The sequence below is a fragment of the Falco biarmicus genome, chromosome 11 (assembly GCF_023638135.1).
Source record: "Falco biarmicus isolate bFalBia1 chromosome 11, bFalBia1.pri, whole genome shotgun sequence".
NCBI classification, from domain to species: Eukaryota; Metazoa; Chordata; class Aves; order Falconiformes; family Falconidae; genus Falco; species Falco biarmicus.
This window is the reverse complement of record NC_079298.1, coordinates 7,999,052-8,071,140: the sequence shown is the minus strand read 5'-3', so window position 1 is coordinate 8,071,140 and position 72,089 is coordinate 7,999,052.

Genomic DNA, 72,089 nt, shown 5'->3' with positions numbered 1-72,089 from the left:
TTTCAGGATCTCCGGTGAATAAATAACTCTTTGAAATGCATCTTCCCTGTTGTGGCACCCGTCCCAAGGAGTGCCTGCTCGTCTCTTTGGCTTTGTGTAAACATGCACGGTACAACCCGGAGCTATTTTTTTCTTGACTAGCAGCATAATTAGTTCTTCAAAGGGCCAGCTCCTCATGCCTGAGTTCATCAAGCTGTCACTCAAGAAAGTCAAATCTCAGGACGGGCGCTGCAGTCCTCCCATGGGCTCTCCAGTTTCCCGCAGTTCATGGGCTCAAACAGAAGCTGTTTGACTCAGGTGGCTGCTGGGCTGGAGGAGGGCACTGGTTCATGCTGATAAACAGACCTCTTTACAAGGTCAGCTCCTTCACAGCTGCCCCTAGCCCTGCTTTGAAGCCTGGTGTGTCAGCAAGCTCAGCTCTGCTGTCCCGGTGCACGAGGGTAAAGGGGTTTATTGCGCTAAAGGGACGAAGCCGAGCGTCTTTCTCCTGGCACTTTTCCTTGTTCGCTACAAACTTGAGATGCCAGATCCTGGCTCCCAGGACAAAACAGGATTGTGTTTAACTGAAACTGGTGTGTACAGGGGCAGTTTCGCTTTGAAGGTGCCTTTTCCAGTGCCAGATTAGAGCCAGGCTGTCCAGTGGTGTAAATCAATGGCGCTTCCACCAAGTTATGTGTTACCAGTGGAACTATGTCTGATTTACCTTCCCAAGCATCTGTCCCTCTGGATGGAATCAGAAACACTTGGAAGACACTGGCTTTGTCCTACCGTACCAGTAACAGCCTGATTAAGTTATAAATTTGCTACTAAAACCTCATTGTCATGTTCAAGTTATGCAGGGTGAACACAGTATCACACTACAAAGTAGCAGAAGGAGATTAAATATTAGTGCCAAATCAGTTACAGATTTATTCCATAAACTTCTCACGATTTCATTGTATTTTTCCCTCCTTTGATGAATGGATTTTCCCAAGTATGACAGATTTATTTTTTGTGGCAGGTATTTTTTTCTGTTGCCATGCTTTATGCCAGTTTTCCATTAAATCCAAAGGAACAAGATGAGGTGTGAAGTAAGTTTGTTTGTAGCTGCAATTTGATTTAGGTCCATGTAGTCCATATTTGAGAACTTTTTTAAACAACACAAGGACTCTGTTTCAAAAGCCTTTGTAGGGCTGTTTGGAAACATTGGTGTTCTTAGGAAAAGGAAGAAATCCGAGGGAAATGATAGGATCTGCAAATGGCAATTAAAAAACTTAAAATTAAAAAAGAGCCTGGTTTAAACATAAACTTTAAACTGGAGATTTTCTAAAAGATTGTGGAATATTTACATATAGTTTAAAGGGTTTTCTTGTAAAGACCTGTGGAGTATTTCTGCATAACCAAGAGGAATTTCACTCAATGTACTCAGGCAAGGCTTTAGCTTTCCTCAGATTTCTTAGGAGATTTCCAAACCTATAAATGCTGTAAATATGATCAGACACTGCTCTGTCTGAATTCTGTTAACCTGACACTTTTTTTTTTTTCTTTAAAAAAATATGATCTATGGTTTATTTTGTTTGACCCATATTTGATATTTAGGGAAATTAAATAAATCTCATATTTAGTCTCTCAAAATAATACAGGGTGTCCATTAACACATGTTAAAATTAATGAAAGCTTGGTGGTGAACGTATAAATAGCACAGCTGCCAGGCTCTTTTGTACAACTAGAGTTGAGCTCTCTCTCCTGTGAAGTTTGCAGAGCGATTCCCAGAGATAATATTTGTTGCTATTTGTAATTGCTCTTTTGTTGTTTCTGCTTTATGGGCTGTTTGGTTGCACGCTGGCAGGCTATGCGATGCGGTAGCTCTGCGAAGGTGCTTGCAGGTCGCACAGTGTTTCCACGTTCAGCCCCATCAGGAAACAACGGGTCCTTGAGTCTGCGCCCTTGCGCAACAAGATCTTGGTATAATTGTATCACGTTAGGCTGGGAGATTTCCAGTGGCTGGTTCCCCCTGGCAAAGGTAGACAGTGAGTGACGTACTGAGTTAAGGGGGGGGGGGAAGTTAATCTAATGGTTCTGAGTGTCCCAACCCAGGCACTTGGATGCAGTTGTTTGTTATCCATCCCATTTTCCCCTACTATTAGAGTTCCTTATTTCTTTTTCCAAGATGGCAGCTCTCTTCCATTCCCACCTCCACTGATTTTTATGGGGCTGGCCATAATTACGTGGCACAACACCATACTTCTCCAGTGGCAAGTTTATTAGCCATTGACTTATGCCTGGTTTTACTAGCAAGAAATGACATCAGAATCTGGCCCTCTGCTTTCGTTTTGCTCTGTTGTTTAACAAAAAGCATTGCAGCATTGGCATGAACTTAGCATGATAGTTCTCCAAAAACCACCATAAGGTAGCCTGACCCCCAGTCACCACTCACACACTGGCTCCAGACAAAACCGCCTTAAAGTAGTTCTGTGGTTAAAGAAGTACTGCAGACCATGACTTCTCTCATCAGCCAATATACACACACTGAAGCCCTGAGAGCCCCCAGCATGGCCCAGGAAAGACTTTGTGTCCCTTTGGACTGCTCTCCCCTGCTCCCCTGAGAAACCTCCCCTGGAGGCCACGTGCATCTATTGCTCAGTGTGTCGTGGCATTGTTGCCGCCCCGGCACTTGCGGACAACAGTGCTCGTGGTACAACAGCAGTGCTCGTGGTACAGAGGCAGTGGCAGGGGAGTGGAGGCCAAAGTTTCAATTGAATATCCAGATAAAAGTCTTGAAATGGATCCTCCTTCCCATTAGGAAGCTGTTGAGAAGATTAAAACATTAGATGTGATCTCATATGAGATTATAAAGTTAATCTCTGCCTCCTAAAAAAAATTACACGCTGTACACAAATAGACAAAAGCAGCGGGCGTGGGAGTTTTCTACAGAAAGTATTGCTGGACCTCGAGCAAGTATATGCATCCCCTGCAAAGGTGGTATTCATCTAAAAACATTTTCCTTAACATCTCCCTCACCATCCCAATTAAGCTTGGAGATTTTTTTCCATCAGCCTGTACCAGAAAGCATCAAAAGCTTGTTCCAAAATCCACTGACATCATAGGGAGCCTTTCCAAAGGCTAACGGGCTTTGGGATCAGGCCCCTGGTTTTTATTCCAAACATTCACAACAGTGAGCTTAAATCAGTTCGTGCGCTTGTATGTGCCCAAGAAGATTTTCCACCATTACGTTTGTTTGGGACAAAGTTCCCCCCATGCAGTGAACTTGAAGTGAAGCCCATTTAAATCCCATCAGTCACTGGAAAGGGGACGTGAGAAGGGCCAGGCCAGCTGAGCAGGAGTGGATTTCATTTTACACCCACTCTCATCAGCACAGCTGAGGGGAGGGACACCCCCGCCAGGCAGCTGCCAAAGCCGAGGTACTGGTGGCACCATGCTCAGGTGACGATGGTGGTGAGGCTGCCCAAAAAGAACTGAGATGTTTGCAAGGGAGAGAGTGGGAAAAGCCCATGGAAAAAGGCACCCAGAGGGTCTCTGCTCTGCGCAGCAGTTCTGCCACTGTTCGTGAAAGAAGTTGTGCGAGAAAGGTGGATCTGAATGTCTCTGTGCCTTCATTTTGGTGGTGTTCACCCATCCAGTGTTAGATGTTAATCTCTGCTTAATTGACCAGAAGGCCACAGATCCACAGTATGTGAGCATGATCCTAATTAGCTCACTCAGGTTGCACATTGATTTTCTGTGCATTGCCTTTTGGAGCTGTGGAGCAGCTTGTTTTTTGAGGAGAACATAAAAGAGAGAGGGGCAGGGGGGGTGTTAGTTACAGCTATAAATTTTACAGTTCACTGGAAACCACATTAAATGGCAACATCAGTTTATAGATCAACTCTGCAACTGCTTGGTCGTTAAAGTGGTGGTGGTAGATTATTGTGTTGTAGCCTTGTAAAATATGGGCACCGTATTTGCTGGGAGAGAACTTAAAAAGAACAATAAAAGTCTCCAGTGTCTTTGATTTCTCATTTCTCTTGTGTTACAGTAGGCAATATGATACGATCTGTGTGTGCGCTTTTCTGGGGTGTGAGTATTTGCAAGGCTTTTCTCTTATGCTCCAGAGGGCAAAGCTGATGAGTCTTTCTGATTTAAGTTTATACCGACTCCGCGTTGCTCTTTGCCTGGCCCAGACATGGAGGATATGGCCAGATGGTCCCCAAATTGCAGTGATCTTCCAGAGGCAGCAATTTCCAGTGCCACTGAAGCAGTGCCTCCGGCTGCACGGCCAGCCCATGCATAGGCGGTGCCCCCGCTTGGCTGGCCCTTCTGAGCAGCAGAGCATCATACGCCTCTTCCAGCTCAGCCAGACCCGAGGACAAAATTCGCGTGTAAAAATAAAACTTGGAAGTGATAAAAAATGGAATCTCTTCCCAGACAGTGCCTAATCTCTGCCTGTCTTCTCAAAATGTAGACATTTATTTTGGACTATGAAGAGCTTCTTTCAATGTTTGGCCACTGCTGGAGACGCTGAGCTCGTTGGAAAATTCCAGCCACAATATGCTGCCTGATGACCAATAAATTTTGCATTGATGTTTTCCTTCCTTATCGGAGTGAGAGAGCAGTTTGCAGAACTGGTGTGATGTTCAGTGGAGGGATTAGAGTTAATAATCACGGTTTTGTCTGCATGGGGCACAAAGCCTTCCAACCAAGGAACAAGTGCTGCCTCACCGCGGGCCTGGCTGATCAAAAAGCTTTTCTTTAAGAAAAGTGATGTTTCCAGCTTAAAATGTATTATTGTCAGGTGAAGTTAATTAGCTTTACTGCACAGTGAAGTGTTGCTGTTGATATAGGCTTTACGCTGGGCGTCTGTGAGGCTTCTGGTTGTGTTATTCCCCCATAAAGGCTGGACCACTAAAGCCACTGGTTAAATCCCTGCTGCAGGAAGAACAAGTGCTAGTCCGAATGGAGTCCAGTTTGGCGGTGATGGCAGTCACCAGCACAGGGCTGTCAACCTTCCGTTTGTCAAATGAGTCAGTGGGATTGACCTTCCCACTCACTTTCTTGGGAACAGAAGATGATCAATATTCTAGGCAGGTTTTTGGCAATTTCTTCAGAGCTCACATGACCACATGGGAGACCTCGCTGTGCTTTTGGTGCAAAAGCCAGAAAAGCAGTAGAGAGCTTTCAAGGACATGTGAAGAACCTCTTCTGTCCCTTTCCTGTGAATAGCAAGAGCTTTTGTTGCCTTCTTTTCAGTGGTGTAGACTTGTGCATGCTAAATTCACTAAATTCACTTTAAAAATAACGTAAACAGAATTTTATAAAAGTGATAGGCTACCTGATCTTCCTTTCAGGTTTGTTTGGTTGCTTCCTAATGGAAAGGACTGTGAAGGCTGTTGGTCACTCAGCCTCTGAGTAACAGGGCAAGCTGCACAGTTACGATTTCCTTAAGAAAGAAAAAAAAAAATAAAATAAAAAGGAAAGCTGCTGTTCATCTAACACAAAGGGAAAGGGCATTGTGTCTTTATTGTGTCTCTGTTTGAGACATGTCTACTAACGTTACATGATCTGGCAGCTCTGCAGTGAAGAACTAGGAAGTTTTCCTGCTTTTTGTTGGTGGTTTTTCTTAATATGGGGGAGCTTCTCTTGGCTAAGGGGAGCATAAAGACCAAAGACCCCATTCCACCAGGCTGCGTCCTGTTTATGGCACTTTGGCATATAGAACTGCTCTAAGCCAGCCACAGATCATCCGTGCTGATGCAAGAGCAGCTGCTGGTTTCTGTAAGGTGTCATGGCCAGATCGTTGTCCTGGGGAACTTCATGGTGGGACAAAGAGTGTGGAATGTCATTAGTGCTTTGATATTTCAACAGAGTATCACCAGGGACCTTCTGTCATGGGACAAAGATGAAAGATCTGGCAAGGGCTTATCTCAGCCAGGGTAGTGGCGTAGGCCAAGGCATGCTATGCTGACCTGCTGCAAGGAAAGTAATTCATGAGCTGGCCTTTGGAGAGAAGCAGCTCAGTATCTCTTGGATGACAAATGCTTGAAACTGTCCGTATAGTTCAATCTTGTCATTATTTGGGTGTTGTTCTGTTTATTGAAAAATAAGGACCTTGTCAGGAAAAGGTCATAACACACCCCTAGAAAGATATTATTTTCAGTATAAAATTTCCTATGTCCCCAGCTTAAAATGTGAATCAGAGATAAGTCTGACACATTCTCACCATTTGTCTCTTTGGCACAAGGAAAAGAGGGGTCATTCAGTTCTGGGTCTGACGTACAGGATGCCACTCAAGCCATCATACTTGATAACTTCAACTTGAACTTGTCTATTTATATAAAAGGGGCTGATTTATAACTCTGCAACACAGACTCAGAGCTTTGTGCCATTTTCTGTGTGGTGACAAGCTGCCCTGCTGTAACGGCATTAAACACACAGGTTTTTGCTTACCAGTTGTTTAGCACCAGGGACCAAGGCGTTAAGGTCTAAAGGGCCCTCAGGGTGCACGAAGCATGTTGCAGACATGGTATGCCTGTGACAGAAGGAGCTCAGTGGGGTTTGGGAGTGATTTGTAGTAAAAGTCCTGATCCCTATTATGGAAAAAAATCCTTCCAAATCCCAAAAGAAAGCTGCAAAGTCAGGCACTCAATTTTCCTCTCACATTAAAGTCATCATAAAGAATTTATTTATTTTTTTATTAAAAAACAACCTTTACTAGATACCTCAATTGCTATTAAAGCCTAAGGAAGTGCTTCCCAAACTCCAGTTTCTTGGGATTTTCATGTGGTTCCTCTGACAGATCCAGCTGTAGTTAGACTATTTACGTCTCCTTGCAGCTTGGTGATAGAATGTAAACCTGCAGTCGCCAGCAACACGACCTCCTGCAATTCAGACAGCAGAAATTAGCATGAATAATCCAAATCACACTGCCAAATGGCTGTTCGTGAGCCCATCCCGGATCTGGATTTCAATTGCAAGGCTAGGCCACCCACTACTGGGACAGGGTTGTTCTGGCCACGGATGGGTGTGCTACGACAAATGTCTGTGACTTTCCCTCCACATTGGCACTGCCATAGCACGGGTGAGATTACATGAGCCCATCATCTGGTAGAGTCTTGAATGAAAGAGAAGGTAAGTTTCCTCCAAACCTTCAGCCCATGCCTCATGGCATGGAAGATGATGCTTGACGTCTGCCGACTCATCAGTGTTTTAGAAACACACGGCAGCAGGATTTCAAAGGTTGAGGCCATTTATAGGTGCTGGTTCTGGCAGTGCTTTGACAACGCCAAACTAATACTTTGTATTAGTCAGAGAAAAAATACATTATTCCTATGAACCACTCTGGATTTTGTTTGTTTGTTTTTAATGTCATATATTACATATAATTTCATGTTACATGACTGCAAAACAAAGCTCCTTCAGCCTTTATTTACTAACAGTGCCCTTGGCTGGATTTGAGAGACTTCAGCTGCCATGACAGAAAACAGATGAGGTGACTGGGAGAATCAGAAATTAGCTCTCATTCTTAAGAGGATCCTGCTGTACAATGAACCCAGCAAAAATAACACATCCCTATGGGTTCCCAGAGCTGTGCTGCATGTTCAAAGGCTCAGGGTCCTTTTGTGTCTTACCCTGCTATGCAGAGGCCATCCCATAACTCCATTTCCATATGATAATGAACCACTCATTTAAGGCAGGGCAAGAGTGACTTTCAGGAACAGCAGCGTGAGCTGGACAGTGAATAGAAAGCAGAGGGTAATACTGTAGGCTGTGTCCTGACAGACTATAGCCGCCCCTGGGTGTGTGTGCCACACACCGATTCATTATCTTTCCGAAAAAAATAATGGGAGTGCTGTGAAACAGCCATTGAAATTACGAGCAACCACCAAACTTCCTGCCTCGCACGAGTTTCTTGGCCATCTCACCCTGGTGATTTCTGCTACAACTGCTGAAGCTAAAAAGTGCATGTGTTTATAATTCAGTTTCTTAAAAGCAAAACAAGTGACTGGCTGCACCAGCTTATACACACACACACATCTGGGCAGCCTGACAGTTGCACATCTACTGCTGCAGTGCCAGGAGGTTGGCACTTGCTTTTTGGGACTGTGCTTGGTGCTTAATAGCAGACAATGTTGTTCACCACCTCATCCTTATGCCCCACTGTTGCACATGTAGCTGAGATACTGTCAGAGGTATACTTGGATATCCTACCCATTTACTTTATAGGGAAAATATGTTCTAAATTGTGTGAGTGAGGAAAAAAAACACCCAAGCCCATGCTTTCCTGGCTGGATTCTATATCTTAGCTCCTTATTTTAACTCCATTTTTTCCCCATCTTTCATTTTCCCCTTTCAACCAAAAACGCATGCAGGGGTTATTTGGAATGAGTATGGGTGTCTTATATCGGAATGATTAATTATTCAGAAATGTTCTGTTTATAATAAAACTCTCTTACAATGCTTGGACTGTATCAAGACAGCTTAGAGCTGGCACAAATGAGAGTTATTCCCACTTTTAAGGGCTATTAATAGCGCCAAAGAAATACAAAGGAGGCCCGTAGCACCTATGTACTTATTATTCATCACATTCATGCTTATTATATAGGTATGCATGAGATAAATAGACAGATAGATTTGTACAGCACAATGCTTAAGCTGTGCCAAAGAAATAAATTGTTATCCCCGGAGAGTCTAACTGCAAAGGCAAATAGGGGCTAGCAATGAAATCACAGATTACAATCACAGCTAAATGGCTTCTTTGAGCAAGAAGATGAGTTGGCGTATTTTCCCTGGGAGGCTGCTTCTGATATGCATGTCATTATAAATGAAGAGGCATGAACCAGATGCCAAGGATGTGAGCCAAAGCTGATAAAAGCCAGTGGGAGTCCTTTGCTGTCAATAGGCTTCAGAGCAGGTCTGTGATGGCACAAGCTGTCTGGAAGGAGCTGCTGCAGCCCGGCATCCCTCATCTCCCCGAGACACCGCCGTGGCCTCGTCACAGGGTCTGGACACTTTGTGCATTGCCCTTGGTGTCCTTCACCATCCCCGTAAGGAAGTATTGTCATTTCCGTGTTACCAACAGGTAGCTCAGGTTTAGCAGGACAGCTTCTTACGACGCCTCGGATGAGGAAGTGGTGGGATGAGCAGGAACAGCAAATGCCTGATTTCAGGGTGCTCTGGCCTGGGGGCTCTAGAAGGAGCCGTTGTGTTAAAATAATCTCCGTGCAGTGTGGCTGGAAAAAAAGGATGCAGTGATTTCATGATATCCCTTTTTGTGTTGTTGCCTCTAATTTTACAACATGAATGTCTGAGGATCCATTCTGCTCCTAAGTGTAAGCCAGTCCACGCCTAGTGAAGGCAAAAATACTTTTTAGCATTCACCAGGTGGCAGTTTATATTAACCAGATCCAGCTTGAAATCCAATTGCCTCCGTGTAGTCACTTCCCAGAAAGCTGGTGGAGGTGTTAGATAAAGAGGTCATTTCAGCAATATATTGATTTTCATTAGGGATTTTCTAATTCCTTCCATGAGAAAGGCACACAGGAGCTTTCTTTCTTAAAGGCTGCAGCTCAAAAAGCCTCTTTACTTGTGGGAATAGGTGGCGTTCCTTTCCTTACTCATCTGTGGAGGCTTCCAGCCAAGAACGGGGACACAACTAGCCAAAGAAAGGAGTCCACCCAAATAAACTAATGTCATGTCATTGGAAAACAGTGGAAAATATTCCAGAAATACTCTCGTCGTGTGTTCTCCTGAAGCTGTGTTTTCTCTCAGAGGATGTTGCCACTAACAAAGAGCCCATGAACACATCTTCTCTTCTGGTTCTACCTTTTCCCTTTCTGCTGTGTTCCCCAGCCCCCAGGGTGTGGGCTCCTGGAGTTAGAAAGATGAGTAGCAGTATATCTTTTCTTTAATCTTTTTTTTTTTCTTCTTTTTTTTTTTTTTTTTTTTTTTTAGACGGTGTAGCAGGGAAGTAAATAATTATGGCCATTGCAGGAAGATTTTGCTGCCTCCAGCATGCTGGAGTAAAACTACAAACCTTAAAACTGTATTGACCATTCTTTCCTCTAGTCAGTGGAGCTCCTTGCATGTTTATGTAATTATGGGCAGAGATTATACTCTGTCCTTGTGCCACATTTGCTCTCTAAATTAAAACAGTGTTTTCTTCCTTTCCACTGCTCTTCTCCAGTGTATTTTTGGATAGATGTGTCCTGCTTAGATTTCATTTTAGTAGGCTAGAGGTACCACAGGTTTTAAGTTTCATCTGGTAAGAAAGGCTGCATGTTCCCTGGTCTTTCTAGTGGTCGTTCTGCATTTCTTCCGGCTGGGATTTGCCTTGCCTGGAAGTGCACAGCAACGCATGCCAGATCCCCGACGGGCTTTTATCAACACCTCTTGCAAGGGCTTCCCTGCTCCTCTGTGTCTGCTCGGTGCCTCTTGCCAGGATCAGATCTGCTTTTCTCAAGATCACACTGGTGCTGTTGAGCCATCCTGTGATTAATTAGCACAGCTGAATCTTTCCTCCTTTGTCGTTTCCCTCTGGTATCTGAACTTTACCAGCTGCCTGGCTTTCTGCTGCGGAACGGTGTGCAGCACAGCTCTGATTTGGGCTCGAATCCTGCCATCCTAGAGCCTCTGGAAACCCAGCATGACCCCTTGGCTGCTCCACAGCCTGGGAAGCAGGAATATGTGGGTTCCCTCAAGTCTGGTAGAAAAGCAGGGGCTCGTCCTGTGCTTCCCCAAAGCTCCCTGAAACAGATGCGGTTCTGGAACGCAGTTGAGTCTGACAGATCTTTAGTCTTAGCCGTTTGGTCAGAGTATGATCATCCAGCTGCATTCAGGACACAGCTTGCTGATTTTATGGATACACATATATCTTTTAGGACTAGAAATCAGCGTTGTTTTTGTCTTCATGTGTAATGTCTGACATATGATGTAAATTTACTTTTACAACGTACAGACATAAAAGCTACTGTGGCTTGGACTTAGAATTTATTGATTGTAGAAAACTGACTACCAGGTTTCTTGATGAACATTTTTCTGTACGATGGGAAAGAAAGATTTGAAGTACGTGAGGGCAAATTCTGCTCTCTTTGTTTTAAAAGTCTTTTAAAATTTCACTGCTGAAACTGAAGGATTAATTTGGTTTAGCACAGGTCTTTCCTGGAATTTTTAAGGTGACCTCAGTAACCACCTGCCTATCCATAGAGTCAGTTCTATTAATAAAATTTCTTAAATAGTTTTATACATGCCCAAGTTTTAAATTACAAATTTAACAACCGTAAAGCAAGTTTTGCCTCTTCTCTGGTACAAATATGCCGTGAATTTTTTCACAAGAGCCTACCCAAACATGCAATGGCAAACTCTACCATCAGTGGTAGAAGAGCCTGATCAGGAGCTACAGCCTGAGGGTTTTGGCTGTGGGCAGGTGGGTTTGTGCTCCCACAGGCTGCGTGTTTACTTTGCTGTGTGCTTGTCACTCGTGCAGTTAATGGCACCCATTTTGTCCCCAGTAGAGACTAGGAGGACACAAACCTCCTCTGCTCTCTTTGTCCTTTCGCGTTGTTGGTGCTTGTCTTTGGCTCAAACTTACTGACCTTTTCCAGTAAAACTTTATGACTGTTGTTTACATGTTAGAGAAGTGTATAATGGATGGGACCTGGACTTTAGTTGCTATCATGGCCTGGTTCATATAAAATTTTCTAGCCTGACTTTATAATTCAAACCATTTTCATACTACAAACACACAAATAAGCAAGCTGAAGCTATTGAGCCGTGCATGCAGCTGAGTGAATGTGTTTTGCTTGAAAGTATCATTAAAGCCATTTCCCATAATGTCTGGCAGGGAATAGGTTTCTTTTAATGATTTTATTAAAAAGTGAATTAAAGGCCAAAGGTTGCTTTCTTACAGCCCTTAATTTCCTGTTGCAGTGCCAAATGCCGTGCACAGAAATTGCTCGGAGCAGAAGACAAGGGAGCTCTCCCGCAGGGTCAGCCCCTGGCGAGGCTGTTGGAGCTTCAGCACCACACACGCGTGTGAGTCTGTTCTTGCAATGTGATTGAACACAGAAAACACAAGGACAGAAGCACGGGGTTATCAACTACAGATACAAGCCCATGGAAGTGGGAAAAGGTGGTATTGACTCCAAACAAGGCCCAAGTGTTCTGTTTAATATCTGGGGTATGATTTTCCTTATCCCGATGTCAGTTTGACATTGGTGTAACTCCAGGGAGGGTAGCACAGAGGAGGAATAGGTGGCGAAGGCACGCGTGTCCTTTGGCATGGCTAGACTAGTGGCATGAGCTTGAATTTTCATTGCATCTTTATGCAGCCTGAATGTTGCTGGTGCCTTATTTATGATTTTCAATTTGGCAACCATGTGGGCCCGCAGCTATGGAGAAGCAGGGTCATTTGCAAGGCAGCAAACAAACTGGTGCAATAAGGGCAAACAAAGGAACAGTAACTAGGCTCCAGCCTCCTCCTCCTCGGGTCTACCTACCTTACAATGCTTGGGAGAGAGAAAATAGGACACCCTCAACATAGATAACGGGTATCAAACATCAGAGATTCCGAGTCAGCTGGGACGTGCTTTCTGTGACATCCCATACTTGGAAAACCAAATCTAAATTCCCTTCTGGGATGCAGAAGGACTCTGTGGGATGCAACTTGCACCTTTGCAGTGTTCATGGGCCTGGCCAGCTATTGGCAGTAAGCAACATGTCGGTAAAACTACAGTCTTTTAAATACTTTAATGAAACAACCATAGTTTACCCCACTGCAAGAGCTATAAACTGTAATTTAATAATGTGTTTGTAAGGGGATGGCTTTTTTAAATTAAAAAAAAAAAGGGTTAGTATTATTAAAGAAATGTAGTATATAAAAATAGCTAATTGCTGAGGAAACAGCATTATTATGATTTTCAGATATTTAGTATGGGCAAATCATTCTAAGGAAGGGAGCTGTGTTTTTACGGTGGACTCTTGCAGTACGGGTCTCATTAATTTTTTAGGGAATACTGTTCCAAATCTTTACCACACTTGCAAATTATGTTAAACATGTAAGCTTTCATCCTGCTCCAAAGGTGGGTTCTCGAACACAGGTGACGTTTATTGGTTATCAGCATCTTTCAAGTAAAAGGAATCTATTTCTCACAGAAGAAAGCTTCGTCCTTCGGGCTCTTGGATTTCTGGGTTCAATTCCCATAAAATGCCCCTAAAACATCAGGTTTAAGATTAGTACCTGGAGTGGCTCGAACTCTCCAAAACCTCAGGCTCAGGGCAAGTTTGGCCAGGAAAAACATGTAATTTCTTCTCCGTTTTGGTTGCAGTCATCTGCTCTGACACAAAATAGGATTAAGAATCATATAACTGCTTCCAGCTAATAGATTTAGGCTGTGGTTCCAGGATTATTAATACCAGATCTGTGCACTACCAGCTCACCCAGGACTATAAATCTAATGTGGATCAGGCTTGGACACATGATTGTGTTTTGTCAAATTAGCCAAGGGACATGATATGGAATTTATACCAGCTTTATACTTCTGTGCTCGCTGCACCCCTGCTGTGGAGAGGCAGAAGATGGCTGGTCCAATCTTAATGAAGTTAAGACAATGCTGATATGCTAAAAAACCTGCTGTTATAAAAGAGGGGGTTTGGGGTTGTTTTTTTTTGACAAAAGTGAACCATTAACTGAAGTTTGTCTATGCTCTAGCAGCGTGTTGCTCATCTGACACACGGCACTGGTGATACGATACCACAAATCTTAGTTGGGTGCAAACCACAGCCTTAGTAAGAATCAGCGCTGGAACTACTGTCCCAGAGCCGCCCTCTGAAATCTCTAGGACGGCACCCATTGTTTCCTTATCGCATGTGGTGGGATCAAGAGGTTTTATGCTGCTTAGTTGTATGCCTGTGAAGGCCTTTCCTCTTGAAAAAACGTGTTGTAGAGGACTCTCACGCATGTTTGCTACAAGGCAGACAACGCTCAGTTTTCAGTAGTCAGCTTCTAAACCTTAGAAGGAGGAGTCTGCATTTCCTCTTTACTCTGGAAATACATTAAATATTAAATCTTGGTGGTGTTGAGGGGTTGGGATTGGCAACTTACCTTGGCAGAAGCAAAAAGCAGAGCTGTCCTTAGCTCTAACGAGCTCGCATTGTCATCAAAGCAGCAGGTAGGGGACTACGAACGAAACAGCATGGCTATAGCCGATGTGATCTTGACTGAGAGGTGACACATGGATAACACATCATGAACAAACAATCCAATTTTTATTTATTTTTTTTTTTTGTCACAGGGGATGAAGTTCTCGTGTCACTGCTAGGATGTGGGTAGGGCATTAGGCAAAGTCAGGAGGCTGGGGAGGCAGGGGGTGACCGTGGAGCTCATCCACATTCACTGAGCCAATGCGGGAGCATGGCCCGTACGATATCAATGGATAGCAGGGAAAGGGGGAAAAGTCATCACCCTTCAGTTTCTGGGTAAATCTCTGCTTGTTAAAATGGATCATGCTGAAGAGATTGTTTTGTTCTGGGGGTTGAGTAAAGAAGATGGGAGATCAGGAGTGATGTGTTTTGAAGAGGAGCTGCCCCAATAAATGAACACGATCAGCCTAGGATTTTTCTAAAGGGTGGAGCCCCGCTCTACAAAACACCTTTTTCAGGACAAGCTTTTGCAAGAAGGTGCATGGCAGGTGAAGATCCGTTCCAGGGAAGCCACAGCAATGTTCTTGAGGGCCTCCATCGTTTCTGAGAAATGCTGATGAGCCTTTCATGCTAACATGGCAGCTCATGGCACTGTGAGTCACTTCTGTGCTCAGGCTGTCCTCTCACCTCCATGAAAACAATTGGTCTTGAGGACTTCTCCATCGTCACACATGAAACACACCAGCAGCACTTCTGAGTGCTGCTGTGGATATTTGGTCATGTTGGAAACCAGGAACAGGGTGAAATCTGGAGGGTCCAACATGCTGTATAAGGGCTGCAGGTCAGGACTGATGCTGCAGGGTAACTGAAGTCAGGCTTTGACCCTTAACTTGGAAATACAAAGCTAAATTTTCCCCTCATTTTCCCCCCCCTGGATCCTCCCTGGTTCCCTACATGGCTGTTCTGTATTATGATCCCTTTAAATAAGCAGCCTGTCATTAGCTTTTATCCCAGTGCTTGCTCAGCCGGACTCAAGTCTAGGTCTCTTTGTTTTTAAGACTCGCATGGTGTGTAAGTGCCAGATGTTTCCCATCTCTTGGCTCTTGGTGAAATAAACACGAACTGCCATAACCTTCACCTTTCAACTCTTACATTACCTATTCCTAAAGTACAAAAAATGGATGTGTGTTTATGCAGCAAGGCTTTGAACTACCTTCCAGGTTTATGTCAAAAGTCCTATTCTCTAGGCAAAGATAACACGGGAGAATGGACTTCGGTGTCACTATAAAATTCACCTTCTGCGCTAATGAAGCAGTAGTCTTCACGGAGGAAAGTAGTCTGGGGGGATTAGAGGCCACATAAAACTGATCTGAATTTCAGCCCGAATGACTCAGCTCCAGATTTCTGCTCCTGGAAAGTGCAGTTGATCCATGGCTGACAGTCCAGTTATTTTATATAAAAGCAGCATAAATGTGCAGATAGTCCCCAGGGATTTACCCGATGTGTCGCAGCTTTCTGCACAAACTATGGAGTTTTCCCCTTTAATGTATTTTGGTTGCCTTTACAACTTTCCCCTCCCGGCCCTGGCCAAAGCAAAGCTGATTTGGAGGGGTTAATAAAGGAATTTTCATCATTAATAAAAGCTCGTCTAAATTCATCCTGGAGTTGTTTTTCTTCCTCCCTTTCTTTTGCTTTTCATTTTGTAAAATCTTCCTTGAAGGCATTTGGGTGACTTGGCTTTTGGTGGGGCATAGAGGGCTTCTTCAAGTTAATACCGTGTGTCCTAAGGAGGAACAGAGAACATACAGCCTCGGGAGGCTGGACCAGCTGCCTGATGACGCATGCTCCAACCTTCCAGGAACAGCTGCCCAGGCTTAGGTGTCTCGTAAGGAAGTCATACAGCAGCTTTTCCTTTTAAACTTGATTCAGTAGCGTTATGCAATCAAATGAGGAACGAACGCTGGAAGTATGATTGCAAAAGCATTTCGATTAGAATTTCAAGAGAATTGTGCAAATAGAATTTTAATTTGTGCTAATTCATGTCTTCCCAGAAAAATGGAGTCTTCCTTTGGGGATGGCATTTTTTTTGTCATACTCTCAGCTGAAAGGTGAGTTAGCAGGAGCAGAGCAGTGAAATACTTTGGCCACTATTCACTTGTGCATACTGAAAAGAATGTATCTTCCCCACTGCAAACAGATGGATAGCCACATCTTTTCCCCACAGACAGCTAAAAACCAGCCTCCCTGCAGACCTGGGAAATACTTGCGGACAGTATCGTCATCAGACTTTCTTTTGTGTTTTGAAATCATCAGAATATTTTCCCTGAGTTCTGTTGTAATCCTCAAGCCAGACATTTGGAGACCATCTCTTTTACTGAGTGCCCATTTTGCAGGGTGTCTGTGCTAGCCGTGGAGATAAGAAGAACTGTAGGAAACCAGAGCCTGAAGGATGGCTGTCTCCCAGCACTGACCAGTCTCCACAGCGTTATAGAGGGCCTGGCCTCTTTTATGACCTCTCCGTGCACGCTTCCTTAACCAAGTTGGCGGGTCACTGAAACACCAGGCATTTCAAAGGCTGGACCGAAGCATACGTCCCATGATCTTTTATAAATTCATACTGAACCACAGCCCATGGATCAGGAGCAGTTACTGTTGTGTCTGAGGGGGAATAAGAAAATGGCACACAGTGAGACTAATGGATTTGGGGGTCTTTCCGTAACTTTTGCAGCGGTGTCTATTAAGCTCAGATTTGTGCATAGTCTAACCCCTGTTGCATATGCTCAGGCCATTCATCCATTCAAACGCTTCCTGAAGATGCACTGAAGTACATTCAGAAGTTTCAGCTATGGCACACACCCTCGTGCCTCTATCATTTCCTTATCCTTCATCCTGGTGCCTTTCTGTCTAAGCTCCAATCTACCAACCTATACGTAAGTTTAGAATATTTTTTCCCTCCTCTAAGTTAACTTCGACCAAATGACAACACATTTTAGTGACATCTTAAAAATGCAAGGAAAAAATTCACTTTGAATGATTTGCCTAATGCCAAACTGCTCATTGTTCAGCATGGACCTTATTAGAGGTTACTGTAATTTAGGAAATACATCTGTGTTATATATGTGTGTTTAAGATACCTAGACAAGACTAGAAGAACTGACCTGTATCCTTAGATTCTGACAGCCTTGCTCCTGTTGGACAGTGCTTTACTTTACATGCGGTCTCTACTGAACCTAAAGATTTCATATGTCCCCTCAGTATTTCTGAATATCCTGCTGGGTAATTAGGTGTCTAAATATGGGGGGGAGGGTTCAGTTTAGATGGTGGCTTAGATGGTTTAGAAGACAGATAGAGGAGGGACACCCCTCAACCTTTCTGGGCAACCTGGCCCAGTGTTCAACCACCCTCGCTTTAAAAAAAAGCTTTATTTTTAACACATAAATGGAATTTCCTGTATTTCAATTTGTGTTCGTTGCCCTGGCACTGGGTGCCACTGGGAAGAGTCCACCTGGGCCTTCTTTAGCCTGCCCTGTCGGGTATTTATACACACTGACAAGGTGCCCCTGAGCCTTCTCTTCTCCGGGTTAAGCAGCCTCAGCCTCTCCTCGTGTGACACGCTGCAGTGCCTCGGCTGCCTCTGGGGCCCTCCACTGGACTGTCTCCAGGGTGTTCCTTCTCTCCTGGTCTGGGGAGCCCAGCAGAGGACCCAGCACTCCAGATGTGTCTCACCAGTGCCAAGTAGAGGGGAAGGATCACCTCTCTCAGCCTGAAGGCAACATTCTTCCTAATGCAGCCCAGGGCTCTGGGGTTTGGTTCTGTGCTCTGAGGATACATCTCTGGCTCCTCATTTTCAGTTTGGTGTCCACCAGAACCCCCGGATCCTATTCTGCCCAGCTGCTTCCCAGACAGCCCCCAGCCTATTCTGGTGCATGGGGTTACCCCTCCCCACTCAACATGCCCTATGTTGAACATCATGAGATTCCCGTTGGCCATTTCTCCAGCTTTCAAGGTCCCCCTGAAGAGTGGCACACCCGACATCCATTCTGTGTCATCTGCAGCCTTTCTGAGGGTGCTCTCTGTCCCATCCCTCGGTTGCTAATGAGGTTATTGAACAGTAATGGATCCAGTGTCAAGCCCTATGACACATTCCAGTGCTCCTGCTCTCCCTTGTCCCCTTCCTTGTTGCACCATCTTGTCCCACTACATCATCATTTAGGCAGAGCCCTTTGCCTAGTAGGTGGGTGATTGCTCTGATAAAAAGCACAGCAGTCACAAAATCAGATATTTTAGTGAAACCAACAGTAATTTTGCTCGTGTAGAATGGTATTTAAATTCTGTCTTGGCATCTTCCTAGCGTACTGCAAGACCAATGCACTTTAAAACACATTCTGGTTTGTTGGTTTTTTGTGGGTTTTTTTTTTCTGTTACCTGAAGGTAGTAAATCACAGAGTTACAGATGTTACCTCAGTTAGGAATAAAGCCATCACCTTTAGCATTGGTTTTAGTAAAAACACAAACACTTCTGCAGTCAAGCGACAAAGTTATACGGCTGTGGTTCTTTGAAATAACTAATAAATATTTGTTTGCCATTTCTGTCTGGGGCAACTGTCCACTTGCTAATTTACACATCACCAAGAGGCCATTTAACTCTTGTCTGTAGGTATTAAACCCTATCCATTACTGTGTCATGGAAAATATAAATTGCCTGGAGGTTGAGGGGTGTTTGGAAAGAGCAGCTCAGCCCACAGCAGGTCATCCTGAAGCAGTGCTCAGGATCCCTCCAGGGTCTTGTAGTTTCTGATATGACTCACTAGCAGTGTTTCTGCCCTAAAGATTGTGTGTAGTGCTGTAGAACACTTCCATAACTATGGAAGTCCTTTGGAGAGGATGGAGCTCCCTAACACTTGGCCTCCACATTTCCAGGTATTCTTCAGCTTTTCTTTGCTTTCTTCTTCTGCCATCACATCCAGGCCAGCAGCACTCAGTCTCACTAATATAATCTGCCTTATTCAAGATTGGCACATACCCAAATTACCTCCTCAACTGTTTCTGGATTTAGCAGTGTGGATCGAGTCTTCAGACTATTATTCCAGCTCATAAACCTCAGCCTGGGAATCAGGTATCCGGCTCTTCCCTGGACTTATTTACAAATGTATGTACATCTTAGGGTTTTATGTGTTTGTGTTCTTTGAAAACCTCATCTGTTTCCCTGGAGATTTGTGCTTCATCAGTTCCTGTCTGTGGGTCCCTGGTTGATAACCTGACTTCTAAAAGCCTGTGAATTAGCTGGCTGTAGTTGTTTGTTTGTTTCTCTTCCTGTTTGGCTTGAAAAACCTGCCCTCTGTAATGTTTGCTATTAAAAACTTTAAGAGAAGTGCTCTCACGTAATTTATTTTTGTTGTTGTTAATTACAGTTCTCCCTTTCTTGCCTCTTTATGTTGATTCTGTCTGCTTATGTCCAGCCCTGGTAACCAAGATTTCCCTATAGATTTAGCAGCTGAGTGAGTGCAGTAGAGAAGTAAGTAACACAGACTCTCTGCACCTGAATGTGCATCCATGAGGGCGCGCAGCAGAGGCAGGCAGGTGGGTAGCAGCCCCTGCCACCTGCCTTAGGCCAGCTCAGCATGGCTTTTGCAGGTGGTCCCAGGTCACTCCAAGCCGGCTGTCCCCTGACCTGGTGCACCAGCATTAGCACAGCACTGTGCTGAATTTAACAGATATTTCTCTTCCTTTGGATGGGGGTAGGAGGTATGCCATGCTCCCCACAGGACTCGTGGGCAGCTTGGATCAGGCTGAAAACATCCTGGAGATATTTTGCTCTTCTTCATACCATGGATTTCCCAAGCTTGTGGGTGCTATACATGGCCAGAATACGGATTGGAGAGTGCACACTGGAGGGTTAAGCAGCTTAGGGCTGGTAACTCAACTGTCATTGGTCGGCTATTCCATTCCTTGTGTAAGGGCCACAAAACCCAGAGAACAGGCAGCATTTAGAAGAATGCCATCAGCATTTAGACAGCAGCAAGTGCCCAGGCCTTAGCATAGCTGAAAGACTTCATAAGCTCCTCTGGAACTGAGTGCAAGGCAGCAGCAACTGTGAAACACTTGCATGACCTGCACATGGGCTTGCTCTTGCTGACGCCTTAGATGGGTGGAGATGATTCGGTGAGAGGTGCATGGTAAAAAGGTCTCACCAGGTCCCTTCACGTAAGGTTCACCCTGAAGACTCCTCTGACTTTGCCAGCAACATCTCCAGTAATGCCAGTGATCAACTCATGAGGTGGATACCTGGCCCTGGGAATGAGTGTTTGGCCATGGGCAGAGCAGGAGATAAGCCCAGTTTGATAAAGTCCTGGCCTGACAAGTGTTCTTCCCAGCTCTCTCACAAACTGCTGCTCTCTGGCCTCTTATTCCTGCTCAGACATTGAGGAGCATTCATGTACGAGTGCTGCAGAACACTTGAAAGGTGACATTATTTACAGCTTCTCAGACTGCCTCCCTTGTGCTACTGGCTTATGAATGCACCTATAAGCTCAACAGCATGTGTTTTTTCCAAAGGACAAAGTCTATTTGCACATGGGGAGCTCTCTCCCAAAAGCCAGAACTTTGCAAGCAACTCACCTCTACCCTACCGCTGCCCAACAACAGCCCGTGAGCTACAGATTCAGCTTTTGTCCAAAATACCGACACAAAGCTGGCCATAAAATAAACATTCGTTATGATATTTTTCTTTTATAGCTCCCAACTATTGTAAACTGTGGAGGAACAGAGCTGCAAAGCTGGCCATTAAACTGTCTGCTCTTTCCTGTTTGAACAGGACCTCTCCAGGGTTTTAGCTGCCTCAACCACCATGGGTCAACATCCAGGAAGGAAGACGTTTCTAAGGAAACCGCGGAGGCTTTCCACCAAGGTGGTTGCATGAAAGCACTGAAACTGGTGAGAGTGACAAAAAGCAGTTCATTGGATAATGTAGAAAAAGGTAAAAAGTTATTGCACGCAGACTGTTTTTATAATGAGGCCATTCAGGCATAAAATCACTTTAAATAGGTAGTTTGTTTCCACATTGCAGAATTATTTTCGTCCTACTCTTTCAAGGAGGAGTTTATCTAGGCACAGTGGTGTATAAATAATAAATAGCCTTGGGGGCAAGGCATTTTTACTTTTTCCCCCCCGCTTCGTATCCTGTTGCAGTTGGTCTCAGTCTGCAAAATGAATTTTGTTTTCTGAAATAATATTATTTACTTTGAGTGCAGTCCTCTGCAAGAGGCCATGAATTCTCTTCTGCAGTTGCAATGTCCCAAACCAGACAGGAGCTTTATAGTCCAACATTTTCATTAAATGGCTTTTCTGTGGGTTGCAGAGCAGTTTGCTATGAGGATCGGTACAGTCCCATTAGCTCAGGGACCTCCAAGAAAGCTCTGTGTGTGTGTGCATCCAGTGTTTGGACTAGCTGCACACTGTGAGATGCGAATGGTCCAGGGATAACCCCGTGGAGATCAGAGGTGCAAGATCACCTGAAGGTGGTAGATTAAAGAAGGAGGTAACAGCCACCGTGCTGGAGACACACCACTGTGAGACTCTCCAGACAGACACAACAGGTTTGCTTCTGTCTCATGCAATGCTAAGCATCTCAATATATTTCTAACAGTAAGCACCTCTGATATGGTAGCCAGCAAGACCAGGAGGTCACACCAACACCTGCTTCTTCTCCCACAGGGTCTCATCCTGCCCACTGGGAGCCTATGAGGTCTGCCCCCATGGCAGTGTAATGAGGGCTAGAACGAGCCTACCACCAACACCTGCTTGGAGGAACCAATTTAGGGTCTGACCCACCAGCCTAGGCCTTCTGATGGATGGAGGTGGTGACCAGGAGCCCCGGAGATACTCTACACCTGATTCAGACCTAGGAAAGGAGGGAAGCTGGAGCAGCCCTGGGACCCGCTCTGTTCACTTCTGCTCTCGTGTAAGTTTTGTGGGCAGTTTTGGGCACGTTACCAATGGCTTTCCACAATTCAGTCACAAGGGTTCTTGGTTTGAATCTCGGTCTCTCTCAACTGGCTATGAAGTTTGTCATGTTCCTGTGACACAAGTTTGTGTGTTGCTTCCCTGCGCTTCAGTCCCTGCAGGGAGCCCTTGTTAGGTTGAGCAGAACTGGACTGAATACACAACAAGTATTTTGGAGCCTCAGGGCATGAAAAAATGGAGATTTCCTTCTCTAATTTGCTGTAGCCTCAGACTTTCCCTATAGGCTTGACGGGAGAGAAAGAAAGTAGGGGAGATGATTCTTCTCACCCCTTCCTTGGATTGCCAACTGTGCATCATCAGGGATGAATGATAGTAGTGAAAGAGGCAAGAAGACAGGGTTTTGGTATGAGCTCCTTGGGATTTGGTGGGGAGATCCCAGAAAGATGAAACGCGCAACAGGTGGCTCACGGAGGAGGAAAACAGAGACCTGCAGTAGGAAAGGGGTTGGGTTCAAGGGGCTCAAGTGAAGAATCTTCCCCACATGTGCTAGAGAGGTCCAGGGATTGTATCAGACCTTTGAGCCTGGGGGAAATAAACAGAAAAAGTTAAGGAAGGATCAGCCTGAAATGATCCAGACACACAATAAAGTCCCAGGTTGCTGGAGGGGGAGGGAGCAAAATTCCTGCTTTCCTCAAAGCGTCTGAGTGATTAGCTCTAAAAGCCATGTGCCAACGCTCCTCTGCGGCTGCCGCTGTTCAAGATAAAATAACAAGTCATCTGTTGGAGCAGAGGTCCTTCCAGACTGAAGTCTAATTTCTGTGCTCCAGGGGCTTAAGTGCTGGTTCAAAGGTCACCAGGCAATCCCAGTCGCTGCGCCAGGATGAAGCTCATTTTCCCTGAAAGCAGAGCCCGCAGAGCAGGACCCTGCGCTCAGCCCATCGCATGCGGTTGGGATCTGCACAGTCTCAGCGCGAAGGAGATGTTTGGAGATCAATAGCCTGGACGGGTGGTGCCGGAGCAGATGCTGGTTGTGTCACTGTGCTGAGATAGGGGCTTACCTTTGCTCACATAGCCAAAAAGCTTGAAGCACAGAGCTGCAAAATAAACCTCAACAGCTAACGATAAGCCCGGGGGAAGCCCACGTGGCGCCATTCCCTTGCACCAAAACTCTCTCTCTCTTTGTCCAGGAGCCATGTTATTGCTACATAAACTGTGCCTTCACCTGCATGGTGGGTGATCTTTGTCTTGGCAAAAGATGCAGAATGCTTGCAAATAAGTTTAGGTCTCACTAAGCTCTTCACTCACACCACCACCACACCTCAAAAAAAAAAAGGCGCCTTTTCTCTCTCTTTTTTTTTTTTTTTTTTTTTGTTAAATGGAAACATTCATATTTGTGGTTTGAAAGGACCTTTCATTTTGGTTGCATGCCTCTGGTTTCTTATTACTGGAACAGCAAGAGTTAACAGGGTTAAAAGGGTGAAACACAGTGGGGAGAGCAGCACCTGAAGCACAGCAGAGACCCAGGGCCTCCCTGGGGCTTGGCACAGTGATGCCCCTGTCCTTGCTGGAAGGAGAACTGCCATCAGCTGAACCTGGCGGTGGGCTGCCCGAGAGCTAGAGCAATGGAAAGGTCACACACTGCTAGCCTAGAAAACAGATTTTCTTTTTTTTTTTTTTTTTTTTTTCCCCCCCCCCAGACAGCATGGAAAAACACAGTGCTAAATGCAATGTAAAGTAAAAACCCCTTTATCAGCCAGGTAAAGCTATAGGGAGAACCTCTCATCAATTCAAATGCTTGAATTAAAGGCAAAACTTTGAAAAATAAACTAAGTAGCATGCTTAGGAACCTGAACCCTGTTTTAGACTAGATGTTAGCCCACGTTTCACCTGGGCCATGAATTTCTGCCCTGGCCTCTTCACTTATACACGGCTCTGGTTTTCCTCTAACAAATCACATTCTTACAGTCCTCGGTTGCCCTTGGAAAAACCACTGCCCTTCCCCAGAAAGAAACAACCCACAAAACCCAAGAAGCAACTGCAACTATGCAACTGTAACACAAAAGCTCTCCGGGGCTTGTTGAGGTGCCCTGCAAAGCATTCAAGGTTTTAAAATGTTTGCTCATTATAAGCAGGAGCAGCTTTTTTCCATTACAAAGTGATCTATTTCACAGCTTTCAGCCAAAAATGTCAAGCAATCAAGCTGCAGTTATGCCTTAACAATTGCTAATATATTTCGGCACCTAATGAATCTATGCAAAAAAGGCAGGTAAAGGATAGAAACAGCCTACAGTTAACTCCTGCCCTCCCCTTGCAAGGATTTTTATCCCTTGCCTCCCAGTCTTGTGTTTTTACTGAGTGGCAATTAATTTAAAAGATCAAGATAGAAGAAAGATGGAAACCTTATTACTGGTGTTATATTTCCATACTAGTTTTGCCCAGGGAAAAGGTTTCCCAGGAGATTAGCTAATAGTTAAGCTATTAAAGGTTTCTAAACTGGAAAGGTTATTTGCAAGGTCAGACAACTTTACTAAGCTGGTAGTTTCAAAATTATCCTGGGTTCCTTTACTAATTCATCGATCAAAATGACACGTTTTAAATTATGGATGAAAATGGAACAGATTTAAGTTCCCGTCATGTAACCCTTGCATGAAAACTACACATTACAAGCCTCTAACCGTAGTAATTTTTAAGTGAGAATGAAACATTTGTTCTTATTATGAAGTGCTGATTTACTACAAATTCACAAAGAGCTGAACCAGCCTTCACACTGAAAACAGGCAATCAAACCAGCTTCTCCCAGGTGTTTGGAGCAGTTAATGCACCGCTATTGCCCCACTAGCTTTAGTTATATTTCCGATTCCCAGTTAAAGGTAGGGAATGCACTTCCATGAGATGGGAAGGAAATGCAGAGGAAGGAGAGATATAAAAGAGGGCTTTTCTCACAGATTCACTAATGTAAATTTCTTTATGGGAATCCAAGGGAACTGCAGGGGACAGCTGAGCTCCTGTGACCTGTCTCAGGGCAATGCTAAATCCCACCTGGACTCAAGGCAGGTCAGCTGTGTGCCATGGATGAGAGCTCTGTGTATTGGTGTCCCAGCAGAAATGCTCTGGACCAGGCCAAGGGCCTGTTGTTCCCCTTCTGCTTCAGCAGAACTCCTTCATCTACATCAGTATCTAGACCATCCAGGTCTGATGCCACCTGCTAGGTGGTGTATGGGGTTTCCAGGCTAGCTCTGTTGTTCAGCTGCTGATCCGCTTTGCAATTATTCTTTATGCCAGGACCACCATTTGGGGGATGATTCCAGATCGGGCACAGCAGAAACTGCATGTAGATTAACTTGCTTTGGAGAGGTTGAGCACCTCTTACGTTTGAAGTCAGGTGCAGAGAGGAACATCAGCTACTTTTCATGAGAAGAAAGTGGGGTATGAAGGCAGTAGGGGTTAAATGAACCTGCAAAGCATTAGCAGGAAGACAGGTCCAACCAAGACTGGATCATGCAGCAAAAATCCAGGCTATGTCTGAGATGAGGCCATAACCCGTCAGTTTTGTTTACAGCTGAGGTTGTCACTGGGGTTTCACCTCTGTACTGAAGCAGGAGGAGCCAGATCCTTCATGAGCAGGACAGAGCTGCTGAGCCTGGTGCCACTGCTCCCGGTTGTCCTCTGCTTGGACTGCTGCCCTGGCTCCCTGTGCCACACAGGTTCTCCCATGTCTCTGGAGCGTGGCAGATGCATACAACGTGTGAGTCTGCTGATAGACCAGTTTAGGAACGGCTCTAGAGGTACAGTCCCAGTTACAGTCCATGCTGCTGTGATAGTGGCGCTGGGCAGGGGTTTGCAGAGAAGCATCACTCAGCCTTCTCCAGAAAAGAGGGCCTTCTAAGGAGTATCGAAATGGATACCAAAAACCAGCTTGGTATTCTGGAAAAAAAAAAAAAAATCTTGAGCATTAAAATCGGTCCTTCGTCACAGAGGAAGGAGACGTCCCCAGCTTAAACAGAACAACTTCCAGCCTCGTAGGGAACGCTTGGGAGGCCCAGACTGGCAGAACTTGTGGCTTTTGCATCCTGTGCACAACACTTGGAGCTCACAGGAGCCCTGTCGCCCCCGGAGCTGTGCTCTCACGGCCAGTTACGTGCTGTCAGAAGTATGTGCGCCGTTTCATCGCTGGCTGCCTTGAATCGTCCGGTTTTGTGGGCAGCAGTGGCGGTGTTGCTTTTCTTTCCATCTGGCCCCTCTGTGTCCTCCAGCAAAGGAGTCAGCACTTGCGGCTGCAGCTGTAGCAAAATCCATATGTCGAAGCTTGGATCATTTTCTTTCCCAGCCGAGGCATCTGGATCTGTGGCTTGTTCAGCTAATAGCCTCGCTGGCAGGGCTGCAAGCAGCTCTGGAGCTAAATAGTCAGGGGGAGGCCTGGGGAGGAGCTCACCTGTCCTACAGGGCACTTTTCATTCTTTTATTTGAAAGGATGTGACTCATTGACATAAATTTCATAGACATGCAGTGAAAAATGCTACTGGATAATAATGACCTCCTTTCAAAGTCTCTGCTATTGTATCTCCTGCTACTTCCAGAATTGCTCCTGTCAAGATAATGTGTTTATAAGGTTTTTTTCATTGTGAATCAGTTGCAAAATATTCAGGCACCAGGACATATGGAAATCATATGAGGTTTTACTGCATTACACTTGAAAGTGATCTTTTTAATAACACAGGGGCTCACAAGTTGCAGGATGCTGTTCAATGCCTGACTGCTGAGGCATCAACCAGAGGTGGTGCATGGGAGGAGGGGAATCCAAAATTCCTCGTTCTTTCATCTTTGGGGGATCACTAAGCTATCTTGGTTCAAAGTGTATTTGGTGATGGTCAAAAATCTCCCACTGAACTTTTTTCCAGGGAGAGCACAGGCTTTGGTTACGTCAACACCATCTGTGTTCTCAAAATGTTTATTTTTTCTCTCGGAAATGGAAACCCCCACTGGTGAGCAGCCCTGTTCTCTGATCCAGTACCTGACACGGGGATTTGTAATGATGATGAGCATAGTGTCACCCATCATGGTGATGTCTCCTGAGCTGGCACCTCCCTGCTGCCACAGAGCTGAAAATAAGACATGAATGATGATGTGAGCAGGAGGTGCCAGGGAGGGGACTTTCTGACTATGGCTGTTCCCACCCCTCATTTCTTGCCTGGCCCGTACCTGATTGCACAAATTACTCCTTATGTAGCTCCAGCCATGCCTACTGTCACTGAACTCCCTGTTTCTTGGACTTCTTTCCATCCTTAGCATCCTTATGCTTTTTATGGGGGGTAACAGACCATCATTTCTCTAGCAGGGATCAGCTGTAGAACCTGCCCGTGGCTCTGATCGTTGTTTATATGGTAACTTGAAGGACCATACAAAGAGGCATTACACAAGGCCAGCTCACTGTTGCTGTTTTTTGGCAAGCTTTTTTTGCCTTTGCTGTTCTGAAGGTGAACGAAGCCTTGCACCCACAGAGGATTCAAGGGGTAAGAAAGTGCATCAACCAAGCTGATAGAAAACCAGTCCAAACCGATGTGGGCAGAAAAGTAATTTACTTTACAGAAGGCCTGAAGCAGAGAGGGTGGAAGAAAGAGAGCAAGAAGGACAGACAGACATCTGCCACGCAGCTCCGGCACTTGTAACAGAACCGATATGTTTGTTCAGACCAGAGCACAGATTCGTTTACCCAGGCAATTCTGCTGTCACATGCCACACGCCAGACAAAACCATACATCAAAGTTACCAAGCACTGCTAAGCAGCAAGCGTGGCCGTTTATCATGGAACGTTACATGTACGCTATTTCACCATGGAATGCGGTATGTTATGCTGGAACACAGTGGCAGCCACCTTCAAACAACGCTGAACGATCAAGCCTTCCTCGTGCCAGGGGAAGACATCAGTTAGCTATTATAGTGTGACCATCAAGCTCACTTTTTTTCTTATTTAAGCTGCTCCACTGAAGCTGTATCATTAAAACTTTCCTCAATTGCTCTCTCCTTGGGGGCTAAATTGTTTGTTTTTATATATTAAGAGGATGCACTTCATACTGGCGCCTTTCTTAATTTCACCTCTGAGATTCACCGGTTCAGCTTCTGGAACAAGAAGTGGCCGAGCAGATGTATTCTAGTTGACCATCATGAATCCTGTAAACTGCAAGCTTTCTTTAGGGGACAGCATGTGCGTTATTATTAAATCAGAAAACATATGTGAATAATTGAGGAAAGGGATACAGCATTTAGCTCAGAAAATGTGAAGTCAGCTTGCTGTGAATAACATATCTCTGTGTTTTGACCTGTTGCTGACAACAAATATATTTCACTATTACCTGGATAGCAATGACTGGGGTTTTTTCCTCCACTAAATGAAAGCCAGTTGAGAGAAGCTGGCAACAGACAAATGATGCTCATTCCACCCCTGCTTTTACTTAATGGGTAATATCAAGATCCTCGGCATTCGTTGGTGACATTACTATTAAAAACATATTTCTTATCTGGCTCTTTTATTCCTACAAATCGAGCATGGAAATAAATCTGTGCTGATGGAGCAGTCAGCACGCAGCTGTGGGAAGGAGGAGAGCTGGCCCCAGGCTTGAGTCCACCGAGCTGTGCACCTGCCCGGGCTGAGCTCGCCCAGGCATCATCTTCACATGGGGAACCCCAAAACCCTAATCCTCAAGGAGCCAAAATATGCTGGACTCAATAGAGAGGATGCAAATCCCGAAGGGAGCGTGTGACACCTCACTGCAACCACCCAGCCCAGCACTGGTGCTTTCTGGGGAAGGACTGGGACACCAGTATCCGTGTGCAATACTTCATGTGGCAATCCCAGGTAGAGTGCCAAACGGCAGCAGAGTGTGCTGATCCACCGTGCCAGGCACTCCAATCGTGGCTGGATCCTATCCTATTAATTCAATATATAGGTATTTTAATATGTCAATATGTGGATGAAATAAATTGCCAAGTGCAAAATAATCCCTGGAAAGTTGTGTGTGTGTGTGTGTTCTTCCAAGCAGCATTTTCTCTATGTGTGATACATGATAGACAAACACCATCCTACCCAGATCAGGTCTCTATGATTAAAAATATATGATTAATTAAAATTTCATATGAAATTCTAGCTTTAGTGAGTACTGGAAAACATTACTTTCCTCATTTCCCCTTCATTCCCAGAAAGGCTTTTACTGGGGAAGACGAGTAAACGTTTCACAATCATTTTCACTATGGAAGAGAGTTTTTTAATCATAAGTGTTGCTGAGAAGAAATGAAATTGCCTTACAAGGTTGGTTTAAGGTACTAACCCACCCCACCCCCACCCCCCGTAATTGTTATTAATGTCGTACAGGCAAGGTGGGACAACACAGTGGATCAGCTGAAATTTAATGACAAATGAAAATAACACCTTTATTTACATTAATCAAACATGAGTTTGAAGTTGTTTTGCCTCCAGTTTATCTGAATTTCTCTGTTTATATTGTTATCTGTCCCTAGAGCATGGCCAAAGCTTTACCTGGTTGTCTGGAGTCAAGAAAGACATACCTTCAGGCTTCTGAAGATCTACAGATGGGTCACTTAGGAGTGCTAGCAGTGTGTGTGGACAAGGATCAGGTAACTGCCATCGGGGTTAGGGTATCTGGTGACCAATTCTAATATTGACAGGAAAAAAACTCTGATCTGTCTTTGTAATGGCATCACCCAAGGACCAAACGGAAAAAAGACAGAGGGCTGGAAAAAGAATGAAAACACTGGGTGCCTCCAGATTCCATGCCAGTTCAGATATTGCCCCCGTCTTGTTAATTTGCTCTTTGCAAAGCCCTTGAGTAGGAATAGGCTCGGTCATTTAGCCACAGGAGGAGATACCATGTCTCAGAAAAGGAATCCCATCGCTCCTGTTACAGGGTGGCCAAAACCCACCGAGGTCTCCTAGGGAGGTACCTGGCTGCATTTCTCATTCATGAATTTCAATACAAAAGGGAAATTCTGAGGTCTCAGGAGCTGACTGATGGGTGTCTCTGGGTGTGCAAGAGCCACACTCACTGCTGGGACTTCAAAGACAAACCCTGAGATATTCCAGCCTGCGCCCTGCAAGCAGCCCAGGTTAGCAAGGAATGATGTCCCCTTGTAGGACTCCCTCAGAAATAATGAGATATGGCATCAAAACAATCCCTTATAGTGCCATTTTGCTCTCAGTTCTACAAGGACAACATGGGACAAATCGGTCATAGAAGATTGATGAGGCCACCAGGTGAAGTCTGGGTGAAAACCAACCACTTCCAGATTTAGCACTAACATTGCCTTTATACTTCGACCGAAAGCACAACTTTATTGCATGAGCATAAGAAACTGGGGAAGGTACTAAGCACTTTGGAGCCAGGTTCTTTATGCAGTTCTTGTTTGTGATATTTTTCCGTCATGACTGAGCATGGTTTTAATTTAGTGTCAAAGTGAATCTGAGACTGATAATTTTAATGATTTTTTTACTGAGAAAAGACATTAAGCTACTTACTTTGGCTGCACTTCCTACCCTGCAGAAATTATTTATCCGAGCACAGCAGCAAAGTGGGTCAGGAGAGGAATAAAATAGAAGCTGCCCACAAGAATCTTGAATCCCTTGCAAAATTTGGACTAAGACTTAAGACACTGGGCAAAAACCACTTGCCACATTCTCCATTTCAAAGGAAAGGTATCAGTTCAGACAGCAAGGCGAAAAGGCTGCAAAGTTAGAGCTGCAAAATCTCTCTCCCATGGTTCGTAAGCCTAGCCACAAAGCAGGCAGCGCAGAAGATTCATCTCTCAAAGCTGCTCTGCCCTTTCCTCAAAGGCATGTAAATCCCAAAGAGCGAGTTGTTTCCGTGACTCCATGAAAATAAAGCAGAGAAGGCACTTGGGAAAATATGAGTGAGCAACAGCGCCCACGGGGAGGAGAGGAGGAGGGGGGGGAGAGAAAGTTTTTTTTCCTGCAGTTTCTACCACAAACTACTCTCTTTAGGTCTAGTAGGAGAGTCACATCTCTTCCCAGCTCCCCGAGATGAGGGGAGCTATGCCGAGCCCTAGGAGCGAATCGGGAGAGTGCACAGATAGCATCGATGGCTGTCGGTCCCCTGTGAGAAAAATAAAAAGCTCAAGTTGCAAAGAAAGGGCGATCTAGGAGTGAAGCAGGAGAGAAGCACGCAGGCTGCCAGCAGCTCCATGTAGCTCCAGCTTCACCGTCGAGGCTGCAGCAAAACCTTGGGCTAACTTCTTGCTACAGGAAAAGTCACTTCAGTGCAGCTGGGAGGACTGGAAAACATGCCCCTATAAAATTATATTTGCAGGGTAACCAGAGAAAGAAGAGATGGCACCGTTTGTGAAAGCAATCTGAGCGGATGAGCAGGGACGCACAGGGAATGCTGGCAGCTCAGCTAATCAAGCAGGATCCAACATCAATAACCCAGAAGTGGAGGATAGGAGATAAGCCCTGGCACAGGTGTTGGCAGAAGGGTGTTTTTCCCCCATCACCAACAGAAATCCAGCCACCCACAAACCCCCAACATATTTCTCCTTACAGTTAGCCAATTAAAACCCCAATCTTGACACCGATAAACTTCAGGTGGTACCATACACTGTTAGATATTTGTGCCTCCCGGTGCTGACGAGCGATCCTACAGGACTGCAAGCAAGCAGTAAGGCATTTCCACCCCCAGAGCAGGCAAATGAAGTGATATCCCAGGAGGAACCCATGGACCAAGAGGATGAGACAAATGGGATTTTCAGAATCACTCTGAGCTGAACAAGGCCTGATCTCACTGAGGTTTATTCCTGGTATCTGTAGGAGCATCGTTCTTGGGGTTAGTCGCAGCCGAGGCAGAGATGGGGGCTGTGCAGGCGCAGGCAGCATATGCCGAATGGATGCAGCCAGGCAGGCTGGGAGCGATGTCTCCTGGATCCCAGCCCTCCCAGGGAATCTGGCCTTGAAGCACATCCTCTGGGGTGACATCGCTAGTGACTTCCATGGGCCACCTGGGGCATCAGAGACAGACCTGTGAGCACAGTCCACCTCTCCTCACCCTCTGAGAAGTGTCTCAGAAGACAAAACTCACAAGCAGAAAAGCTGAAAAGTGCCTGAGACAGTAGGAACAGACCTTCAGGCAGGAAAGCAAGTGACTTCTGGGGTAAGACAACTGGTATTTGCACAATAAAATTCCAGAATGACTCTAGATTCACCTGGCTGAGGCCAGATTTGATCTTTCGCTTCCATGTAAGTCAGCTGTTAGGTTGCTTCTTTTCCTTAGGTGTTTCCATGATTAATGAAGCCCTCCCACTAACTCCTCACTTGAAAAGTGGGAATTCAGACAAGTTTGAAGAGCCTTTGGGGGATAAAAAGATAGCTGAGTGAATCTGGCTTCTCCTCTGATCATACACCATAGGCTATTGGTTTCCATGAAGCGATTAGAACCCGAGGTGAGACCTGTGGGCAAACTGGAAAATATCGTTCAGCTCATCCCACATGATCTTTCCTCACCAAAACATTAGGAAGCCAAGCTGTGTGGTATGGAGCAGCCTCAGATTGCTCACAGATGTCAGATGAAGAGAAGAAGTTCATTTCCGTCTGGGAAGGAAAGGTCACCAAGGAGCACAGCTCATGGCAGCCTCCACCAGCACATATGTACCCACCAAACATGACACAAGGCTGCTGTCGGGGACGTTTTCCATGCAGGCAGCACATGTCACAACTCTGGGTGAGGTTAGGTGTGTGTACTCAACCTCAAACACCCGCTGCCTTCCAAAACTTTTAAAAAGTATTTTCTCCCTGAGATTGTCAAAGAGCATCTCCTCAAGGTGGGTGTTTTCCAAAGAGGCTGATTGTGCAAACAAGTCGTGGTGGATGGTTAGAGTGGGAAAATGCACAGCTGGAGGAGCGGTGGGGCTATATATTTCACAGTGTTTGGACTGTTTGTACGCGTAGCCTGAGTCAGCAGTCTGCATTTTCTCCCAGGCAAGAATAGATATTTCATGCAGACTTTGCCATCCTGTTCTTGTTTCCTGCATATAAGAAATGACCCGAAGGCAGAGAAGGAGACAATGCAGAAGACTGCGATGCATGAAGGGTACTAATGAGCCAGGAGCATTTTAAAAGGAAGCTTTTCAGCACCTGAATTATTTAGCAGAAGAGTTGGAGAAGAGGAGGGGATTACTGGCTGACTGCACCGTGGGAGCCAACGAGGAGGTGCGGTTGTCACAAACACAGTGAGGAAGAGGAAGACAGAGTTTCTGCCAGCGTGTGTTGGTGTGCAATGCCCTGGGGACAGGTGACCCTCTGGAGCAGAGCGAATGGCTCTCCTTGGGCACACAGGATTATGTGTCTGCATAGCTGCCTCTCGGCCCGATGAAAGCAAGAGAGGTCCCGTCACCACAGCCCGCGTGTGTGCTGGGCACCAGTCCTGGCTCCCTTGGCAATGCTTCCCTGCTCCGTCTGTAGGTCTGACTGAGCTGGACCGGGCATCTCCCATACAAGAGGTTATGAATTTGCTCCTGGAGTTGACCCTGAAGGCAGGAGTTCAAGAGCTTGAAGAGTGCAGAGGGCTGATGTCTTTGCTACCAGCAAGGCGGTTTATCCACAAGACTATCTCGCTGTGGGTGCCCCCTGTTAACACTATTTCTGATATTGGTCTTTCTACCCCTTCTGTCCTTCCATTGCATGCATGAATCCTTTAAAAATCAAGCAGTTTCAACCAAATAGGAATTGTACTTTTTTAAAACAAAAGCACTTTAAAAAGCCTGTATACAATGTACAACACAGAATTCATTTCCTTTGCTGGAAATTTCTCTCTGAAAATCACCTCAGCTTTTTGGGGTCTGACTATTCATGAGGGGGAATGTGCAGCCTGAATCTGAGCCAGTCAAAGCTCAACACTTCTGCAAAGTCAGCCTTGGCTCCTCTGGGAACCAGAAGCTGAACAGGCCACATGAGAGCTACCAGAGTTGTCCTCTGGAGGAGATGCAGAGCTGGTATCTGGCTCACATATGGCTGGGACCATCCCAACGGAGGCTTGCAAAGCCTGGTAGTCCAGACTGAATTTCAGCTGGGGATTCGTATTAGCAGGTCTGGAGCAAGCCTATTCTGCTGGCTCAACTACTTCCCATCAGCGAGTCGCTCAGTACTTTTCCCCTTCCTGGTCTATGTGCCTCTTTTGAGACAGCCATAGATCAGGAATTCATCTTCAGATGAATTGTTGCTTGCCTGGAGTTTGTCACTGCTTTGGGATCATCAGCAGAAAAATGCCTCAAAACATTCATCATCATTATCATCATTATTACTGTGATTGCTGCTCATTCCTAAGAAAGCAACAGAAGTTTGTCACACAGAAATCCCTGATAAACCATCAGCGAATTTTTATTTATTTATTTATTTATTTATTTATTAAAAAATAAAATTATTTCCAGGAGGAAGAGCAGGGCCCTTCCTGCCCCTTTGGCCGGTGGGGACTCGGAGCCGTGTCTATGGGCAAGCCGCACGCTCGTACAAGTGCTAGTGCCGGGCTTTGTATAACCCGAGTGAAAACAGCAACAGGTAACTGGGAAATAGATGTCAGCAGTGCTTCTAATCATTGCAGGCCTCCTTTGACACATGTTTTTAATTGCTTTCAAAAAGAAAAAACAAAAAGGAAAGAAAAGAAATAAAACCAGTTATGAATAATCTAATAAACTTACCAACCACCTGTGAAACGTGGCTTCCCAGCTGCAGAAAATCAAATGCAAGAATAGAAAACAGAGCATTCTCCGAGGCAACACACATTCACATTAGACGCGCGTCATTCCAAAGCCGCAGAAGAAAAATGCATTAATGCCATTTTTGGCTCACGGTGCACATGCCACTCTGTAAAAAAGTATCTCGGAGGAGTATTTATGTAAGGAACACAGGGAATCTGCTTTAAAGTCAAAAGGTAGAGGGGGAAGATGGAAGAGGGAAACCTGCTCCTTGGCATCATTTCAAATGAAAAGAACATCATCGTCAACAAAAATCCCACACAAAGTTAATTTAAAGGATCACAGTCCAGCAGGCAAAATTACTCAGGAATAATTAAGCATGTTTCCCTGATACAAAGATATTCAGGAGTAAGTGTTCAAGCAAAGCTAAAATGCAGAGCCGTATAGGCATGGCTTTATTCAAGAAGTAATTTGTTTTCCTGGTATGAAAAGAGGGTTGTGTTCACTGCATTTTGGAGCCACCCAGCAAATGTCCTCATGAAGCTGTTTTTCATGGGAAAGAGCTGTTTCACGGAGGGGAAAAAGGTAACATCCTGACATGGAGGGGAAAAAAAAGTAAACTGTATTTTCAAGGCTGTTTTGACATGTTTTTCTTCTACACAGAACCAGACTTCAAATACAGCTTCTTAACCACGACAGCTAAATGACCCACCCGGAGAACTCTTTTTCCACAAACAATATAGCGTCGGGAGAAGGAGCCTGAGAGGAAAAGCAAACAGTCCTTAAAGCAACTGCTTTATTTGGATAGTTCTGAACCACTGGTATTGGGGGCAGATTTTAAGTCGGTGGGCGTGAGGAGAGGAAAGCTCATGGTTTTGATTTGAAGTAGCCACATCAAAACCTGTTTTAGAGAAGGGAATGGCAGTGTTTTGAAAAATACATCCTTCTTAAGGGGATGTTAGGGAAAACAATTCCATAGCCTGTTGAATGATAAAAGCCAACATGGTGGCTGAGGAGGAAAAAAAATTGCCTGTAAGTGAGGTTCTTGGAAAAGTCCAAGGTATACCTTCTTGGGTCGCAGCAGTACCTTTAGGAGAAGGCAATTGTCCTGCACACGTGTTGCTAGTGGGCAGGGAAAGGCCAGCAAGCAGGACTGGTGTCAAAGATGTTCTTTCTTTGCCACTGAATGGACTGCAAAGCTGCAATTGTACACACAATGTCAGCAAGAAACTAAAAACTGTCTGTCCCGCCCCAAAGAGACTTGGAGCCCCCCGTTATGGATCAGATCCATCCACCCATCGTGTCTGGGTACCTCCCATCAGCTGAGTCCCCAGGTCTTTGCTGGTGCAGCAATGATGGATGAGAGACCAATCTGCGCGCTGGTGGCCGTGGGATGGTGCTGAACAGTAACAGAGAGGGGCTGCTGAGAAATTCTCAGACTCTTGTGGAGCCTTCTAGCCTTGGACTTTGCCTTTTTCATGCACTCCTGATAACTGTATTATAAACCTACTCTGTAGTTTTATGTGGCGATAGTATTTCATTTCCCCTGCTACCACAATGATGCTCTCCCCCAGACGGCTGCTCCTAGATGCAAAGGAGCTTTTCTTATATTCTGTGAACAGGTGAAGAAAAGCAAGGCAAAGCATCAGGCAATTCTTCTGCATTGCCAGAGGCTTCTGGGCAAGTGGGGGACGAGAGCAGCCAAGGATGGGTGATATTCCCACCAAAGTCCAAGCATGGGGTGGTGGCTGGACCAGCAAAGGCCCAGTGTGCCAGCCCCTTCTCCGACAGGCTGTGGCGTTTCTGGCTGAGGCACCCAGAGATCAGCAGTGCACTTTCACAAAGGTTTCTGAGCCCTGGAAATGTGTTTTCATTCCAGTGTGGAACAAGAACCAAACTTTTCAAATGCTTCCCTGAAATGGATTTGTTTTTTTGTTGTTGCCATTGAAACATCTGTTTTCAGATTGAGATCAGGGTTCCCATTTAGATCTTTCTCTGCTTATAAATCGACCCCAGAAACTCTGAAAACTTTCCCATGAAAATGTTATTAATGGGACTATTTCACTGCAAGACGTTTTGGTTTAGATGAAGCAGTGTTTTCTAACAACAATGACAACAAATCTCATTAAAATGTTTGAGTGGCTCCAGTCTCCAACAGCACCAAGCGGGTTTTTGAGCATCTTCGGCTCCTGCAGCATAAAACATGCAACAACAAAGTAACATTATTGTCACCCATCAGATAGGCAATAATACGGTATTCACTATGCATATCTGTAATGGACCTACATCAATGGATCTTTGTTTGCAACAAATCTCTTACAAAAATGGGGAAAAGAAAATGCCATGAAATACCTCCAGACTCTCAATGCCATTCAGCGAGGATGCATTTTGGTCATTAATCACTCACATTTAGGCGAGCAGTTAGAAAAGCCCAGCTGTTCGGGGCCACAAAGCTTCCCTTTATTACATTAACGTCTCCCTACTAACAAGACAACTTCAACACATGATCTCCAAGAAGGGCCATAATGCGTTATTCCCAACATGGTCATTGTGACATTGTTTTAAATTGAAAAGTTCACTGACTTAATACCTTTTAAAAATCCCAGCTCAGCCTAATTATCTTCTGAAGAGTTTTGTACAGGCGATATCTGATTTCAAACCAGTGCCGCGTTTATCCCGCAGCTCCCAGGACATTGTGGAGTCTCTGGGGAGCATGAAAGTGAGCTCTTGTTTTCCCCTAAAAAACCTCCAGAGAAAGCACATGCTGGCAGCGTTTATGGATACGCTCCCTCCAGAGATGCACTTTTGGGATGGGGTCAGGTACGGAACAAGGTCTGAGCTGCAAACAGGTGGGTGCTGATAGATGTAACCTGTGCTTAGCGCCCCATCCTGCTAAAGCACTGACCGACTGACACCTTACTCCTTCCCCATCCAGTAACCCATGGTGCAGAGTTGCTGCATTTCCTCTGCCCGTCTCTCATTCAGACTTTTTTTCGCCCCTGAATCGGACATCCTGCTAGTGGCCTCACACCCACTTGTCCAGCAATGTGGTCCTTTCTGCTTCCCACTGTTTGCCCTCCTACTCGCTGGCGCCCGACCGCTTCCAAGTCTGGGCTTTCCCAGGGGATTTGGTGCTGGGAGGGATTCAGGCAGTGCTGAGCCACACTGGGCTGCTGAGCACCTCCAGGTAATGCTGGATCCGGCCCACGAGCATCCTGCCGTGCAGGACCACGCTCCCTCATCCTGGCCCCGGGGCCAGGGCTGCGCATCTGGAGCTGCTCGCAGCCGCCCCCTCTTTTGGCAGTACCTCTCCCCATCGATGCCTTCCAGGGACTAAATCCGCTGCTGTTCAAACCCACAGCTTTGGAGTGGGTTTAAAATTTCCCAGGGCACATTCCTATGGCCTCTAGTTTCCAAATTCCCAGGAATTTGCCACACAGACACGCTCCTTTCCTTTATTTATTTCTTCCAAGTAATTAGATGGGGGATTGTTTGCTACCTGTCATACCTTGGTTTAAGCCATTTGGGAACAAAGTGAGGAAAAAAAAAAAAAAGACTTGCAGTGGATTAAGGCTGCTGATTGTAGTAACAAGAGGAGGTATTTTAATGACAGGTTTAAGACTTGCTAAGTAACTGCCATGAGGATTATGAATACATTTTGTAACAGGGTAAGATTAACAGATAATCCGTTTTAACAAAAAAACAAAAAAAAAGAAAGATGGCGAATGGCTTTTTTAAAAGAAAAATAAACTACAAAAGCACCAAAAGCTTTTGGAAATTCCACATGAGAAAAATTTTCCCCACAAATGTTGACATCATTAAATATTTTCAGGTCAGTGTCCTCAGCAGGATTAAATTGGCCTGTCTTAACGTGAGTGGAACGTTGTTGATTTATACTTCATTTAACTTGGGCATTTTTTAAATGAACTAACAAGCTTCTTGCCAAGGAGCAGCCTGGCATCCTCAGCTGCAGGGAGCACAGTCCGCAAGGAGCAAGCCGCCTTTCTTACAAAATGAGCCCTTGCTCCCAAACAATGCTGTTATTGATACCTAAATGTCATATGGAAATTTCGAGGACACTTGGGGCCTTTCTCTTTCCTGACTCCAGGAGACTTGATCTTAACCCTCGCCAAACTGAGTCTCTGACCAGCCGTTAGCTTTTGGATTTGACCCTTTCATTCTGTATTCATCACGAGTAACACAGAAAAGGCTGTATTTTCATTCATTATCAGCAGTGGGAACGCACTGGCTGTAACACCTTCTCAGCCATGCACGCGTGGTTTTATATCCACAAGACCCATGCAGGCAGATCTCTGCTGACAGCGAATGAGTTTCTGGGCACGTTTTGGAGGTTCTGAAGACTTGGATGCTTGTGCTTGGTGAGGGATGTGGCTGCTCAGACATCTGCCAGCCGTAACGCAAGCCCAGCATTGACAGGAACGGCTACGTCTATTCTCTGGCCAGCAGAAGCTGGGACTGATTTCTCCTTACTATCATTTTAAAATGCCGTTTATTCCAGTATGAAGAAGAACATAAATTTAGAAATGAGTTAAAAGTGTTCTCAGGAGATGTTACGGGCTCTTTCGGTTAACTTGAAGCTGAGCTTCACCAAGTCTTTTTTCCAACTGCAAAATCAGGGAGCCACTGGATGCAGCAGGACTTGGACTCCATAGCAGGAGTCTCTGGTCTAAAACATTTCTGAGCTGTACCTTTGCAAATAACACAATCATTTTTTCCAAGAGGGAAGTACTGGTATTACCACACCTCGTAAGGTGCCCATGAGTGACACACCTCAGCAGCCCTCCGCTTAAAAGCAACAGAAAACAAGCACTCCGTGACAATAAAAAAAAGAATTAATAGATCATTTTCAGTAGGAAGTATCTTATTAGCCTTTCATTCTCAGTCAGCAGAGAGAAATGAAGATCACTGCCTGTCACACTGCAGGTTAAATCCCAACTGCCAAAGGCATCACCCAGGGATGGGTCTTTTCCTGTCTCAGACACAGGGGCAAGACCGAAGCTAGGTTGCTGCTGTGACATTAAATTGCATTTTAGGGCTGCAGAAGGGCTTTCTAAGATTACACAGAGACAAATGAAAGCAAACTGTGATTTAAATGAGGGTCGGAAATGTAGCTGAGAAGGACAAAAGAGTCTGGACATAACCTTCCTCAAGACTTACTGAAATCAGTGCAAGCCATTTCACTTAGGACAGGTTTTGCAGCAAGATTGTGGTTAAGTGTCCGGTTATGGTCTTTGTTTGGTCCATGGCCAGAGAGAAGCAAAAACTGCTTTTTCTCCCAGAGAAGCAGTTTCTTGCCAAGTATCCCCACACAAAGAAAACAAACACACGAGAAGGCACCATCACAGATACCTAGGGAGATAAGCTGCAAAAACATGTGCTCTGGGCAAAAGTGCAAGGTGCAGAATGTGAGTTCATGATCTACATGTGTTCTTCACTCTGCTTTGTTTATTTTCGCTCGGTTTTGATGTGTTAAATTACGGGATAGTTCATGGCCGTAAGTCATCTTCTTACTGTTGGAAGCCAAATAGTGGGAAGCAGGTATCTTGCACATCAGAGGCCAGCTGTTTCACAGGGAGACTTCAAATGGCTGGAGTGAGAACATGAGCAGTTGTTCTGTGGCTTAACATGTTGAAGTAACTCCAAAGTTTTAGGAACAAAAATTGCCCTAGGTCTCAACTGCAAATTAGAAAGGGATGAAAATATCTGCTCCTCAAAGTGCTTCAATTATTGAGAGCATTAAACTACCGGGGGTGGGTCTGAGTTTCCATGATCCTTCGTGGTACAGTTCCTGCTCTGAAGGCTTTGCTTGGAGCAGGACCAGCCCGTGCAGCACACATGGTGCTGAGGCTGGAAGGGCCGTTCTGGCCCTGCGGTGCTGGAGGAGGGAAGGAAAGATAACTCTCCTTTACCTGCCTCTCGCACGTGGGGAGCAGAGACATGTGCTAGCCCAACTGTGTCCCCACAGATGGCTGTGGTTGTCCCCTCTCCCACTGCCATTGAAAGGAGAAGGTCGCCATCCCCCATTGCTCCTCTCTCCAAATCCTTTTTCCTCCTGCCCTCTCCCACGCTCCCATCTGCAATAGCCCACGCTTGGCCATACTCTGCTTTCATGCTTATTGGCCCTGTTGCCAGATTTTTTCATTTGAGGTGGGGACAAAAAATGACCCATCCTTTTCTAACCAGATATTTCCTGCTAGTTCAGTGAGTCAGACTGGCTCCTGAAGACACTGAAGCTCTGTGTGCCATACACAGAGGGAGAAAGTCTTGTGAAGGCACAGGCGAAGGAACCCCCTAATTTGGAGAAGAAATGGCTGCTGTCAACGTACAAATGGTCTGTTAAACATTTTTCTTTCCCTTTTCCGAGACTTCTTTTCCCATGCAGCAGTTGGCTGCATTATGAAATTAGTGCACTACTGATCTGGTAGTGGTCGGTCGCAAAGGCACCTGAAGGAATTTTAGATAAAGTCACAGGGGACTGCCCTGCGCCTCCAGAACGCTGGCTGTCGGTGGCTGAGAACCAGCATGCGTTTTCCCGGTGCGTGTTTTCACAGGGCTGGTGATCACCAAATCATTGAACAGTTTTGTTTGGGAGGAACCTTTAAAAGTTATATAGTCCAACCCCCTGCAGTGAGCAGGGACATCTTCAACTGGATCAGGTTGCTCAGAGCCCCGTCCAGCCTGGCCTTGAATGTTTCTGGAGTTGGAGCATCTACCACCATTCCGGGCAATCTGTTCCAGAGTTTCACCACCCTCATTATAAAAACTGTCTTTCCAATATCTAGTCTAAATCTGCCCTCTTTTAGTTTAAAACCATCACCCCTTGTCCTATTGCTACAGACCCTGCTAAAAATTCTGTCCCCATCTTTCTTATAAACCCCCTTTAGGTACTGAAGGGTTGCTATAAGGTCTCCCCGGAGCCTTCTTTTCTCCAGGCTGAACAATCCCGACTCTCTCAGCATTTGCTCACAGGAGAGGTGCTCCAGCCCCTTGATCTTATTGACAAGGGTAACTTAGGCAGCAAAGCAAGACAAAGAAAAATCAAACTTTCTACAGAATTTTCTCTTGTCACAGCGAAAACCCTGACGATACATGACTCCCAACATTGACATCCATCATCCTTACAGTGTAGTCATCCCTGCTGAAGCAGTAAAATCTGTGGGCTGTCACAACCTGGCTACTAGCACATCTGGCAAGTGTGCTGCCAAGCACCAGGCTAAAAGCAGCAGCAAGCAAGGCTACAGGATGATCAAGTAATTTCTGTTGTAGGTTTCATGTGATCAGCATTTTTATCTTTGTAATAGAACATTTAAGGAGGCAGCGAGGAAACTGCTGAAAGCCAAAGTCATATCACAGTGGTGGACTGCACAGACTGTGGCTGGGAACCCAAATATTCTCCAGTGTGTGTGAAACAGGGAGGGCTGGATTCAATAGTGAAAAAAAAAAATATTTCTTTTTCCCCACAAATAAACAGTGAAGTTCTCAATTTGTTATTTATGGGTTTCATGGTTTCAGCTGTTCTCTGGCAATGTTTCCAAGTGATGAGGTCCACCAAAGTTTACTATGAAGACAACCTTCCTCATAAAATTCCAGAAATGAGATATTGATTCCTGGTTACTCGATATCCAGTTCCCCAAGCAAGAAACAGTGTTCAAATCATCAGTGGCACACTGGGACTTCAGACAAATTAAGCTAAGCAGTCTTTTTAACATGCCTCAGTCGCCAGAAGAGTTTGCATAAAATGCATACCAATAATGAATGCTTTCATAGACTCATCCATCATTGTAAACAGGGATTTAATTCATCCGTTGATTTATTTCCAATGAATAACCCGATCTATTCAGAACAAAAGAAGGTCTTGCTACCCTGTTTTTCCCAGCCATTGAGTATTTCCCTTTTACGTCCACCATAACTCATTGGTACCTGCGATACCAACAAAACCACCACCAACCACATTGCTAATGCACGGCTCAGCATCAAGCTTGTAGCTCTTCCGTATGTTTTTCCAAATCCAATTTAAAGTCGTAACGTACTTTATTAGCTGCAGACAGAATATTTAAATTCAAAATATTTTTTTTTAAGTTTCATCTTTTGAAATGGCAATTGGCGATATTCAAGCCACATGTTAGCCACTTGTTTTTAGGATAGAGGGTGTACCTTAGTACAAACCTTTCTCTGTTTCTTGAAAAAACAACAATAAAACACCCTTTGCCTTTTATCCACATCTGGCTGCAGCAAAAACAGTGACCCATGGAATTCAAAATTTCATACTTCACTGCTGCAGGCGAAGTCCAGAGGTTATTCTTGCTGTGTTTGTGAAAGATGTAGCACTGTCAGAAGGAGAAGTGCTTATTGAAAAAACACATGGGGTTTCTGTTCCCCAAAATGGTGGAATTAGTCAGTGATAAGAGAGTTTTTAATGCCCTCTAGCCATTCATGGGACTTAATAGGGAATGACTCAGTTAATTGCAAGACAAGAGTAAACAGTTCATGTCAGATCTTATGCACGGAGAGTGCTACCACCACAGCTCAGCTGATCTGTGTTGCAGAAGTAATATCTCTCCAAGGGTCTGCAGTCCCAAGGAGACTGTTAGACATAAATAATGAAATAATAGTAACCCTGAATTTAACCTTACGCTAAGGATGTTGTAATACCATGATGACTCAAGCCTCCTGCAAATTCGAGGAGGGAAGGAGTTATCAGAAGGAGGAGACTGAATTTAAGCCCAGTTGCCCAAAAGTCCCAGTTGCCACCATCCATATAGATCACCACCCTCGTTCCCGAGGGCCATCAAGAACTCATATTTGGTCTGAATTGAGAAACTGGGAGTAATACTCAAATCCATATTCATCAGAGCTCTTCCTTTGTCAGGCAGAACAAGCTGCGATAGTTACTACAAACCCCACTTGTGAGAGGCGTGAGTCCAAAGGCAAGACCACCATTATTATTTTATCATCCCTTTAACTTTTGCTGGAAGTGCCCAAACTCATCGCTCCAGTTGCTGTCCTCTGGTGGAAGGGGTTCCCCACGCGTAAAGTTAGGCGTTATTGTGGATGAGAAAATACAGTTGGGTGAACACAACTCTGGGGGAACAGAGATGTGAAAAGGCTCTGTCAGCCTCACCATTCCCACGTGAATTTTCCCTCATGTCAGATATAGATGGGTGATGGAGCGGTGAAGTAGGCAGCTGCCCTGTGCTGCAGCAGGATTCAGGAACATGTCCTGTGGAGGAGGTTGTGCTCCGGGAGGGGCGGGGAGCAATGCTGGCGTAGGGTTATCCTCCCACGCTGAGCAGGTGGAGACCCTCCTCTGCTCAGGTACTCGGGGGGGCGTCTAGAAGAAAGGCTGTTGCAATGCGACTGACACCGGCAGTTCTGTACTGTAGTGAGCCCTCTGTGCAGGAGGGACCGGTCAAGAAATGTATTTCTATGCAGCAAATGTAGATCTTTGGAGAAAGTTGCAATCAAACCTCTTTTCTATTTATTTTATACTCCTTGCGTGGGAAGGGGCAGCCAAGCAGCAGCCCTGGCCCTGAGCAATGACCTGGCCCGCTGGGCAGCCCTGTCCCCGTGGTGGGGTGCCTGCACAGCAGCACCATGACAGAGGACGAGGAGCTGCCCAACATGAGTGGGTCCACGTTGTGCTTTTCCCCTGTGTATCTGCTGCAAGATCAGCATGCTGCTCCTTTGTCAAGGTTATGCAGCTGCTGGCTCACTCCCCCCCCAGCCCCTGGTGGGATGGGGAGGGGAATCAGAAAAAAGGTGAAACCTGTGGGTTGAGATAAGAACAGCTTAATAATTGAAATAAAATAAAATACAATAATAATGTTCCTACTACTAATTGTAATGAAAAGGGAGATAACAAAAAGAGAAGGAGAAATAAAACTCTTGAAAATAACCAGTAAGTGATGCACAATGCAACTGCTGACCACCCGCTGACCCCTGCCCAGCCGGTCCCCGAGCAGTGATCGGCCCCTCCTGGCCAGCTCCCCCAGTTTATATACTGGGCATGACATCGTGTGGTATGTCATACCCCTTGGGCCAGCGGGGGTCAGCTGTCCTGGCTGTGTCCCCTCCCAGCTTCTTGTGCCCCTCCAGCCCTCTCGCTGGCAGGGCAGGAGAAGCTGAAGAGTCCTTGACTTAGTATAAACACCACTTAGCAACAACTGAAAATGTATCAACATTATTATACTAAAACCAAAAGGCAGCACCGCACCAGCTAGTAGGAAGAAAATTAACTCTATCCCAGCTGAAACCAGGACATCCTTCGAAGGGAAATGTCCGATTCCTCAATCTGGTTTTGGCTGGCATGCAAACCCCATCATCTTTCATGTGTGCGTGGGGCTGGGGGGATGACTTTACAACTTTAATGATTGCAGAAAGATATTCATCTGCCAGTGGGACCTTTAGGAAGCACATTTCCTTCTGCCTTGCATGTGATTCTGAACAACATTTGGTTGACATCTTTCTTTGAAGCTTCCCAATCATCCTACAAATCTACAAAACCCAAACAGCAAACCATTGGCAGAACCACAGTTTCACAATATTTTGATTAAGGAACAACTCGTCCTCTCCACTTTGATGCTTCCCTGTCTGTGTTTCCTGGAGGCAGGATTTCAGCACTGAGAAGGCAATTGGATCTCAGCCATTTAAAGAGATGATGGTTCCTCTTTGTGGCCTGAGTTCAGGAAAACACTCTGAAAGCAAAGTATGAAGCAGGTATTTAAATGCTTTCCTTTCTTGGTGCAGACTTATGGATGTTTAGGTCCTTTGCTGACTTACCAACATAAAGTCTCAGCACGTGCCAAAATAACTACATTGAACATGCTGCAAGTAGATGCAGGATAAAGACAGCTAGCATCCTTGTGGTAGCAAGTAGGTGCTTACAAAGACATTACGCACTACAATAACCGTTGTAATTCAAACATTGACAAATGAAACAAAATGGCATACCAAGTTAAAAAACACTTTATATACACAGTGCCATCAACCATTCCTATTGGAAGGAAGGTCTGGGTAATAAGCTCCCTATTATTTCTTTTAAACCCCAAGCTAAGTAATACACTGTATCATATTAGTCATATGGGAGCTATAGTAGAAGTATTTCTTTCCATTTGGATTGCCTAAGAGTTAACCTCGGAGAAAGACAGAGCATGCTGATAACACGAAGCCCATGTAGATAAATATCATATGCTTTCCAACCCCATCACATTTGGTTTATATCAGCAGTGCTAAATTCCTCCGTAATTCCCAAAATTGCATTCCAACTGGTTGACATCCACATTAGCTGGATGTTAATCCAGATAAAAATAAATGCAAATTCTGAAAAGCAAATGAACTCATATGTGCTTGGAAAACAAACTATTCCCAGTTTGCTGCCTTTTGGGAGGCATTAGCAGTCTTTCTTCCCCATTCCTTTCAAGACCATTTGAGAGGGTTGCTTGAATAAGATATTTTAAAACAAAAAGCCAAAGGAAAATGCAAAGGGGAAAATGACTCACCACCTTCTCTGAAGGTCACTTTCACCCTCACCTCCAGAGCAGGTCCTGTGGTTTGCATAGCAAGCCAAGGGGAATGGCGTTGCCACCCATCTGGGTCTCTACCGCACGCATTATTTGGATTCCAAGCCATGCTGCTGTAGCTACAGCGTTATTCCAGTTGCAGAGAAGTCTAATTAATGAGAAAAGTTTTCCTGGTGCATTACCACTATTTCTAAAAATAAAAGTAATCAAACTGGTATTCTTGCTTTCCTTGCCATCCCCAAGATCTGCTTGCCCATCCATTCAGCCATACTCTGATATCTATACTAGCACCATCTGGTGAGTCCCAGAGATATTACAGGATCGTTTAGAAAGTATTAAACGGAGAGAAGAAGCACCAAAGGTGCGAGGGGTATTGGCTCCCGCGTGGTCTCCAAGGAGAAACTCCCAGTGATGACAGATGAGCTGGGTCCATGCAGCACTTGCCCCCCAGCCTTATTTATTTGCCCAGTTTGCTCCCCAAAGCTCCCAGGCAATAATGCACAGTGGCATTTCCATAAGCCTGCAAGGGGGCTGGCCCATGCTGGGTCAGAGTCTGTGTCCCTGATTACAAGTGCTTTAATGTCCATTTCCCCACTCCTTTGATCCTGTCCATGGCATGCAGAAGAAAGGAAAATCTGGCTTTTGTCTGAAGCACATTTAACCCTGCTGCCCAGAAATGGGACCTTGTCAGTCAGTGGATTTCATGGGTGGATGAATGAGATCACAGCAGTCTTCAGTTCATTAAAAATAAAAGGCCTTCCTTGCTCTTGCTTTAGATCTGTTAGGAAATTAATGCATTTAACGTCAGACCTTAATTGCAACAGAACATGCTATTATTACTTTTATAAGACAAATACAAACAGTGGCTAAATAGCTCATCGGCTCCTGAGCTGGAGTGGACTTCAGATGAGCTCCTGTTGCCCAGCTGGTATGAAATCCCTGGTAATAGACCACAGATGCAACCAGGGGTCGAGTGGTCATGCTGCTAAACTGCTCTGCAAACAGCGGCCTGGATGTTGGGATCGCATGTCCTTGCCTCCAGCCAGCATTTTCAGAGGAGTTTGATGTTAGGAGCAAAGCCTGGCCATTTCTTTTTTCTTTTTTCCCCCCACTTTAGTGACTTGCAGAATTCAACCTTGTTTCCAAACCTCTGTAGGTGGTGCTTCTTTAAAGAAATGAAACATTTGTCAGAGAAATGCATGTGTCTCCTTATCGTTGCTTATAACAAATGCTGATCAAAGTTTGAGCTCTGCAGAGATAGTTTCCCAATAAACCAGTGATGCTGTTGAGCTGGAGGGTGGTGCGTTCAAATACAGTCCCCCAGAAACCTGCTCTAGCACTCACGGGGTGGGGGGACTGCAGGATGGTATCCTCTCCTGAGAGGGAATTGTGCCAGAGGTGGGAGGGAAGGGAAAAAATTGAGCCCTCTGAACTTGTAGTGCTGAGGTTCAGGGGAAGAAAGACCAATTGCTGAGCAGAGTGTTATCTGCCGCTGTTCAGGACCCACCTGCGCAGAGGCTGGGGGGGATGGATGGAGCAAGCTGCCTTTAAAATCCATCCATGGCATGGTGTTGGTCTTCCCCTCGCCTGAGTCTATATTGTTGCACAATCTCACATATCCATTACCGCAGACGTGAAGGGCGACGCTGATTTCAAAACAGGCAAAACAACAACAGGAGCATTTCTGGGGCTTCACCAATTTTGCACTCAGGTCCCACCAGAGCCACCAGAGCGCACGTCTGAAGAGCACCAGCGGCTCTCCCCACACTTGGCAGTGCGCTGCCAGTTCACACGGCATCCAAGCGGTCACAAAAATAAAATAAGACCCGCAGCAGCGGTCAGAACCAAAGGGTATTGCCATGCTCATGCCAGGACCGCTGCATGGCAAGGATGGAGTTTCCTGGTGCCAAACATGGAGTTTCCTGGTGCCAAACTCTTTGCCAGTGTCAAGGTATATGAGCAAACAGCTTGCTACCAGGAGGAAAACTGGGATAAACCAGAAAAGCCTCCATGGTTTGTCTGTAATAAACAGGCTGGAATAATCTCTGTGACAGATCTGCCCGTCTGAAATTTCCTGGCTTGATTGCTGCATGCTGTGTGCACTCACGGGGAGTAAGCAGCTTCTTCCTGACCTGCTCGCTGATATAGTCATCTACCAGATAAAAAGAAGCCCAGGTATATCCAGCAGCTAGAGTAGAAACACTTCCAGCCAGAAAATAGTCATGTTTTGAGCTGTAAGTGTAATTACCCACTAAGGCTCTCCCAAGGGATGTGGTTGACTCTTCATCGCTTGAAGATTTCTGATCAAGATTGGTGTGGGTCCCAGAGCATCGTTACGCTCCTGCACGTGGGCTCAAGGCAGCGCTGCAGGAGCTGTAGACAGTGAAGAGCAATCCCGTGTGATCTTAAAATAGGCAGCTCTAGGAGGGATCAGATCTCAGAGTTCATGTGTCAATGCATCAGCACTGAATTAAGCTGGTATTCAAATCTTTCCAGTAAATCCAGCAAGTGTTAACATTTATTGACGTTAATTGAGACACTGAATGTATGACTGCAGAAATGCTATGGTTGTACAAGGAAAACTCAGCCTGGCACTATCCAACAGGCTTAAGAGGCATGATGCCTCATCCTTTGTGTAGTCCTACCTGCCGTGTCTGAATCATGGCGAAGAGGAGGTGTCTGTCAGCGCTTGCCTTCTGTGCTTCCATAGGTTTTTCGCTGACACAGAGACAGCCTTTACAGAGACAGCGCTTTAATTGCAAATAGCTAAAACATCTGATTCATACTTATCCTAATTATGCTAATCCTAAAACAAATAATCCTAGCTCTTATGTTGTCAGGGTATAATTTTGCTGTTATTGTGAAATCACAGAAAATGGAGCTGGAAGGGAGCTCGCAAGGCCATGCAGCGTGACCGGGTGCCAAAAGCTCTCTGAACCATCCCGGTGAGGCGGAGATGCCCTGTGCAGCCGCCTTCGCACCAAGCAGCAGTGGCAAATACACAGCCTGCCTCAAAAATCCATGCCAGAGCATCCCTATCTTTAACCTAAATCTCTTTTGCTACAAATTGAGCCTGTGATTTCTCTCCCCATTCCTCAATGGACACAAGCCCGGTTTATTCATTTCCTCTCTATTTAAATACTTGAGTTACAATATCATGTCTTCCCCCTCCATCCTCCCTGCTGAGGACAACACGAGCTCAGATCTTGCCATCTTCCTGCAGAAAACACATTTTCTAGACCTCTCATCATTCTTTGCTGAATTCTCTCCAGATCTTCCTTGAAGGCTGGATCGCAAAAGCAGGACTGTTCCCTGCACCTGAGGCTTTTCCAGCCCCAAGCAGAGCAGAAGGGATACGCATCTGTGAGTGGTGGATAGACATGTATGTGGTATATAGACATGTATATGCTATATGACACTCTGATTTACACACTCCAGAGCGCTTTCTGCATTTTATACGAGTCATTTGGCATATTGGACTGTCTGTGTGGCATTTCTGGGACAGTCATCCCAGTCTGGCCCACTTCAGCCCTTCCCTGCAGCAGGATCCCAGTTTCTTGCCCGCTCTCCCCACCTGCCCTAGGGAAGTGCCTTTTTCTGCACTAAATTTGATCCTTTCTTTTTCAGATGGAGCATCACTTTGTCCACATTGTCTGGGGCTCTAGTTTTGTCCACAAAAGTGCTTCCAACACCTCTTGCCTTGGCATCACCTAAGCATCATTGTTTGAAATGGTAAAAGGGAAATTATTTTGTTTTCTTGTTTTTTAATAAACTAACAAAGAGAAAACCGAAGCAAACACCTTCTGGTTTTCCAAACTATTCTGAGTGCTTGATGTCGACATACCAGTGACAAGGGTAGATTTTCTCAAAACTTACCCAGCACCTCCAGGCTTTGGCTTCCTCTGATCATTCTCTAAACAATTAGTCCTGACGATAGGAAAATGTGCCTTATTTCAAGGCTGAGCAAGCCCTGAGGGCTTAGGGCTGTTGCAACAGTGCCCCATCCTCCCTCGGTGAGCATCAGGATGGAGGGGTTCCCCACCGCGGGGACAAACAGGCCCCGTGTGTACACGGAAGGACAATAGTCCTTGGCTAACTCAGCAGAAACCACCCAAAGCCCTGCGAGTTTCCAAACCCTGATCAAACGCCTCATGTGCACTGCCAAAGGAGATCTCAGCCCAGCTGGGGCTCTAAATGAATTTTCTTTAGCTCTCCCGCAACCATGAGGGCACTAAGGTCAAGAAGAGCCTCACAGGAAGGACAATCATTTCTGAGCCTGCTTTTAAAATAAAATTAGATCTATTTAGGAAAGAAATGAGGTGCGAGCACGCAATGGGCATTTCAGTCTTGTGGTCTGTCCACCGGGCAGAAGCAACACTAAAGCAGCATCTGGTAAAAGAAAAAAGAAAAGCAAGGAAAAAAGGAACTAATATAATAGTACTCTTGTGATTCACTATGGGGTAAATACACATATTACACAATATTGCATTCAAAAGAAAAAACTCTTCCAAAACAAAAGCCACTGTCAAGGCTCGTGGGTTACAGCTGAGCTTTGCAGAGCTGTGTCCTCTGTATCCACAGCACCAAGTCGCGGCATATACATCTTGGCAACTGTCACGTGTATTATTAACCCAAACTGGAGCGGATCCTGGCCAAACTGTCCCGCTTTCCTGGCTAGGTATGAGCACCAGCCAAAGCTTCACAAGCACTTACCATGGTTTTGATGTACAGCCATAACCCAGGTTTGCCAGATTTGCAAATCTGAGTGAGCTCCTAGCTGGCCTGGGATAAGTCTCACGTTTCCCACTACCCAGCAATTATACTAATCCACGTTGAAAGCTTCAGTCTTTACCACCCGAAAAAATTCAGCCTTGTGATTTTGTTTTTATTCCCTTTGTGCAATAATAGTATATCCCAGAGCTAAAAGCAATATTTGCTTCCAGGAAACAACAACTACAACAAAGTCTTCATTGAATTAATTAATTCCATGTGCATATCTGAAAGAACATTCATCTCAGCAGCTAATTGACGTGCAGCTCGGTGAAACCGACTGCCATCGCAGCTGGCACAGCCTCCTGGGCTGGGGTTTCTCCTGGATGCTCCCTGTGCCTTAGACCCCATAAATGCTACTGGGGCATGTCACAGCTAAAAGAAAGGGGACTCTGAGTCCTGGAAACCTGTATGTGGGAGGGAAATCCCTGCTGAGACACCCAAGTGAACAAGCACTGGGTCCTCAGCCCTGCCTGGGCTTCTCTGCATGGCAAAGCAGACAGCCAAGGTAAATGCAAATGCTAAAAGTGAAGCTGTGCTTTGGGATTCCTCAGGGTAAGATGCATTTAGGGTGATATGAAAAAGTGATGCAAGCATGGAAGCACACGTAAGAATAGAGATTATACCTGCAATTATATCAGATAGGAGAAAAAAGCAAGGCAAAGAGCCAAGATCCAGAAAAAAAGTATACCTCCCTGTGGTATATTTTTGCACAATTAGGTATGTGTGATAGGTAGCGGGTGGGAATCTATCTTGCTATGAAACGCTGTAGCAAAGAAACCTTTTAAGCCCAGTAAACTGTTCCCATATGACAGTCCCTAAATTCCAAGACATGACCCATGTTCTGTCTTCAAAGATACATCTGCAGAGTGCACAAGTATTTTCCGCTGTCACCATGCTTGAAAAATCCCCGCTCATGCTGCTGTATGAAGCCAGCCACGATGCATTCATCAGGAATATGTTGGCGTGCTGTCTTCTTACATGGGAGAAAAACATTTTTGGGAGGCCAGAGGCACAGCCTAGGAATGGACACAGGATGAGAGCAGTCCAATAACAGAAGGCACAAACCCGCATTGCTACACCACCAAGTAATCTCCTGTACCACTGGGGGTTCGTTTTTCTGCTAACCATCTCCTAATTAATGCAGTTAGGCACTAATTCCATGCCAGCATCACAGTCTGAGCCTAAGCCTACTCCCACAGACATCAGTGGCAAACCTGCCATTTATTTCACTAACAGCGGGACTGGACCACAAATATCCACCTTCACCTGACTTCAAGGTGCAAGGGAGTTAAAGCTTCTCTGACTCTGGTTTTGCTCTTCTCCTTCCCCTGCCAGAAGCAGTAGGAGGTCAAAAATGTTGCACCTGAAATGCCACCAAGAGCTGCTGCGTGTGCCATGCCTAGCCCTCAGCATGAAAAATGCATGGAGGGCATTTTAAGAGAGGTATCATTTAATGAAAGTATAATAAGGGGTTTCCAAAATTAATAACATGGGAAAGGTTTTGCATGGACCCAGAAGCATGCCGCGTTTTCCAGCGATGCGCCTCCCGTACTCTGCAGAAAACCAGCCCGAGCCCAGACTTTGCCGCCTTTGCCTTGATGTGGGTGAGCCGTGTGCCCACAATTTCTCCCTCCTGCCCCAGTGCTGCTGCACATTTACCGCAGCAATCCAGCAGTACTGAGCAGTAGCAGTCACCCATCTCCCCTTTACTTCTCCCAATAACGTGTTTTGAGGGATCTCGGTGGCTTCAGGTGGCAGCAAGTATGCTTGGGGCAGCAAGGGAAGACGGTCAGAAAGCCCTGACCGTGGTCTTCAGGCATCCACATCTCAGTCCCAAATCCAAACCACTCTGCTGTGACCTTATGCCCTGGTGTATCAGCTTACAGTCTTCTCTTAGGTGTTTTTTTTCAAACTTATAAATATTTGTAGGATTGAGTTTAATGAGCAGAAGCGTTCATTTTCGTAACTCTAGTCTTCCACTGGAGGCAGCGGAGGGGTCTGCACAGCTGCAGCGAGACCCAAATTGTTCTTTTGCTTGAAACACCATCATGAAATAATAAAATGGGTTTGTTGAAAGAATAGAGCCCAACAACCTCCACGACAGATCATTAGGGCCGACTTGTCTTTCTAGTGGCATTGACGCAGAGGAACTTGAGCAAAGTCAGACTGTGGTGAACTGGAGTGAATTCTGTGCCACTGTCAAATAAATAGACTTGAAATGGGTAGGTTTCTTCTTCCTGCAAATGCCATTTTTCCTTCTTTAAAATCACTTTCATTAAAACCTCCCACTGAAACGTGCTTGGTGTTTAATAACTGATGTATTGCATGTTTAAAAGCAGCTGGTTTAGTTAGATTACTTCTACAGAGATTTAGCACATTTATAACAAATATCCCAGTACTTTCTTGTTGAGTGTTGAAGAGGCCAAGAGTATCTGACTCTGTGCCCTATCGTGGTGGCAGAAAAAAAAAAAAAAAAAGGAATTAACACAGTCAGAATCAGGCCCAAAGGTTTTCGGTACATTTAAGACGATTTATGGATAGATTTTCCTCTCCATTCGTCTGGTTTTTGCACCCCAGAAGCCAGGAAAGAAACATCTTTATAAGAAAGAAGAGATCAAGCCTGGGTTAAAGAACCAGATGCCATTTATTCCCAGTCTGGCAAGTGACCCTAGAGTATATGGTACAAAGTGTGAATAAAACGACACAGACCTCCTCACCAGAGACTAGTGAGCCTGTTTATTTACTCAGCTTATACAGTCCTTGTTTTATACTTGGATGCATATGAATAACAACAAAATTTTAAGCCTGTGCCAGCTGGTTTGTTTAAGACTTTTAACTACTTTTACACCCAGGGCATGCTGAAAGGAGTCGAAACGCCTTCCCACAATGAAACCAACACACCCACCAGTCCCCTTTGGAAAGCATCGGCCCCTTACCCTAACCTTCTTTTGTAATGAACTCTATTCCCTTTTTTAAGCACTCTACAGATGATACTAAGGTACTGAAAAGGCTTTACACAAGTGACCAGCTACATTTTCATAATTCCCTTGTGTTTTTTAAATGGTAATTCCAATAGATATACCATGATACAAACAGAACTGGGTTTTTTCCCAGGGTTTTTCTCCACTGCACCAAGCATTCAGCTGGACCCATCTCTTCCTCCTGTGCTCTGCACCTCTCCCAGTACAGCACCATCCAATTTTCTTTTCCAATGCCAAGCCCTGGATGCTAGCAACCATGCTATGCTGGAAAGATAATGGCTTAATGGCTTTTAATATTGGCCTTTAAGAAGTCTTTTACAGGTTTTACATGAAGTTTACAGGTTTTAAGCGAGGAAGGGAAAGTTGCAATTATCAACCGCTATTACTTTTGTCAGCCCCTTTATACATCTACACTTCGTTGCTTTGAATTCTTTCTACCTGTGGGAGGACACATCTTTTTTTCTTCTCAGTCTTTCGTGCCTCTAAAGAAGCAAAGAGTCTTGATGCCACACTCCTTTTTTTTTTATCTGCTGTATAGACTACTTTGCTGTTACAGCTTACAGCAGCTGTGAGGTCTGGGGATCTGACCTGGACCAGCTATTTCACTGCACAGTATGTGTTTTTCTAACAATTTTTTTCTGGCAACCTCAGAAGCAGCCCGAAGCCCCACACCTGCCTGTGGACACTCCCTGCCTGCTTGGTCCTCAGCATGACAGGCATCATCTGCCCTCGCAACACATCCCATTGTGGTCTTTCTGCATCATGCAATAGGACCAATGGGACAAGGGGAGCAGATGAAAGCAGGTGGGCATGACCTGCCTTGTGTCTCCCATCCACACCATGGGGAATGTCCCTGGCAAACTCATTTTGCTGAACTTGCAAGTGAAATAATTTGATTGTTCAGTGGAGTAATGTAGAGGAATTCTAGAGGAATGAAGGCAGGTTAATTAACATTGATAATATACAGCTGTGGGCTTGCTTCAGGGGCGGTTGGCTGACATGGATAATGTGCAGCTGTGGCTGGTTCCTGCTAAGTAGTTAAGTAGTTCTGAGGGGTATGAAGAGGAGCTCTGGATGAAGAGAGACCTGGAAGAAGCAGAGAGACTGCCCCTGATGTAGGAGGCTTGGAGAAAGAAGACTCTGGATGCAGCAGAGGCAAGAAGCAAGGTGGACTGGCCTGAAGAGGATGAAGAAACAGCACAGAGGGTAGGTAAACCTTTGAAACCTTGTGGGGTGGGGTTGGTGGCTGTGCTGGGGCAAGGTGGGGGAGCTACTTACTGAAGTTAACCTGGTATGGGATGGTAAAGGCCTTGTTGCAGCTGGCTGGTTTGGATAGTGCTGTGACAGAGTATTGTGAAGAAAAACAGGGTCAGGGTGAAGCTGGGAAAAATACCTCGGTGAAGCATTAGAGGAATTTGTATTCACCATCCTTCATTGCTAGAAAAGAGACTGGATCCAAACTACTTTGTTTCTGCTTATCTCTTGCTTCCTAATCCAGAGTTTCTAACACTTGTAATATTCTCCTTTATTATTATGCATTAGCCTAAGCTTATAATGAGTGTGGTATGAGATATATGTGGTGCAGCATATTGTGCACGGCCTGATTGACGGTGCCGTGCAGTGATGACAGCACTGTGTTTTGCTTTCATTTTTGGAGACTAAGTGGCTTACACGTGGTCCCATTTAAAGGATATCTGGGTGGCAGCTGCCTTCTCCTATGTGCTTATGAGAGGGAAATGAACTTTTCAGTCCTGAAATACTGTAAAAAGGGGTTGTGTAAAGAGGGTGCATGCAGCTAGTGAGGGGGGAAAAGATCCTCTCCAGGCAATGTGACTTCCTGTTTACAAAATACAAATGTGTTTGGTATTGCCCTGAGATGTCATGCAAGATTTTATTATGCTTTCCAGAGCAATGTCCAGCTTGGGATCAGAATGATTTTTTTTTTTCTTTGAGAACACTATCCTTTGAGAATGAGACTTCCTTGAAACTGTATATCTGAAATCACCAGGCTGTTTCCCAGATTTCAACCTCCCACTTTAAATGCGAAGACCTTGCGTTCAGGGATGTCGAGCCTGTGCCCACAGCAGCACCCTTCCAGTGATGGGAAGCCTGTTGCCCTTGTCCGGGAGGCAGCCATATACCCGTGACTTCTTTCTTTTCCATTTGAAGACACTTTGCACTTTAAAAACAATGCAATGCTGGAAAAGATCAAACACATATACCTAATGTAGGGTTACGATGGGGAAAAAGCAATTCTGCTTCTGAATGCAGGAGAAGGGATCAGCCAGTTCACTTTCTGGACACAAAAAGAGGAATGTAATTAGCCTGGGAAGTGTTGTGAGCAGCCATGGCTGTTCCATGAAATGCCTCTCCTCATCAGGGCCAGCACATATTTAACTCTATTACTGTGTAAGGGCACCTTAAAGCCCATGTGGGAGCCATAAGCACCCCCTGCAGTTCTTCCTGCAGGCCATAGGTGAACAGGACCTGACCATGTACACCTCCTCTCTTTTCTTGGGGTCTGGCAAGCAGTAATTTTTTCCCCTTTTTCCTTTCTATGGTGTGGACTGTCCCCACAGCTCAGTACTGCTTTCCAGAGAGGAAACCAAGGGCAATTGAGGAGCTTGTGCTGTACTTTGGCACCAGGGCAGAGCTGAAGGAGCGAGTGAATAAGCAAACCAGTCCTGCCAAGACAAAATGGTCACTTTAATCAGAGTTGTGGCCTCCAGTGACAAAGTACAAGGAGGTTGCCAACAGAGGGCTGACCCAGCAAAATGTTGGTTTATTTATACATTTCAGCGTATGCTGAATCTGTGCAGTGTACTATATTCCCTGAGGAGAGAGAGGCGTGGAAGGAGTAAGGGGAAACTGAGTGATGAAAAATATACTCTGTAAAACATGCGTTGGGGTTGTGCATCCAAGGAGAAAGTATCCCAAGGGACACCAGACGTCCCTACTTTCTGCTTAGGATTCAGAGGCTGGCAGTACCGAGGGCTGGTACATGTAGTATTTTTAACATCTGGTACCCGGGGGGAATGGTCTGTAGGCACTCCTTACGTGGTCTTCTCATCCCTGGTGCTGGATATGGATGTGAACCACCAAGGTTCCTCCTGCACCCGCCATCACCCGGGGCACCCATGGATGAACTGCACAAGGCTCTTCCCTGTGACCCCAAAGCTGAGTGTCTCTGCTGAGTCCCCACCATCAAAGGCCCCTCATCTTTAGGGTAAATTTCATCTTCTTTCAGCCACCTCTGTTGTACAAAGGGGATGAGACGGGGAAGAAGATTTGGTGTCTGTGGTGTAAAACCTGCATTGGTTTGGAGCCTGCTTATCACAAATTATACAGATAAATGAGAGAGTTCATTTTTGTTGGTTTCTTTGGGATTTTTGTTTGCATTGTTGTTTTGCTGGTTGTTGGTCTGCTTACTGTGATAAGTTGTCTGTGAAGCAGTTAAACATGATGCACAAGTCCCTGTTTGGGTCATTCCCAGGGTGCACACGATGTACCTCAAATGCTCCTTAGATAGTCAGAAAACACAGTGTCCACAAGAGCTACATTTGCCTTGTTTGTTTGTTTTCATTAGAAGGCAGACATGGAGGAGACCTCTCTCAGGCTCTCTGCTTCTGTCTGATCCCTAAATAACATATTTATCACCCAGACAATGTAACTGAACTCCAGGCTGCTACTTTCTGCCTTGAAAAATGCACTATCATTTCTTAAATATTAGTATCTGGGAAGCAAGGTTGTTGTGTTTTTCTGAAATCTGACATAGTCTGGAGAGTCTCTCCTCTTAGGAGTGCTGACTGGGTCCAAGGGCTTGTCTGAGGAATGCATAACATCTTCCCTGCTGATAAGCTGAGCAAGAAGTGCAGTGCTCTGTCCTCCACCAACCTAACCTGGATGAACTTTGTGTTATGGTATAGACAAGCTAGTTTGGGTCGAAGCAGCTGTTTTTATTGTTTAAATTTACTTTTGACGTTTTTCACCCTGACCCCATTGCATTTCTGCCCATGTCACCATTAAAGGGCTATCTAATTCCACTCAAGGCCATGTGGGTTTCTCATAATGTCAGGCTGAGATGAGCCATGAATGGTCCAAGCAGAGTATTAAGCTCTGCTTGTAGTAAGTATTAAGAAGAAAACATCCTTCTTCTGACAAATCCCAGAACCAGCCTGGTGAGGTTATTGACAGAAAAATCAAGCCAAAGCATGGACAGTGTTGCATGGGGGGGGGGTGGGGTGGGGTGTGACACATACCATGGGGTTCAGTGAGAGGAGGAGAGGCATGGCCTTGGGGTGTCCCGAAGGACCTTGGCAGCCATGGGCTAGCTGCAAACTGGCCCAGTGAAAGATGATCAGGGAACCTGTCCTCCTCACAGAAGGAACAAGAGCAAAACTGAAAATTAATTTAAAAAATTGAGTTTTCATCCAGATTTCGGAAACAATGAATGGTGGGAAATAACCACCCGCAAATGCATTGCCTTGCTAAAGGTCTGCTGGGGTCAAGGAAAGCACATGTCCGTGTGGCCTTAGGGTGTAGTATCTGATGAGAAAGGGAGATAAGGGTGAAAAGAGAGAAGGAGGAGGCATAGGGGAAACCTGGAGGCATCAGCCTCTTGGATGTCCTGTTTGTTGCCCTGGGCTCTGTGCTCCAGGTGATGGAGAAAGCCACACAGCTCTCACCTTCCATCTACTGGGGCTGCAAGTCTTGGTTTAAGGTGGCAGCTAAAACCACTTCCTCCAGTCTGTGGCAAGCCCGCTCAGCTCCAAGGTGGGATGCTGAGACATTCTGCAGTGAGTGTCACTTACTTTGACTGGAAGGCTGTTGGAGAAATAGACAGCTGATTTAGCCCAGCACCCTTTTGCAGAAGCAAAAAGGTAGCTAAGAAAAAAGAAAATTAATAGCAACATGGTATCTGTAATAGAGGCAAATGGAAATCTTCAGTAGAAGCTCCTGAGCAGGCTTTGCGGTCTTTGGTGTATTGCTTCCCCCACAGATGCTGATGTGGCAAGGCATCTTGCCATGGTGCTGGGCTAGACGTGGGTGAGCTGAGTCCTTGTGTCCTTTAGAAGTGGCACAGGCTGCAGCACAGGGTCCTGCGGTACATCACTCCCTGAGTGACACTAACACCTTCCTGGGGGTAATGGGGAGACGGCAAGGCAGCGCGCAAAGGGGAGTGTATTGTTCAGATCCACAAACATGCGCTCATCTGTCGTGACAAGTCTACTTCATGACCCCTACTTCATGATCACATCTGTCTCCATCAGTCTTCATTTGGCTTTGAACATCGATAGATGGCTCAGCAGGTTTTGATTACGGCAATGCAATCAGCGCTAGGGATGAGCTGTGGAAAATTCCCCTTCCACCTTTTCCTCTTTATACGTGAATGGCTGGCTGGGCATTGCTGATTTTCACGGTGCCAATGGGAGGATCAGGCTGGGAAGGCTGACCAGAGACTGGCATGCTTCGAGGGAGAGGGGAACAGATTTTCCCTGCCATGTCTTGCATTTGACGCTAACAACCGGGTAATGCCTCCCAGCTCGCTGCTGCCTGCAGCCAGGCCTGTGCTTGTGGTTAGTGCTGAAGTTCGTCCTGCTGGGCAATTCCATTTCGTTATTTTAAAACTATAATACAACAAAAAGCATTGGGTGCAATTTTTTAGAGCAGGGAAGAAGCCAGTTTTTTCCATGTTTGATGAAAATGAGATGCTTGCTCTACCAGCAGTTAGGGGCATGATGCCGATGCTGCTCAGTGAAGCTGGATGCTCTGTGTAAGGCAGGTGGCTGCACTGGAGGGTCCTTCTGGCCCTAAAATGGTTTAATAACCCTTTTTAAAAAATAATTTTTTCCCCTGCATATTAAAGAAAGCTGCAATGAGCTGAAATGAGCCTGGGGAGTACCCAGGAAGTATTCGCATCCCTATGGTTTTGTGCAGCCAGTTCATCTCACTGCCAGTATTAAACTGGCAGCATTTATTGCTTTACAGTGATGTCTGTAGATCTCCTGGTGCTGACGTGCTATAGACCACTTGCAGCCTTGCTGGCCAGTGCTTCCCTGCTGTTTTCCCATCTGGTGCACATGGCTCTCAGACAAACAGAAATTGCTCACTCTCAGCTTACTTCCCAGCAAGGACCAAAGGCTGTATGCTCTTCCCGTGGTACAGAGGGGCTGTGGAGCCACTCAGCTACCTCTGCTGTATTTTAGCAAGGCGACCTGTCCATTTGTGCAGCACCAGCAGTGCAGGAAGGGCCTGAGTGCTTCCCTGGCAGAGGAACTCTTGCTTTATGGTCAGGCTGTCAAAAAAAAAAAAACAAAACAAAAAAAACAAACCCTGCTAAAATGCTGTGTCACCTAACATCAGGCTGTGATGTATTCACTCAGAGCAGTGTTGGTAAGAGATTGCTCCAGCTTCTAGGGAAGTGCAGTGCCAGCATATTGGCTCAGCAGTGCTGCTGCGTGGCGGCATGTGTTCAGAAGAAGGGAAGGATGGCATTTGCTGCTGCTCACAAGCACTAGCACTGCTTCATCGGCTTGTGTGCAGCATCTGTTGGTCCTTGGTCCAAGTTTCAGCAAAGAGAAATACCTCACATACTGGTTATTATGGTGATTATCATTTTCTTTTACAGAATAAAAAGAAACACCAAAGCTTCCCTCAAATGAGTCACAGGATGCTGGAAATGCAGCTTTTTTAAATAGAGAAATATGCAAAAATTGGCAGTCTTATCTTTTCTTGGATAGTCTAGTTTTTTCACAAGACTGGTGTGGCTCAAGTCAAACTTGCTGGGGGAAAAAATGTACAGCTCCCCCAGGCTGGAATGGCAGTGTGTTCCTGAGCTCTGAGTCAGAGCCCTTGATAACAGGGAACCGATGACACGTTTGGAGCTGCGCAATCCAGAGGCTAAAGAGCAGCTGCAGACCAAAGGCCACTTCAGTGCTTCTAGGCAGACCACAGGCTTGTCGCTGAGCAAGTCTCATTGTTGTTCAGGGGCCAACTCAAAAAGCTTCCAGGGAGCTGCTCTAAAGATGATGGAGGGATGCTCAGATGCCTTCTCCATGGCTTCAGTATCTCCAGGACATCTCAGTGACATCCGTGCTAATAAATAGAACAGGACCAGAGCCAAGCATCCCACAGATGCCCATGTTAGTCTGTACTTTTCAGTTGCTCACATGCTGCAGTTCTACCTTCACATGGGCTGCCCAGTGCTCCTCCAGGGGGTTCAGCACAAGAAAACACAAATCATGGAGGCTGTGGATGTTGTCCCCCTAGACTTTAGTAAAGCCTTTGACAGTTGGATCTGCAACTTCTGCCTGCTCTGGAGTGAATGTAATGCTTCCCTCAAACACACGCAGCCTAGATCAGGCAGAGAAGAGACAAGCTCATTCCTTTGAGGCCACTTGGCTGGGGACTCTGACAAATGCCTGTGATGGTGAGGAAACATGGAACAGTCCCAGGTTTCTACGGGGACTGCTGAGCCTGCCCTGCTCCCTTCAGTGAGCCTTGCTACTTGGGTGCTTAGAGCTGGCTGGGGGCTGATCCGAGGGGCACCCTGGTGGGCTGGCTGCTGGCTGGCATCGTGCCGCAGATGGCAGGGGTGTGACAGGCTTTGCCTAGCCTTCTTTTATTTCCCTTTTTCTTCTCATTCAGTGTGGATGACAAATAATGGCCTAAGCTCATCGAGGAAATGACCTCAGATTTTAAGTTCTTTCCTGGGGCAGCTTTGAATATTGAAATATATGAGCATGCTTTTCTGTTTCTTTCTTCTCTCCTACACATCCGATACACAGCTTCCCCTCTAGAAAGGAATAGAGGATGATATCATAGCTCAGTGAAATGCACTTGTTGCTTTAGCCCTCCTTGTGTTTCTAAGGGCTCACTCACATTTCACTGAAGTTGGCTTTATTTCAAAGCCTTGGATGATGGATCACTGGGCCAGATTTCTCCTCTTTTACCATTCCAGAAGTATATAAGGCAACGAAATTAATAATGTTGTGATTTTACTAGGGAATGTTATACATTACCAACCATGCGCTCTTGAATGTAGGTATTTACCATGACCGCCTTGCTGGTTCATTTAAGCACTTCCTTCTCTGTAGGGTCTGGGTCCTTACAGCAGCTCTGTCAGGTGGAGATAGATTCCTTCCTACTTCATGGAAGGCAGGCAGGAAGGAAAAAAGCAGAATTTGTCATAGTCACCTCCCCTACCCATAGCTACCCATACCAGCCAGCTCCCATTCTGGTCAATGAAGAGACAGTGGCACCTCCATGGTGCAGACTGTAGGTGCCCACAACGCGCTCTGGAAAATTCTTCCTCTCTTCACAGAGTACAGGTGTAGCTGGGGTGTAGTGAGATGAAATCTGCCATAGATGCCCTTGCTGGGGGTCCACATCAAAAGCTTATGGGATAAAAAGGAATTAAATCTTCCTCTCCCACACCTCTGAGCTTCACGGTCGCTTCTTCAGAGTTCCAGCACTTGCCTGTGAGATCAGCCTTACCTACAACTCAGTAAAGAGCAGATCTCTGGGCCATCTACAGAGAAGCGTTTTCAGAACAGAGACTGAGGTGTTACATATTGTAGGAATAATGGTGCTCAGGATTTCACTGGAGAAAAAAAAAACAGCTATCCAAACCCAGATAATTTCAAGCCGAATATATTTTTGGAATAATTAATGTTATTAGGGCTACTGCGATATTAAGTCTCTTCTGTTGCATAAAGCAGGGGATATTAGGCAGCTTTGCCGTCTCACAGGCCAGCAAGCCAGTGTTTCATGAAAAGACATGTGATACTTTTTAAACACTGGTCATCACAAACCACTTGATTCCTTCTGATCCTATCCAAAGGATCTTTGGATCCTTCTATAAAAATTGTTCTATAAAATTGAAGATTTAAAAACCTCATTTGAGAAAGCTTGACACTAACAGTTTTTCTTTTAGGGGGGGAAAGAGATTTACTGTCCATTATAGCTTCCCTAATGTGATCTGCAAATCCATCCTGCAATCACCAAAGCAAAAAGAGGGACACCCATGGTGCTTGGTGTACTTTGTCTCAGGGATGTTGATTTAATCTGTGTCTTGGTAAATGAACTTCATTTCTGTAAAGGCTCGGAGTACCTCACACACAAAAAGTCAGAATAAGCCTGTTTAAGAGTGATTCTGAAGAAGATGGATCTGCAGGAGCACTAAGGAGGGCTAGATATCAGGTTTGCATCCAAACCTCGGTCAGTGGAAAAAGGATGACATCTCCATGATTACACTTCTCCAGCCGTTTTAGTAATCCCTTTGCCACATGGATGTGAAGTGCTACTTCCTCCTTCCTCCGGACAATTCAATCATCTGGTTTTGCACCAACAGCCATAATAAATGCACCGTTCAAGTCAGGCTCAGGCTGAAGATATTTAAAGACAGGCAGACAAGCTGAGGCAAAGGTGGTTAGTTATGGGAGACTGCTAAAGGCCCACAGATGAGACAGGCTTATTGCTTTGAGACGTGGTGTGAATAATGTTTCAGGGTTTGTTTGTTGGAGATGATTTTTTTGAATGACTCGAATGCATTTTTTATATGTACAGGCACCATTGTGCTCCATCCCACTGGTCCACACACTGCACCCGCGAGACAGCATATTGAGGCTACTGGGACCTAGGACCTCATTCATTATCCAAACCATAACTGAAGAAACCTCACTGCCAAATCTGTGCAGCTGACTCAATTTGACAGTTTAGACCGGGATTAATATCAGTCCAGGGTGGTGGGAATGGAAAATGGGGAGACTGATAAAGTAAGAGTTATGCTTGAAATGACACCGTGCTATGCCAAGTCTCACGGAGCACAAATATTTATGAATAGAGGAAAGGAAATAATACACCTGAAAACTCAATGTGAAGAGTTTCCAGCCTGCAGCTGGAAATGCTGGTTATTTCTGCACTATTTAGGCATGTTGAGCACAGGACAGGTCCTAAATCTGAAGGCACACACCTGAGAATTTATTTTAGCATAATTTTAACAAACTGATCATATCATCAAGGAAGAAACAAACCAAGCCAAAAGGCTGGCAAGTGAACCCTTGTCCTGGGACAAAGCAATTAAATCATAACTGGAAGGAAAAAAAAGAGCAGTAGATGTCAAAGTAAGGATGATATGATTTTTGACACACCTGGATGTCACATCACCCCCTTACTCACCATCAATGTTCCATGTCAGCAGAAACACATTGGACCCCTCCAGAGCAATAGCAAAGACTTGGGAACAGATCCAGTGTGCAGTGAGAGCTTTCAATAACCGCGGTGATCATGAGCTCAGGCTCGGTGTGATAAAGTATTGGTTTGCTCATTTGGGTTTTGTTTCTCAGGTAAAACTTTTCACCTCCTCGTTCGGTGAGAACAAGTCATTAGACTTTTTTAGGATCTTGACTTGCTTGCAAGAGTTGACAGCCCAAGAGTATTTGCCAAAAGTTGGGAAAATGCCAAGTTTTCATTAAACCTCTTGTAAACCCCAAACTGCCGTCCTGTGAGGCTACATCTGGCAAGGAAGCCATCTGCGATTCGTATAGTCTTGCTCCAACAAAACGACAACAGTGTGAAAAACTCTTTTCTCTGGTCGGCAGTGAACTGTAAAAGTAACATTAGTAATAGCTTCTGCAGGCTCAGTAATGACATAATTGACATTGGCTGAAAGCACAAGCCCCAGCCGCGAGGTCTTGCCAAGGCTCTGGATTGATTCATATCATCCTTCAAAAATACAGGTCATAGTCAATAGCCCTCTTGGACGCCGCTTCTCACGTCGGTGTTGAGACTGCTCTCCTCCTGAGCAGCGTCGGCAGTGAACTCTCACAGAGCGTGAGCCTCCTGACCCCGGCCCTAACACACACACATACCACCCCCCCCACCCCCCACCCCCCAAAAAAAAGGGCTGTTCTGCTTGACTGAAGCCATTTGCTTGATCCATAAACAAGGTCTGTATTTCCAATTGTTTAAAAACCTGCAGTTTCAGAGAAGTGCACATTGCACCTAGTAATCTCTTATATCTATAGCAACATGACCCGGTGCATTTTATTTAATGCAGAGCCCTAGTAAGGAGACTGGGCTTTAAGCCATCTGCACATATGTTTCTTGGATGCCTGATATTTTCATTTTGCTTCAGATGAGCTGCACTGTTAGGGGGCTCCCATTTATAGCATCCGGGATTTTTTCCAGTATATGTTGTGCTCACCCCGTCTGCAAACCTCTCTTTCCCCCTCAACCCCCTTCACCCCCATGACTCAAAAAATACAAACCCCAGCAGATGTCCATTTAAAAAAAAAAAAAAGTGAGACAAAAAGCACTGATTTGCTCAAATCTCTTGTTATAGAAACCATTCCCCAGCTCCCTTTGTGTTTAAAAGCTTGAGGCCCCTGTTTTAGAGAAATCCTAGAAATACGATTTAAAGACCTCGGTGGGACTGTGCAGCACTGAGAGGCTGCGTGCTTACTGATGGGGAATGTTTAGAAAAACAACACCTAATGCCACCAAGGTTTCCATTCGCACCTCTCCTGTTCTACACGTTTCATGGAGAGCCTGGCTTGCAACGCAGGAGCTTTGCCTGCATTATTTAGAAAAGTGACAGAACCCCCCTGGCCTGTAGCCTGAACTCTTTGCTAAATCTTTAGACCTTCCTGAGGCAGCAAGCAAGTGGGGGGGTTAACTGGCTGAGGGAAGACCAAAAGAAGATGAAAAAGATAGCAAAGGACTATCAGATAGCACAAACCCCAGTGCCTGATTCTGACCCTCCCCTGCGGTGCAAGTGAATCCACATTTGTGAAGATCAGGGGTGGCTCTTTGCTGAGTGATGGGCTCCAGGGTGCAGAGGGAGGCCAAAAGACCATTGATAACATGATTTTTCTTTTAAAGCATGTCAGGGCCAAGCAGCCAAATCCAGCGCTGGTGTCAAGGGGTTTACCTGTCTCAAATTCCCTCCTGCTTAGAGTGCCTGGGAGTTTGATGGGGGATAAGGTGAAAAAAATCAAAGCCCGCAGCTAGGCTGAGATGTGAGGAGCCAGCTGTTGTTCTTAGTGATATTAATGAGGGTTGGGCTGGCTGGTGAGACATGTCACTGTGCTGCTTAACATCCTCATGAGGTCACCTCTGCTCGCCCTCTGCAGCCACCTCATTGCAGCCCAGGTCTCCGTCCCTGTGCTTGCAGGACTCCCAGGGCCAGAGTAGCAAAGGAATTTCTCCGAGCTCCATTTCTCCTGCAGTTGCGTCCTCCTGCCAGCCCTGATGCCAGCAGCAGAGCCCACACAGACGGCCAGACTGACTGCGTTTCCAAAGTCAGCCCTTGAAACCAAGGTCGGGATGCTGGGAACTGACTCTGAGTATGCCCTTCTATGGCTATAGTGTCCACTGGCTCTTGCCTTTGGCGTGGTTTGAAGCTCCCACGGGCCACAATCTGTGGTCTCTTTTTTGTTTCACACTGACGCTTCAACATGAGCCTTTGGGGTATGTTCATGGCCAGCTTGTTGGGTGGGAGACGGGGAGTTCATAAGCTGGCTGGGGCTTGTCTGCCAGAGCTCCCGGCTGGCAACGCAGCGCTGCTCCACAAAGGGAAGGTCATGGTCCCTTTTCAACACCAGTGCTGCTGGAGAGTTACACAAGCCTGTCATGAGGCAGGGATGGGTTCCCAACATAGTTTTGTAACATGGATAGGCTGGGACAATAGAGCTCATCTGATGCTTTCCAAAAATAAAGCCATCCTCTCCCCAGCATGGCCTGAAGGATGCAAGACTTGAAAGGCTCCAGTGCCTCCTGTGCAGCTGCTGGCTCTGTTGAACAACGTGTCTCTGCTGCTGCAGAGGGACCAAAGGCACCGGGAAGGCCAGACACTCTCCGTGTCACAGGGACAGCCCAAAGACAGCATTTCTTGGTGTGCTCTGGGGCACCACGGGCCAGATTTCCTCAGGCAACTGGTACCTGGGACTGGCCACCCAGAGCTGCCTTCCTGGTACCTCGGCAACTTTTCTGCACGGGGGATTTCAGCCCGATGGCAGCCTGCAGCCCACTGCCCGGGGAGCCCCTCGGCCCCTCCAGGCCACTGTTCTCACAGGCTGGCTGAGTGTTAATCCATTAGGCGTGCTGAAGCGGTGTCGGAGCTGCCTGCAAACAAGAAAAATGCGTAATGCAGGCAGGGAAACAGGCAACACGAGCAGAAATCTGGTCAAGGGTGGTCACTTCCTCCGTTTGTATGAGGATTCAGGAAGTCCATTACGAAGTACTCCATCACTGTCACTTAATTCCAGCTAGATTACAAAAGATTAATAGCTGGGCTCCTTCTACCCCCCTGCCAGCATGTTGCAGAGGGTGCTGTTATCAGCCCCTCGGTGTGTGCCAGGTGGAGTTTTCCCAGGACTTTGAGGAGTTTTCTTTTACTCTTTAATACCTTAATATTCTGAGCCAAATCACCATGGGAGCCATTAATGTCCTTCTAGGTATGTTGATGGAGGAAACATACGGTGGAAACAGCAGACGACCAGCATCATGTCTTTGGGAGACAGGAATGAGGTTGCGATGCCTACAAGGGACGTGGCTGTAGTACCTGGAGCAGGGAGCATCTTTTTGTTAGGTTGTTCCTCAAGCTGTTGTCACTGTCACTGCACACCAGACGCCATTAATAACTCTGGCATACATCACCAGGGTGATAAACAAGGCCATTACACGCTGCATTCCCGTCTTTGGCCCCAGCCTGCAGTCCGGAGTTCAACCTGATCTCCAGATGATTTACAGCCTCTTCTTTTGCTTTGTTTACTCTTTTCCCAGGTAACCTGACTTTGATGTGAATTAACTTTGAGTAGGGAAGCCATGTGAGCAACCACAAGCAAAAGTGGTTATTTGCCAGAGCCTTCACCCTTCCACTATCTATTTACACACCTTGGACCCAAGCATCAGGTAGCCTGGTGTCATTAGCTGGGCATCTTGTCATTTTTCATGTGGCCTCTGTAATTTCAGCAGCTCCTCCTCTTTCCCTCAGGACTGTGATGTTACCCACCATGTGTAGTACATCGGGGGTTCACGGTGGGGTGTTGGGTCACGGAAGGGAAGGGGAAGTAGGGCAGATCCAAGGGCTGATGCTCCCTGTCTGGGGCAGTTATAACTATAGAGGTTGGCAGGGAGAGTTTCTACCAGAAGTTCATCCCTCAAAACGGGGCTTTGGGAAGAGAAAGACTGTGAATGAATTCAGATCTGGTGAATACTTTCCGTGAGAAGAGGGAATGCTGCTCCTGGAAAACATCCCTATTTTCTATCAGTGTTTCTTAAATGCAAAGATTGGCCATGGAAATGCTGCAGTGTTTCATTTTGTGGTTTTCTGAACATTCACGTTTCAGATCTGCTTTTCATAGTGCTTCGGTTTCAGAAATTAACTTGAACCGAAGGAAAAGGTTATCCAAAAAGATTATATAGCCCCCAAATGAAGTAAAACATTTTATCTCGCGTTTAGCCAAAAGTTTCAGATCAATCCATTAATGAAAGTCTCTAGTGTTGTTTCTTCCATTTCAGTGCTAAAACAAGTAAGATACGATCACTGGGCGAGACTCGAACTAGTATTTCCTCCCGGACGATCAGTGGGCTGTAAGAACTAACAGAGAAGAAATAAGCTGAGAAGATGTATTATTAGTATAATTATGAATGCTGCTGCCATAGTGACTACTTGTCCTTGAGTATATGGGCAAATCTTGGTGGTAAAGGTGGTGGGGCCTCCCTGGCCTGGGCTCCAGTGGCATGGACTGATTTCTGTCTTTTTACTTCAGAGCTGGTCTGATGGGGATGCCAAAATACCGAGTGGCCCCTTCTGGGGCTCCCGCACAAGGTGGCGAGCAGACAGATAATGAAAAAAAGGGTAAGAGAGCTGAGAGAGCAACGTGTCAGACCAGACATCTTGGACAGAAATGTGCAGGTAGTTCTGATCAGCCCCTCTGAGAAACTGTCTGCTGAAAGACTTGGGAGCTTCTGTACCTTATAGCTCACACGTAATGCTTTATGTACGTTGTCCAGCATTTTTCACTGTCATAATCGTATAAAGGGTCTTAGTTCACCAGTGAATCTGGATTTTGTGGTCATAGCAAATGCAAGGATAAGCCCCACAATTTAGCAGAATAAAAGCATGGTCCTAGAGCCATTTTTCCCATATGCTTCTACAGGGCTGGCCCTTTTTTCACCGCTGGCCAAAAAAACCCCACAAAGACTTTTTTCTTTCTTCTTCCAGAGTTTCTTATTCCACTAAGGATGTATTATTATTTTAAACTTAATGGGAATTTAATCAGAAAGGAGTGACGCAGCGACTAGTCACCAGCTGAGCTCTGCAGAGCTCTGACGGATGGGGGCCAAGCCCCGTCCAGCCTGCCAGAGCTCTTTTTTTGGTTTGGAAATCATTACTGCTGCCTCCCGCGGATGGCTCCGTGGTCGGGGCAGCTGATTACAGTAACCGGGGAATTAAAACCCTTCACCTGCTGTGGCTCTCGCTCAGCTTCCCTCCCCGCCAAGTGCTATCTTTGCTGGTAACAGCCTGCAAAAGCCCAAAGCATCTTAAAACCGTGGCAGATGTTTTGCTTTAATAGGGGGAGGAGGAGAGGGGGAAGAAAGGGAATCGGTGACAGGCCCTGAAGAAGAAAGGTGGGAGGAAAAACAGCAAAATGGAACCATCCCATCTGCTTTTATCCTACCATTAGCTGACACAGTAAATAAGGGTGGTGCAGACTAGTTTATCTGGGAGGGATGCAATGCTGCCGAGTGGAGAACAAGCTGAAGGTGTCCACTGAGGAGTTCTAACTAAGTTAGAGCACTTAAAAAAAAATCCAGAAAACTCCCTAGATTTGGCCCTAAACTAAACTCAGACCCATTTAGTGCCTCATTAATATCAACCTAATTTTCTATCCTGTTCTCAGGCCTCTGAGCTCAGCCTGAGGTTTTGTTTTAAATCTCAGAAATCTGTAGTTGTTCAGGTCAAGGGTTTTGCTTTGGCACTCGCTTAACTATTCCTGGCTGTTCACGTGCCATGGGAGGTCCAAGAGTATTTCCAGGTTTATCAGCACCATTTCTCTGAAAGCTGCTCCTCTAACCCTGCATTTTTGTGTGCGTCACTGATAACCCATGTCTGAAATAATGGTGTGACTGTGTGCTTGGCTGCGATCCACCTGGATGTTAAAAAAAAAGTACTTGCCAGAGTGGTCCAGTTTTGCCAGCTACATTCCTACTGAGGCGGCTTCTGAGCTAATGAAGACATTCAGCAGCAACAAAGCAAATCCTTAGTGAAATACCAGGGAGCTTCAGACCCCGAGTCCTGCAGCAGAGACTATTTTGTTGAACATTTCCCCCCTCCTCTTACATTCTATATTTCTCAGGTGTCTTTTAAGCAAACAACAACCTCCTTCTATCCCCATCCCCATCTCTGAAGATGTCCTCTGTTTTCTTCTTCAGCTTTGACGCTCCCAAGGCCAGAGCAACATCAAAGAAATCTCCAGAAATTCCCAAGTCAACAGCAATGGGAAGGAAAGATGGGGTGCTGAGGTCACTGTGGTACGGTTGGAAAGTAGGAAAGTTTTGTCAATCCAGTTAGAAGAAACTATAGACACATACAGCAAAGACAACGCACCAAAGAACACTTCCAACAGATCTCCAGCTCCCAGGACTCTTTTAGGAGACACACTGTTTCTTTGTAAACAGAAAACAGGGATGTAGCCTATTTGTTCTTGTGCAGAAGCAGCAACTTGATGCAGAGAACACCCACCTGCTTTCCATTTTTAGGGCATTTTTCCGTTCTTGGGAAAGACTGTGGACAATTGTGTAACTATATAAAAGCTGTTTTATTTCCCCTCAGTCAGAAAAAAAAAAATGATATGCAGAATTTGCAACTGTTCTGAGGACAAAATGTGTGACAAGAATGAATGACTCTTTTTCATTAATATGTATGTCTTTTAGCTAAGCTTTTAGTGGAAAAACTGCTCTCAAGAAGCCTATATGTGACTTGAAGTCTGATGCTCTGCTAACTTGGCAAATACCTGAGGATGAAGTATGGAGAAGAACTAACCTATAAAGTATCCTGTATTTTAACAGCCTGTTTCTCCATTAAGCATTTTTAGACATCAATAGAACAAATTGTCCTGTATTGTATGTTACATGTCTGTGTGCTGTAAAAACATTAAGGCTTTTGTCAGCTTGCTACTTTAACCCTTAAAGACGTTATGGATGGCTGGTGCTCCAGCAAAGTCATTGTCCTCTGGCTTTTGTTGGAAAGCGGCTGTTGATTTTACGGCTGTGCAGCCACACACACCATCATTTGTTTTCACCCTCAAGAAGATCCAGATGCTGGTGGTGATTCTATTACAGTTGCCATCATTCTTTCCTTGTGAGCTCCTCCAAGGAGCGGGATGCTCTCAGATAAAGGAATATATAAATGCCAAGCAAAAGGTCACCAAAGGTTTTCAACATTTCAGCCTGAGCAGGGCAGGTTCTACAAGGCAGGAAAACTCCTGCAAAATGTTGGCAAAAAAACATCTGTTGACCATTAGTTATATGCTGTCCTTGGGCTCCTTCATATGAAAATGTAATGTTAATTCAAACCTTGGCACCTGAAGGTATGGGAGGGGTGTAGGGGTAGGTGGGGTGAACCGTGTGTGGTGGGAAGAGGAAGCAGTGGGGTTCTAAGCTTCATGCAAGGGCGAGTTCCAGATGGACATTGCTGCAGCCCAGCTCTCCCTCTGCTGACAAGGGTTGGTTGCTCTGGCCAGACTTTGAACCTTCTCGCCAGGATTTTTGGCGCCATCTTCACCTCTTCCTGCTTCGTTCTGGGGCCGGGTGACTCCCTGCGTGTCCTGCCTGACCTGGGAAGCACCGATAGCCCCGCCAGCAGCTCCCACTCACACAATATTCATGTCGTCCCTGTTGCTTCCTGCACGTGTGACCTTAAGATAACCACCGTCCACTCCATGGGTACAGCCTCTCAAGCAGGTTCCCACCAGGCAGGAAGGGCACTAAAATTGTCCATGTTCTC